Genomic DNA, 55,774 nt, shown 5'->3' on the forward strand with positions numbered 1-55,774 from the left:
CATTCCTGATCCCATTTCTGATCCCAATCCCATTCCCAGCCGGTGACGCAGGTGACGTGGCACGGCACGGGTGACTACTGGGCCCTGATGTTGATCCAGAGGGTCGGGATTTCAGGATCTGACCCAATTCCCGTTCCCATTCCATTCCCAGCTGGTGATGCAGGTGACATGGCACAGCCAGGGTCTCCATGGTGATCCAGAGGGTTGGGATTTTGGGATCTCACCCAGATCCCGTTCCTGATCCCGATCCCAATCCCATTCCATTCCCAGCCGGTGACACAGGTGACGTGGCACGGCAAGGGCGATTCCTGGGCCTCAGTGGTGATCCAGAGGGTCGGGATTTCAGGATCTCACCCAGGTCCCAATCCCAGTCCCATTCCCACCTTGAGGAGCCCTGGGATGATCCAGAGGGTCGGGATTTTGGGATCTTACTCAGATTGCCATCTCAATCCCACCTTGAGGAGCCCTGGGATGATCCAGAGGGTCGGGATTTTGGGATCTTACTCAGATTGCCATCTCAATCCCACCTTGAGGAGCTCTGGGATGATCCAGAGGCTCAAGTTCTTGAGATCTCACCTGATCCTAATTCCCAATCCCATTCCATTCCATTCCCCGCAGGTGACGGGGGCACAGCCAGGGCGATTCCTGTGCCTCAGTGGTGATCCAGAGGGTCGGGATCTTGGGATCTGACCCGGATCCCATTCCCAATCCCACCCCAAGGAGCCCTGGGATGATCCAGAGGGTCAGAATCTCAGGATCTCACCCATATCCCAGTCCCATTCCGTTCCCAGTCAGTGATGCAGGTGATGTGGCACAGCCAGGGCGGTTCCCGGGCCTCCATGGTGATCCAGAGGGTCGGGATTTTGGGATCTCACTTGGATCCCATTCCTATTCCCAATCCCATTCCCACCCCAAGGAGCTCTGGGGTGATCCAGAGGGTCGGGATTTTGGGATCTCACCTGGATCCCAATGGCAATGCCATTCCCATTCCCATCCTGAGGAGCTCCAGGATGATTCAGAGGGTTGGGATCTCACCTGCATCCCATTCCTGATCCCATTTCTGATCCCAATCCCATTCCCAGCCGGTGACGCAGGTGACGTGGCACGGCAAGGGCAATTCCTGGGCCTCAGTGGTGATCCAGAGGGTCGGGATTTTGGGATCTCACCCGGATCCCAATCCCATTCCCATTGCATTCCCAGCCTGTGACACAGGTGACGTGGCACAGCCAGGGTCTCCATGGTGATCCAGACGGTCGGGATTTCGGGATCTCACCCAGATCCCAATCCCAATCCCATTTCCATTCCCAGCCGGTGACGCAGGTGACGTGGCACGGCCAGGGCGACTGCTGGGCGTCGGTGTTGATCCAGAGGGTCGGGATTTTGGGATCTCACCTGGATCCCAATCGCAATCCCATTCGCATTCCCATCCTGAGGAGCTCCAGGATGATTCGGAAGATCGGGATCTCACCTGGATCCCATTCCTTTCTCTTTCCCATTCCCAGCCGGTGACGCAGGTGACGTGGCACGGCAAGGGCGACTACTGGGCCTCAGTGGTGATCCAGAGAGTCGGGATTTTGGGATCTCACCTGTATCCCGTTCCTTTCTCTTTCCCATTCCCAGCCGGTGACGCAGATGACGTGGCACGGCAAGGGCGACTACTGGGCGTCGGCGGTGATCCAAAGGGTCGGGATTTTGGGATCTCACTCGGATTTCCATCTCAATCCCACCTTAAGGAGCTCAGGGATGATCCAGAGGGTCGGGATTTCGGGATCTCACCCGGATCCCATTCCTGATCCCGTTCCAGCCGGTGACGCAGGTGACGTGGCACGGCAAGGGCGACTACTGGGCGTCGGTGGTGCGGAACCCGGGCGGCCGGCAGGTGCTGATCCACCAGAGCAGCCGGCGCTGGAGCCAGGACCCCGTTCCGGAGGAGCCCGGGGATGATCCAGTGCGTGCGGTTCCACCCGGTGCGGCCCTACTTCCTGGTGGCCTCGCAGCGCTCCGTGCGCGTCTACAACCTGCTGCGCCAGGAGCTCACCAAGAAGCTGCAGAGCAACTGCCAGTGGATCTCCAGCATGGCCGTGCACCCCGGAGGTGCGCGATCCCCCCGGGAATGAGGGGATTCCCGGTGGGAATGAGGGGATTCCCGGTGGGAATGAGGGGATCCCGCTGATCCCGGCGCTGTTCCCTAGGGGACAACGTGATCTGCGGCAGCTACGACAGCAAGCTGGCCTGGTTTGACCTGGACCTGTCCACGCGGCCCTACCGGCTGCTGAGGTGAGTCCTGGGGTTCCTGTGTCTGTCCCGTTTTCCCAGTGCCGATTCCCATTCTCCCGGGCTCTAAATCCCGGTTTTCCCCGTGTCTGTCCCATTTCCTGGGCTCTGATTCCCGTTTTTCCCTGATTCCCGGTGTTTTTTCCCAGTGCTGATTCCCGTTTCTCCTGGTGCTGATTCCCGTTTTTCCCCGTGTCTTTCTCGTTTTCCCGGACTCTAATTCCCGTTTTTCCCAGTGTCTATCCCGGTGTTTTTCCCAGACTCCCAAGTCCCGTTTTTTCCAGTGTTTTTCCTGGTGCTAATTCCCATTTTTCCTGGTGTTTTTCCCATTTCCCCTGCTCTGATTCCTGTTCTTCCAGGCTCTAATTCCTTTTTTTCCCATTTATCCCGTTTTCCCAGTGCTGATTCCCGGTGTTTTTCCTGGGTTCTAATTGCCATTATTCCCAGTGGTTTTCCCTGTGTTTTTCCTGTTGGTAATTCCCATTTTTCCAGACTCTAATTCCATTTTTTTCCCTGTGTCTATCCCGGTGTTTTTCCCAGCGCTGATTTCCATTTTTCCTGTTGTTTTCCCATTGTTGACTCCCGTTTTTCCCAATGTTTTTCCTAGGCTCTAATTCCAGTTTTCCCTGTGCTGATTCCTGTTTTCCCGGTGTTTTTCCTGATGCTAATTCCCGTTTTTCCCGGTGTTTTTCCAGGCTCTAATTCCTGTTTATCCTGGTGTTTTTCCCGATGTTTTTCCCGGTGTTTTTCCCAGTGCTGATTCCTGTTTTTCCTGGGCGCTAATTCCCAGTTTTTCCTGGTGTCTATCCTGTTTTTCCAGTGCTTCCTGGTTTTCCCAGTGTTTTTCCTGATGTTTTTCCTGGTGTTTTTCCCACTGCTGATTCCCATTTTTCCCGGTGTTTTTCCCTGTTCTTTTTCCCTGTTCTGATTCCCATTTTCCCCATTGTTTTCCTGGCTCTGATTCCCATTCTCCCCGTTGTTTATCCCAGCTCTCATTCCCGTTTTTCCTAGAGCCAATTCCCATTTTTCCCAGTGTTTTTCCCAGCTGTAATTCCCGTTTTTCCCAGTGTTTTCCCTATTCTAATTCCCATTTTTCCTGGTATTTTTCCCGGTATTTTTCCTGGTGCTAATTCCCATTTTTCCCGTTGTTTTCCCTGCTCTAATTCCCATTTTTCCCAGTGTTTTTCCCACTGCTAATTCCCATTTTCCCCGTTGTTTTTCCTGCTCTAGTTCTCATTTTCCCGCTGTTTTCCCAGTGCTAATTCCCATTTTCCCGGTGATTTCCCTGTCCTGATTCCTGGTTTCCCCTGTTCTGATTTTTTCCCATTGCTGATTCCCAGTATTTTTCCCATTCTGATTTTCCCAGTGCTAATTCCCATTTTTCCTGGTGTTTTTCTTGGTGTTTTTCCTAGTGCTAATTCCCATTTTTCCCAGTGTTTTTCCCAGCGCTAATTCCCGTTTTTCCCAGTGTTTTCCCTGTTCTAATTCCCATTTTTCCCAGTATTTTTCCCGGTGCTAATTCCCATTTTTCCCGGTGTTTATGCCATTGCCAATTCCCATTTTTCCCAGTATTTTTCCCATTCTGATTCCCATTTTTCCTGGTGCTAATTCCCATTTTTCCCGGTGTTTTCCCGGTTGTTTTTCCCGTTCTGATTCCCACTTTTCCCTCCCCGCGTCAGGCACCACGGCCGCGCCGTGCGCTCGGTGGCGTTCCACCGCCGCTACCCCCTGTTCGCCTCCGGCTCCGACGACGGCTCCGTCATCGTCTGCCACGGCATGGTCTACAAGTGCGGAACTGTCACGGGATTTACGGGACTGGTCTGGGGGATTTGTGGGAATTGTTTGTGGGATTCACCGGGAATTGTCACGGAATTTGTGGGATTTGTTTGGGGGATTTATGGGAATTGTTTGTGGGATTCACCGGGAATTGTCACAGGATTTACGGGAATTGTTTGGGGGATTTATGGGATTTATTTAGGGGATTTGTGGGATTTGTTTGTGGGATTCACCGGGAATTGTCACGGGATTTATGGGATTTGTTTGTGGGATTTATGGGATTTGTTTGTGGGATTCACTGGGAATTGTCATGGGATTTGTGGGATTTATTTAGGAGATTTGTGGGATTTGTTTGTGGGATTCACCGGGAATTGTCATGGGATTTGCGGGATTTGTTTGTGGGATTTGTGGGGTTTGTTTGTGGGATTCACCGGGAATTGTCACGGGATTTATGGGATTTGTTTGTGGGATTTATGGGATTTGTCTGTGGGATTCACCGGGAATTGTCACGGGATTTATTTAGGGGATTTGTGGGAATTGTTTGTGGGATTCACCGGGAATTGTCACTGAATTTGTGGGATTTGTTTGTGGGATTTATGGGAATTGTTTGTGGGATTCACGAGGAATTGTCACAGGATTTACGGGAATTGTTTGGGGGATTTATGGGATTTATTTTGGGGATTGATGGGAATTGTCTGTGGGATTTACGGGATTCACTTGTGGGATTCACCGGGAATTGTCATGGGATTTACGGGATTTATTTAGGGGATTTGTGGGATTTGTTTGTGGGATTCACCGGGAATTGTCACAGGATTTATGGGATTTCTTTGTGGGATTTATGGGATTTGTCTGTGGGATTCACCGGGAATTGTCACGGGATTTATTTAGGGGATTTGTGGGAATTGTTTGTGGGGTTCACCGGGAATTGTCACTGAATTTGTGGGATTTGTTTGGGGGATTTATGGGAATTGTTTGTGGGATTCACCGGGAATTGTCACAGGATTTACGGGAATTGTTTGGGGGATTTATGGGATTTATTTTGGGGATTGATGGGAATTGTCTGTGGGATTCACCGGGAATTGTCACGGGATTTATGGGATTTGTTTGTGGGATTTATGGGATTTGTTTGTGGGATTCACCGGGAATTGTCATGGGATTTGTGGGATTTATTTAGGAGATTTGTGGGATTTGTTTGTGGGATTCACCGGGAATTGTCATGGGATTTGCGGGATTTGTTTGTGGGATTTGTGGGGTTTGTTTGTGGGATTCACCGGGAATTGTCACGGGATTTATGGGATTTGTTTGTGGGATTTATGGGATTTGTTTGTGGGATTCAATGGGATTTATTTTGGGGATTGATGGGAATTGTCTGTGGGATTTATGGGATTTGTTTGTGGGATTCACTGGGAATTGTCACGGGATTTACAGGATTTATTTGGGGGATTTGTGGGATTTGTTTGTGGGATTCACCGGAATTGTCATGGGATTTACGGGATTTAATTAGGGGATTTGTGGGATACACCGGGAATTGTCACGGGATTTGCGGGATTTGTTTGTGGGATTTATGGGATTTGTTTGTGGGATTCACCAGGAATTGTCATGGGATTTGTGGGATTTATTTAGGGGATTTATGGGATTTGTCTGTGGGATTCACCGGGAATTGTCACGGGATTTACGGGATTTGTTTGTGGGATTTGTGGGATTTGTTTGTGGGATTCACCGGGAATTGTCATGGGATTTGTGGGATTTATTTAGGAGATTTGTGGAATTTGTTTGTGGGATTCATCGGGAATTGTCATGGGATTTGTGGGGTTTGTTTGTGGGATTCACCGGGAATTGTCATAGGATTTATGGGATTTATTTAGGGGAAATATGGGATTTATTTAGGGAATTTATGGGATTTATTTGTGGGATTTATGGATTGATTTAAGGGATTAATTTGCGGGATTTTATTTATCGGATTTATGGATTTATTTATGGGATTTATTTATGGGATTTATGGATTTATTTGTGGGATTTATTTGTGGGATTTATGAATTTATTTATGGGATTCACAGGATTTATTTAAGGAATTTATGGATTTATTTGTGGGAATCATAGTATTTATCTTTGAGATTTATGGATTTATTTGTGGGATTTGTTTATGGGATTTATGGATTTATGTATGGGATTTATTTGTGGGATTTTATGAGATGAATTTGTGAGATTTATGGATTTATTTACGGGATTTGTTTATGGGATTTATTTAGGGGATGTATGGATTTATTATGGGATTTGTTTATAGGATTTATTGATTTATTTGTGGGATTTATTTATGGGATTTATGGATTTATTAGTGGGGTTTTTTTGAGAATGATTTATGGGATTTATGGGTTTATGGGATTTGTTTATGGGATTTAAGAATTAATTTATGGGATTTTTAAATAGGATTTAGGGATTTATTTAGGGGATTTATTTATGGGAATTTATGGGATTTATGGATTATTTACGGGATTTATTTACACAGTTTATGCGATTTATCTGTGGGATTTGTGGGATTTATGTGTTGGATTCACGGGAATTGTCTGGGAGATTTATGGGATTTCCTTGTGGGATTCATGGGATTCGTTTGTGGGATTTATGGGATTTGTTTAGGGGATTTATGGATTTATTTATGGGATTTAATTATGGGATTTATGGATTTATTTATGGGATTTATTTATGGGATTTATTTATGGGATTTGTTTGTGGGATTTTATGGAATTGATTTATGGGATTTATGGATTTATTTATGGGATTTATGGGATTTATTTGTAGGATTCACAGGAATTGTTTGTGGGATTTATGGGATTTGTTTGTGGGATTTATGGGATTTATTTAGGGGATTTATTTATGGGATTTATGTATTTAGTTATGGGATTTCTTTAGGGGATTTATCTGTGGAATTTATGGATTTATTTATGGGATTTATTTCTGGGATTTGTTTATAGGATTTATTTATGGGATTTATTTACTGGATTTATTTAGGAGATTTATGGAATTGATTTATGGGATTTATGGATTTATTTGTGGGATTAATGGAATTTATTTATGGCAATTTATAGGATTTATTAATGGGATTGATGGGATTTATGGATTGGATTTATGGATTTATTTATGGGGTTTATGGATTTATTTACAGGATTTATTTACGGGATTTGTGGGATTTATTTACGGGATTGATTTATGGGATTTATTTATGAGATTTGTAGGATTTATTTATGGGAATTGATGGGATTTATTTATGGGATTTATGGGATTGATATATGGGATTTATGAATTTATTTATGGGATTTATGAATTTATTTATGGGATTTACGGGATTGACGGGATTTATGGAATTTGTGGGATTTCCAGGATCAGATCCCTCTTTCTGGGCTTCTTGGGGTCCAGAGGTGTTTTTGGGGAGCTTTTGGGGAATCCCAGAATTACCTGGGATTGGCTCCTTCCCACTGGGATCCGGGGGTGGGAGCAGCAGTTCTGGGGGTCCCATGGTGGGCAAACCTCTGGGAATTCCCATCCTCAATGTGAGAATTCCCATCCCCACTGCCATCGTTCCTGTTCCCAGTGTCAGAATTCCCATTCTCACTCCCGGCATTCCCATCCCCACTCCCAGAATTCCCATCCCCACTGCCATCATTCCCATTCCCAGTGTCAGAATTCCCATTCTCACTCCCGGCATTCCCATTCCCGGTGTCAGAATTCCCATCCCCACTGCCATCATTCCTGTTCCCAGTGTCAGAATTCCCATTCTCACTCCCGGCATTCCCATCCCCACTCCCAGAATTCCCATCCCCACTGCCATCATTCCTGTTCCCAGTGTCAGAATTCCCATTCTCACTCCCGGCATTCCCATCCCCACTCCCAGAATTCCCATCCCCACTGCCATCATTCCCATTCCCAGTGTCAGAATTCCCATTCTCACTCCCGGCATTCCCATTCCCGGTGTCAGAATTCCCATCCCCACTCCCAGAATTCCCATCCCCACTGCCAGAATTCCCATTCCCGGTGTCAGCATTCCCATTCCCAGTGTGAGAATTCCCATTCCTGCTCCCAGAATTCCCACCCCCAGTTTCAGAATTCCCATCCCCAGTGTCAGAATTCCAATTCCTACTCCCAGAACTCCCATTCCTGGTGTCAGAATTCCCATGCCCACTGTCAGAATTCCCATTCCCTCTGTCAGAGTTCCTATTCCCCCTCCCAGAATTCCCATTCCCAGAGTGAGAATTCCCATCCCTACTGTCAGAATTCCCATCCCCACTGTGAGAATTCCCGTTCCCCCTCCCATCATTCCCATTCCCACTGCCATCATTCCCATCCCCATTCCCATCATTCCCATTGCGGTGTCAGAATTCCCGTTTCCATTGAGACAATTCCCATTCCCACTGTCAGAATTCCCATTCCCACTGTCAGAATGCCCATTCCTGGTGTCAGAATTCCCATCCCCACTCCTGTCATTCCCATCCCCAGTGCCAGCATTCCCATCCCCTCTGTCAGAATTCCCATCCCTGCTGTGAGAATTCCCATCCCCAGTGTCAGAATTCCCATTCCCAATGTAAGAATTCCCATTCCCAATGTAAGAATTCCCATCTGCACTGTGAGAATTCCTGTTCCCCCTCCCATCATTCCCATTCCCACTGCCATCATTCCCATCCCCATTCCCATCATTCCCATTCCGGTGCCAGAATTCCCGTTTCCATTGAGACAATTCCCATTCCCACTGTCAGAATTCCCATTCCCACTGTCAGAATTCCCGTTTCCATTGAGACAATTCCCATTCCCACTGTCAGAATTCCCGTTTCCATTGAGACAATTCCCATTCCCGGTGTCAGAATTCCCATTCCCACTGCCAGAATCCCCATTCCCATTGAGAGCGTTCCCATTCCGGTGCCATCATTCCCCCTCTCCCCCTCTCCCCGTGGCAGTGACCTGCTGCAGAACGCGCTGCTGGTGCCGCTCAAGGTGCTCAAGGGCCACGCGCCCACCCTGGACCTCGGCGTGCTCGACGTCGCCTTCCACCCCCAGCAGCCCTGGATCTTCTCCTCCGGGGCCGACGGCACCGTCAGACTCTACACCTGATCCAACAGGATCCGCCTGGGACCCACTGGGACCCACTGGGATCCACGGGGTTCCAGTGGGGTCCACTGCGGTTCCACCTGGATCCACCCCCAGCAGCCCTGGATCTTTTCCTCCGGGGCCGACGGAACCGTCAGACTCTGCACCTGATCCAACAGGAATCCTCAGGGATCCACCAAGATCCACCAGGGTTCCAGTGGGTTCCACCTGGATCCACCCCCAGTAGCCCTGGCTCTTCTCCTCCAGTGCCGTCTACACATGATCCAACGGGATCCACCTGGGATCCACCTGGATCTACCCAGATCCATGGGGTTCCAGTGGGATCCACCCCCAGCAGCTCTGGCTCTTCTCCTCGGGCGCCGACGGCACCGTGCGCCTCTGCACCCGATCCAGTGGGATCCACCGGGATCCATTGGGGTCCTCTGGGATCCACCGGGGTTCCAGTGAGATCCACCGGGATCCTGCAGGATCCACCCCCAGCAGCCCTGGCTCTTCTCCTTGGGCGCCGACGGCACCCTGCGCCTCTGCACCCGATCCACAGGGACCCAGTGGATCCAGCTGGATCCAGAGGGATCCCCGGCTCTTCTCCAATGGCACCGTGTGCCTCTCCAGCTGACCTTCCCACCGGGATCCACAGGGATCCACCCGGACCCAGCGGGATCTGCTGCTTTCAGAATTCACTGTTCTCAATAAAGGCTTTTTTTGGATATGATCCCGAACATCTTTGTGTGCTGAATTCCTGATATTCCCATCCCCACATCTTTATCCCCACATTCTCCACACCTGACCTTCCCACAAGGATCCAGCGGGCTCCGCCTGGATCCAATGGGATCCATCGGGATCTGCTGCCTTTGGAATTCCCAGCACTCAATAAAGGCTTTTTTTGGATACATTTCCAGACTCTCTGTGTCCTGAATCCCGCAGTGTTCCCATTCCCACATTCCCAAATATCCCCATTCCCAATCCCATCCCCACATTCCCTACCTGTGGCACTCCTAGGATCCGCCAGTATCAGAATTCCCATTCCCAGCGCTCAGTAAAGGCTTTTTTGGGATACGATCCCAGCTCTTTGTGCCCTGAATTCCCCAATATTCCCATTCCCACATCCCTCAGTGTCCCCAGTCCCATCCCCACATTCCCCACACCACGGAATTCCAATGGGATCCACCTGGATCTACCAGGATCAGAATTCCCACTGCTCTGTAAAGGATTTTTTGGGATACAGTTCCAGGATCTTCATGCCCTGAATTCCCCAATATTCCCATTCCCACATTCCCTACACCTGGCATTCCTGACCTGATCCACTGGGATCTGCCACCATCAGAATTCCTGTTCCCAGTACTGAATAAAGGTTTTTTTGGGATACAATTCCAGGATCTTCATGCCCTGAATTCCCAATATTCCCATTCCCACATCCCTCATTGTCCCTATTCCCATCCCAATTCCCACATTCCTGAGGATCCCAATCCCATCCCCACATTCCCTACACGTAGGGATCCACCAGGATCAGAATTCCCAGGGCTCATGGGAGGATTTTTTGGGTACAATTCCAGGATCTTCGTGTCCTGAATTCCCCAATATTCCCATTCCCACATCCCCTGGGTGTCCCCAGGCCCATCCCCACATTCCCAAATATCCCCATCCCAATCCCACCCCCACATTCCTACACCTGACATTCCCAGTGGGAATCTGCCAGGGATCCATCTGTATCTGCCACAATCAAAATTCCCAGTGCTCATGAAAGGATTTTTTTGGATATGATCCTGGGTTCTTTGTGTCCTGAATTCCCCAATGTTCCCATCCCCACATTCCCTACACCTGACATTCCCAACAGGATCCACTGGGATCCGCCACCATTGGAATTCCCATTCCCAAGGCTCAATGAAGGCTTTTTTGGATACAATTCCAGGCTCTTTGTGTCCTGAATTCCCCAATGTTCCCATTCCCTCATCCCCTGGGTGTCCCCAGTCCCATCCCCACATTCCCCACACCACAGAATTCCAATGGGATCCACTGGGATCCACCTGGATCTACCAGGATCAGAATTCCCACTGCTCTGTAAAGGATTTTTTGGGATACAGTTCCAGGATCTTCATGTCCTGAATTCCCCCAATGTTCCCATTCCCACATCCCTCAGTGTCCCCAGTCCCATCCCCACATTCCCCACACCTGACATTCCCAGTGGGAATCTGCCAGGGATCAATATCTGCCCCAATCAAAATTCCCAGTACTCAATAAAGGATTTGTTGGGATACAATTCCAGGATCTTCATGCCCTGAATTCCCCAATATTCCCATTCCCACATCCCCTGGGTGTTCCCAGTCCCATCCCCACATTCCCAAATATCCCCATCCCAATCCCACCCCCACATTCCCAACACGCAGAATTCCCAGGATCCCCTGGAATCATGAAAGGCTTTTTTTGCATGGAATGGGATCTGGGATAGGATTTGGAATAGGACCTGGGATGGGATTTTGGATAGGATCTGGGACAGGATCCCAATGGAAAAGCTGGAAGTGACCAGAACAGAGGATCAGATTCCCTGGATCTGATTTATCCCAAGAAAAGAAGCCAGGGAATGGAGCAGGACCTGGAACGGGACCTGGAATGAGATCTGCAACAGGACTTGGAACAGGATCTGGAATGGGACCTGGAAAAGGGTTTGGAATAGGAACTGGAATAGGATCTGGAAACGGATCTAGAATTGACGTGGAATTGGGTCTGGAATGGGATCTGGAATAGAATTTTGAATGGGACTTGGAAAAGGATCTGGAATGGGATTTGGAATTGGATCTGGGGTAGGATCTGGAATTGGATGTGGAATTTGGTCTGGGAAAGGATCTGGAATAAGAAATAGAATGAGATCTGGAATGGGATCTGGAATAGCATCTGGAAAAGGATCTGGAATGGGATCAGGAATGGGATCTGGGATAGGATCTGAAATGGGACCTGGAATGGGAGCTGGAATAGCATCTGGGACAGGACCTGGAATAGGAACTGGAACAGGATGTGGAATTGGGTCTGGGATGGGATGTGGGATAGGATCTGGAATGGGACCAGGAATTGGGTCTGGAAAACCATCTGGAATGGGATCTGGGAAAGGATCTGGAATGGGATTTGGAATAGGAACTGGAATGGGACCTGAAATAGGATCTGGGACAGGACCTGGAATAGGATCTGGAATGGGATCTGGGATGGGATCTGGGAAAGGATCTGGAATGGGATTTGGAATGTGATATGGAATAGGAACTGGGATGGGATCTGGAATGAGACCTGGAAAAGGATCTCTGATAGGACCTGGAACGGGATCTTGAAAAGGACCTGGAATAGGAACTGGATTGGGATGTGGAATAGGACTTGGAAGGAGACCTGGAATGGGATCTGGAATGGGACCTGGGATGGGATCAGAAATGGGATCTGGAATAACAACTGGGATGGGATCTGGAATTGGGTCCGGAAAAAGATCTGGAATTGGGTCTGGGATAGGAACTGGAATGGGACCTGGAATTGGATCTGGAATGGGATCTGGGATAGGATCTGGACTGGGGTCTGGAAAAGGACTTGGAATAGGAACTGGAATGGGATCTGAAATAGGAGCTGGAACAGGATCTGGAAAAGGATTTGGAATAGATCTGAAATAGCATTTGAAATAGGATCTGGAATGGGATCTGGAATAGGAATGGGATGTGGAATAGGACTTGTGAGAAGACCTGGAATGGGATCTGGAATGGGAACTGAGATGGGAATCTGGAATGGGATCTGGGTTAGGATCTGGAATAGGACTTGGAAAAGGATTTGGAAAAGAATTTGGAATAGGATCTGGAATGGGACCTGGAATGGGAATCTGGGATGGGATCTGGGCCAGGATCCCAAAGGCAAAGCCGGAGGTGGGACAGAATCGGGGCAGGACCAGCCGGGGAATTCCAAGGTTTTCGCTGTGGATGAGAGGCCGGAGGAACCCCTGGATCGTCCCCATGGAGACACCGGTGGGGGGATCCCCCCTCCCCACCCCCCAAATCCTGCGGAATCCCAAAATTCCAGAGAGCCAAAATTCGGGAGCCAAAAGCTTTACTTAAAAACAGGTCTCTGTACAGGGGGAAATTCCAGGTGGGAATTTTGGAAACAGATCCCGTTATCCACTGGGAAGCAGCAGAGAGGGACGGGGGTGGAGGGCTGGGAATGGACCCCATCCCGAATTCCGGTCGTTTTCCCACTTTTTTTGTCCCCGAGGGTGGAGGTGATGGAAGACTTTTCCCATGGATTGGGATCCCCCGGGGTATTGCTGAGCGGAGCTGGGAATTCCCAGGAATTTTGGGAATTTTGGGAATTCCGGGATTCAGAGGAGGCAGATGAGGAGTCCCAGGGTCTCAGAGCTGAGAATTCCCAGGAATTCTGGAATTCAGAGGAGGCAGATGAGGCATCCCAGGGTCTCGGAGCTGGGAATTCCCGGGAATTTTTGGAATTTTTGGGAATTTCGGGATTCAGAGGAGGCAGACGAGGCGTCCCAGGGTTTCGGCCACCTTGACCCTCACGGCTGGAACCGGATCCTTGAGCAGCAGCTGCAGGGCTGGAACGGCAGAGACGGGATTGGGATTGGGATTGGGATTGGGATCGGGATCGGGATTGGGATTGGATCAAGATGGGGATCGGGATGGGGATCGGGATCGGGATTGGGATCGGGATTGGGATCGGGATCGGGATCAGGAGGATTGAGATTGGGATCAGGATTGGAGTCAGGATTGGGATCAGGACTGGGATTGGGATTGGGATTGGGATTGGAGAAAGCACCAGAATCAGGATTGGGATGAGGATCAGAATTGGGGTCAGGATTTGGATTGGGATCGGGATCAGGATCAGGATCAGGACTGAGGAGTCAGGGATCAGAATTGGAGTCAGGATTGGGATCAGGATCTCTGGATTAGGATTGGGATTGGGATTGGGATCAGGATCAGAATTGGGATTGGGATTGGGATTGGGGGCAGCATTGGAGTCAGGATGGGGATCAGAACTGGAGTCAGGATCAGGATGGGGATCGGGATCAGGGTTGGGACCAGGATCGGGATCAGGACTGGGATTGGGTTCAGGATTGGGATTGGGATCAGAATCAGGATCAGGATCAGAATTGGAGTCAGGATCGGTATCAGGGTCAGAATCAGGATTGGGATTAGGATGGGGATCAGGATCGAGATCAGGATCAGGAATGGGATAAGGATTGGGATTGAGATCGGATCAGGATTGGGATTGAGATCAGGATTGGGTTTGGAAGCAGGATCAGGATCAAGATTGGGGTCAGTATCAAAATCAGGGTTGGGGTCAGGGTCAGGAATGGGATCAGGATTAGGATTGGGATTGGGACCAGGGTCAGGAGGACTGAGATTGGGATCAGGACTGGGGTCAGGATTGGGATCAGGACCAGGATTGGGACTGGGATTGGAGTCAGGATCAGAATCAGGATTGGGATTAGGATCAGAATTGGGGTCAGGATTGGGATCAGGATCGGGATTGGGATCGGGATCAGGATCAGGATTGAGATTGGGATTGGGATCAGAATTGGAGTCAGGATTGGGATCAGGATCTCTGGGTTAGGATGGGGATTGGGTTTGGGATTGGGATCAGGATTAGAATTGGGGTCAGGATCAGGATTGGGATCAGGATTAGAATCGGGATTGGGATTGGGATGGGGACTGGGATCAGGATCAAGATTGGGATTGGGATCGAGATCAGGATCAGGGCTGGGACTGGGACCAGAATTGGGATCGGGATCAGGATTGGGATCAGGATCGGGATTGGGATCAGGATCGGGATTGGGATTGGGATCAGAATTAGAATTTGGGTTAGGATTGGGATCAGGACCAGCACTGGGATTGGGATTGGAGTCAGGATCAGAATTGGGGTCAGGATCAGAATTTGGATTGAGACTGGGATCGGGATCGGGATCAGAATTGGGGTCAGGATTGGAGTCAGAATCAGGATCGGGATCGGGATCAGGATCAAGATCAGGATTGGGATCGAGATCAGGATCAGGGCTGGGATTGGGACCAGAATTGGGATCGGGATTGGGATCAGGATCTCTGGGTTGGGATTGGGATTGGGATCAGGATTGGGATTGGGATCAGGATCTCAGGATTGGGATCAGGATCTCAGGATTGGTATCGGGATTGGGATCAGGTTTGGGGTCAGGATCGGATCAGGATCAAGACCAGGATCAGGGTCAGGACCAAGGTCCAGACTGGAGTCGGGACTGGAGTCAGGATCAGGATCAGGATCAGGATTGGATTCATTGGATTGTGATGGTCCCAAAAATTAATTGGATTGTGATGATCCCAAAAGGTTAAAATTGAATGTTTGGGATGATGCCAAAACCCCTAAAATTAAAAGGAAAGGCTCCGGATGATCCCAAAAAATGAAAAGCAAAAGCCTGGGATGATAAAAAAAAATTTAAATGTTTGGGATGATCCCAAAACCCCCTAAAATTAAAAGGAAAGGCTCTGGATGATCCCTAAAAAATTAGAAGTGAAAGTTTGGGATGATCTCAAAAAACCCTAAAATTAAAAGGAAAGGCTGTAGATGATTCCAAAAAATTAAAGTTAAAAGTTTGGGATGATCCTGAAAACTTAAAATTAAATGTTTGGGATGATCCCAAAACCCCCTAAAATTAAAAGGAAAGGCTCTGGATGAAATCCCCCCAAAAAATTCAAAATTAAAAGCTTGAGATTATCCCAAAAAATTAAAAATAAAAGTTTGGGATGATCCTAAAAAATTAAAATCCCAAAAAGCCTAAAAAGAAAATGGAAAGGTTCAACATGAACCCAAAAAATTAAAATTAAAAGTTTGGGATGATCCTAAAAAACTAAAATTAAATGTTTGGGATGATCCCAAAACCCCCTAAAATTTAAAGGAAAGGCTTTGGATGATCCCCAAAAAAAATTAAAGGAGAGGTTTGGGATGATCCCAAAAACCCTAGAATGAAAATGAAAGCTTCAGGATGATCCCAAAATATTAAAATTAAAACTAAATGTTTGTGATGATCCCAAAAAAACTCTAAAAGGAAAGGCCCTGGATGATCCAAAAAAAAACTAAATTAAAAATAAAAGCTTGGGATGATCCCAAAAATAATTTAAAGGAAATGTTTGAAATGATCCCAAAAAATTAAAATTAAATGTTTGAGATGATCCCAAAAAGCCTAAAATTAAATTGAGAGGCTCTGGATGATCCCAAAAAAAAAAAAAAAAAAAAAAAAGAGAAGTTTGGGATGATCCCAAAAGAATTAAAATTAAATGTTTGGGATGATCCCAAAAAAACCCTAAAATTGAAATGAAAGGTTCTGGGTGATCCCCCAAAAAAATAATTAAAAATAAAAGCTTGGAATGATCCCAAAAACCCAAAAATTAAATGTTTGGGATGATCCCAAAAAACCCCTAAAATTTAAATGAGAGGCTTGGGATGGCCCCTAAAAAAATTAAATCTAAAAGCTTGGGATGATCCCAAAAAATTAAAATTAAATGGTTTTTTTCCGAGTTTTTTTCCTTGTTTATCCCCCATTTTTTGGGATCGGAGAACCCCCCCCAGGATCCCCAAAATTCCCGGAATTCCGGGCGAATTCCTCCTCCCCCCTTTTCTCCCGGAAGGGCCCTCGGAGCCGCTGGAAAATGGAATTTTTCCCTTTTTTAGAGTTTTTTGCGGCTGCCTTGGAAAGGTCGGGAATTTTCCGGGCTCGGCTCCACGGGATGAGGTCAGAGCTGAGAGGGGAAAAAATCCCGAAAATCCAGAAAAGTGAGATCACCCCAATGCCACGGAGCCAAAAAAGGCCGGAAAATGGGATTTTCTGTCCCTAAAAATGGGATTTTATTTCCCCTTAAAAATAGGTTTTGGTTCCCCTAAAAATGGGAATTTTTTCCCCTATTAATGGGAATTTTTTCCATAAAAATGAAGAATTTTAGCCTTAAAAATGTGATTTTTTTTCCCCTAAAAATGGGATGTTTTTTCCCCTAAAAATGAGATTTTTTTCCCTAATAATTGGATTTTTTCCCCTAAAAATGAGGAATTTTGACCTGAAAACGTGATTTTTTTTCTCTAAAAAAGTGAGAAAAAAAAAAGTCCCCGTAAAAAGGGGAGTTTTTTTCCCCCTAAAAAAGGGATTTTTTTTTCCCCTAAATTTTAGTAATTCAGCCCTAAAAACACAGACCTTTCCCCAAATATGAAGTACAGATCCTACAAAATGTAGTTGCTTTTTTTCCCTAGAAGGTGGAAATCTGGGAATTTGGAAATTCAGGAATTTGGGAGTTTGGGGATTTGAAAATTCAGGAATTTGGCAACGTGGAAATTCAGGAATTCAGGGATTTGGGACTTCGGGAATTTGGGAATTTGAGAATTTAGGATATTGGGAATTTAGAAATTCAGGAGTTTGGGGATTCAGGGATTCGGGAATTCAGGAATTCAGGGATTTGGGAATTCGGGAATTTGAGATTTTGGGAATTTAGGATATTGGGAATTTAGAAATTCAGGATTCGGGGATTTGGGGATTCGGAAATTCAGGAATTCAGGGATTCGGGAATTCAGGAATTCAGGGATTTGGGACTTTGGGAATTTGAGATTTTGGGAATTTAGGATATTGGGAATTCAGAAATTCAGGATTCGGGGATTTGGGGATTCGGAAATTCAGGAATTCAGGGATTTGGGACTTTGGGAATTTGAGATTTTGGGAATTTAGGATATTGGGAATTCAGAAATTCAGGATTCGGGGATTTGGGGATTCGGGAATTCAGGAATTTGGGGATTTGGGACTTTGGGAATTTGAGATTTTGGGAATTTAGGATATTGGGAATTCAGAAATTCAGGATTCGGGGATTTGGGGATTCGGGAATTCAGGAATTCAGGGATTTGGGAATTCAAGAATTCGGGAATTTGGGGATTTAGGACATTGGGAATTTAGAAATTCAGGAGTTTGGGGATTTGGGGATTCGGAAATTCAGGGATTCAGGAATTTGGGAATTCAGGAATCTGGGAATTCCCACTCACCGGAGATGAGCTGGTCCAGGTCCACCTGCTGGCCCTGCTCCTCGTCCATGTGGAGCACCAGGAACCCTGGAGGGAATTTTGGGATCAGGGGTTGGAATATTCCTTAAAAAACCCCAAAATTATCCCAAAAAAGCCCCATAAAAATATCCCAAAACTGAACAAAACCAGCACGAAACCCCCCAGGAGCGATGTCACCGCCTGGTGACAAAAGCCACCCCTGTGGTGACCCCCAAGAGGTGACAGGACCTGAGTCCACCATGGGACAACACTGGGGTCACCAGAGACCCCAAAAACTTCAAAATCACCCCAAAAATCACCCCAAACCAGCCCAAACCCCCTCAGGGGACCTCCAGGGCCGATGTCACCTCCTGGTGACAAAAGCCACCACTGAGACCACAACAGGTGACAGGGCCAGGGACAAGTTTGGGGTCACCAGGGACCCTAAAATCTCCAAAATTCCCTCAAAAACCATCCAGGATCACCCAAAACAGCCCAAACCGGCCCAAACACCCCTCGGGGACCTCCAGGGACAATGTCACCTCCAGGTGACAAAAACCACCACTGTGACACCAAGAGGTGACAGGACCAGGGTCTGCTTGGAGACAAGGTCAGGGTCACCAGGGACCCCAAAACCTTCGAAATTCCCTCAAAAACCATCCAGGATCACCCCAGAACAACCAAACCCGGCCCAAAAACCCCTCGGGAACCTCCAGGGACAATGCCACCCCTGGTGACAAAAGCCACCACGGTGGTGACACCAAGGGGGGACAGAAATCTGAGTCTACCAAGGGACAAGACTGGGGTCACCAGAGACCCCAAAATCCCCCCAGAATGTCCCAAAACCACCCAGAACCAGCCCAAACCCCCTTGATGGACCTGCAGGAGCGATGCCACCCCCGGTGACAAAGGCCACCACGGTGGGGACACCAAGAGGTGGCAGAACCAGGGGACAAGATCAGGGTCACCAGGGACTCCAAAACCTCCAAAATTACCTCAAAAACCATCCAAGATCATCCAAAACAACCGAAACCGGACCAAAAACCCCTTGGGGATCTCCAGGAGCGATGCCACTCCCTGGTGACAAAAGCCACCACTGTGGCGACACCAAGAGATGACAGGACCTAAGTCCACCCAGGGACAAGACTGGGGTCATGATGGACCCCAAAACCTTCTGAATTACCCCAGAAATGACCCAGAACCACCCAGAACCAGCCCAAACCCCCTTGGGAACCTCCAGGGACAATGTCACTCCCTGGTGACAAAAGCCACCACGGTGGTGACACCAAGGGGGGACAGAAATCTGAGTCTACCAGGGGACAAGACTGGGGTCACCAGAGACCCCAAAATCCCCCCAGAATGTCCTAAACCCACCCAGAACCAGCCCAAACGCCCTCGGGGACGCCCGGGACCGATGCCACCCCCGGTGACAAAGGCCACCGCGGTGTCCCCGTCCCTCACCGACGAACATGGCCGCCGCCGCCCGCAGCTCCCGCCAGGGGCTCTTGAAGTAGAAGAGGTTGGTGGAGATGAGGCGGCCCAGCAGCGCGGGGTGGCTGCGCATCTGCGGGGACACCGGGGACGTTGGGGACACTGGGGACAGCGGGGACACTGGGGACGTTGGGGACACTGGGGACAGCGGGGGGACACTGGGGACAGTGGGGGCAATGGGGGCATTGGGAGCAATGGGGACAGAGGGGACGTTGGGGACACTGGGGACAGCGGGGGGACATTGGGGGCGTTGGGGGCAATGGGGACATTGGGGACACTGGGGACAGTGGGGGACATTGGGGGCATTGGGGGCATTGGGAGCAATGGGGACAGGGGACGTTGGGGACACTGGGGACACTGGGGACATTGGGGACAGTGGGGACACTGAGGGGACAGTGGGGACATTGGGGACACTGAGGGGACAGTGGGGACATTGGGGACATTGGGGACAGCAGGGTACACTGGGGACAGTGGGGACACTCGGGGGACATTGGGGGCATTGGGAGCAATGGGGACAGAGGGGGCATTGGGGACATTGAAGGCATTGGGGACATTGGGGGCATTGGGGACACTGGGGACATTGGGGACACTGGGGACAGCAGGGACAGTGGGGGCACTGCGCACATTGGGGACAGTGGGGACACTGAGGGGACAGTGGGGACATTGGGGACATTTGGGAAACTGGGGACACTGGGGACAGCGGGGACACTGGGGACAGTGGGGACAGGGGGGATGTCAGTGAGATCAGGGGGATTGGGGACATCAGGGACACTGGGGACATTGGGGACGGGGGGATGTCAGGGACATCAGGGACACTGGGGACACTGGAGGCAATGGGGACAGTGGGGCAGTGGGGATATTGGGGACATTGGGGACACTGGGGGGACACTGGGGACGTTGGGGGCACTGGGAACAGAGGGGACAGTGGGGACAGTGGGGACAGTGGGGACAGCAGGGACAGTGGGGGCAATGGGGACTTTGGGGGCAATGGGGACGTTGGGGGCACTGGGAACAGAGGGGACATTGGGGACATTGGGGGCAATGGGGACTCTGGGGACACTGGGGACATTAGGGACATCGGGAATGCTAGGGACATTGGGGACAGTGGGGACAGTGAGGATGTTGGGGACATTGGGGACACTGGGGACAGAGGGGACAGAGGGGATGTCGGGGATGTTGGGGACATGGGGAACTGGGGACATTGGGACATTGGGGACACTGGGGACGTTGGGGGTGTTTGGGGCAATGGGGACACTGAGGACATTGGGGACAGCAGGGTTGCTGAGGACATTGGGGACAGCAGGGGGATACTGACATCACCGGGGACACTGAGGCCACTGGGAACGAAGGGGACATCGGGGACACTGGGGGATTTGGGACAGGGGGGATGTTGGGGACACAGAGGACATTGGGGACAGTGGGGACAGTGGGGACAGCAGGGATGTTGGGGACAGTGAGAACACTGAGGACATTGGGAGCATTGTGGACAGTGGGGGCAATGGGGACCTTGGGGGCACTGGGGACATCGGGGACAGTGGGGGCAATGGGGACACTGGGAACCTTGGGGACATTGGGGACATCGGGGGCAGAGGGTACGTCAGTGAGATCAGGGGGACATTGTGCACACTGAGGACATTGGGGGCAATGGGGATAGAGGGGATGCTGGGGACAGTGGGGACAATGGGGACACTGGGGACATCAGGGGCACCGGGGACGGAGGGGACATTGGGAGACTGGGGACATTGGGGACAGTATAGACAGTGGGGACACTGGGGACATCAGGGGGAATGGGGACATTGGGGACATTGGGGACATCAGGGGGAATGGGGACAGCAGGGACAGCAGGGACTGCAGGGACGTTGGGGACATGGGGGACATCGGGGGCAATGAGGACAACAGGGACATCGGGGACATTGGAGACACTGGGGACATTGGGGACATCAGGGATGTTGGGGACAGTGGGGGACTTGGGGACATTGGGGGGATTGGGGACTTTAGGGACAGAGGGGACACTGAGGGGGATTGGGGGTATTGGGGACATTGGGGGCAATGGGGGATTTTCTGGAATATTGGGAATGTTTGGGATATTGATGATATTGGGGACATTGGGATCTTGGGGGACTGGGGACATTGGAGACACTTGGGACATTGGGGGCATTCCCACATCGCCTCAATGTCCCCACATCCCCATGGTCCAATTCCAGTGCCCCAATATCCCAATATCCCAATGTCCCAATATCCCAATATCCCAGTATTCCAATATCCCAATATCCCAATGTCCCAATGTCCCAGCATCCCAATGTCCCAATATCCCAATGCCCCAATATCCCAATATCCCAATATCCCAATATCCCAATGTCCCAATGTCCCAATGTCCCAGCATCCCAATGTCCCAATATCCCAATGTCCCAATGTCCCAATATCCCAATATCCCAATGTCCCAATGTCCCAATATCCCAGCATCCCAATATCCCAATGTCCCCATATCCCAATATCCCAATATCCCAGTATTCCAATATCCCAACATCCCAATGTCCCAATATTCCAATATCCCAATGTCCCCATATCCCAATATCCCAATATCCCAATGTCCCAATGTCCCAACATCCCAATGTCCCAATATTCCAATATCCCAATGTCCCAATATCCCAATGTCCCCATATCCCAATATTCCAATATCCCAATATCCCAATGTCCCAATATCCCAATATCCCAATATCCCAATATCTCAATGTCCCAATGTCCCAACATCCCAATGTCCCAATATTCCAATATCCCAGCATCCCAATATCCCAATATCCCAATATCCGAACATCCCAATATCCCAATGTCCCAATGTCCCAATATCCCAATGTCCCAGCATCCCAATATTCCAATATTCCAATATCCCAATATCCCAATATCCCAATGTCCCAATATCCCAATGTCCCAGCATCCCAATATTCCAATATCCCAATATCCCAATATCCCAATATCCGAACATCCCAATGTCCCAATGTCCCAATATTCCAATATCCCAATATCCCAATATCCCAATATCCCAATATCCCAATATCCGAACATCCCAATATCCCAATGTCCCAATGTCCCAATATCCCCCATATCCCCCATATCCCAATGTCCCCATATCCCAAATTCCCAACATCCCAACACCCCAATGTCCCAAAATCCCCGCGATGTCCCACCAGGAAGTTGGCGGCGGCGTTGATGAACTCCCCGTAGTGCAGCCCCCGCACATCCCAACATCCCAAATTCCCAATGTCCCAATATCTCAATATCCCAATGTCCCAATGTCCCAATGTCCCAATATCCAAATATCCCAATGTTTCAATATCCCAACATCCCAATATCCCCATATCCCAACGTCCCAATGTCCCAATATCCCAATATCCTGATATCCCAAAATCCCAATATCCCAACATCCCAACGTCCCAATGTCCCAATGTCCCAATGTCCCAATGTCCCAGTATCCAAATATCCCGATGTCCCAACATCCCAAATTCCCATGATGTCGCACCAGGAACTTGGCGGCGTCGTTGATGAACTCCCTGCAGTGCAACCCCCGCACATCCCAATATCCCAAATTCCCAATATCCCAATATTCCAATGCCCCAATATCCCAATATTCCAATGCCCCAATGTCCCAACATCCCAATATCCCAAAATCCCGATGTCCCAATATCCCAAAATCCCAAAATTCCCGCAATGTCCCACCAGGAACTTGGCGGTGTTGTTGATGAACTCCCGGTAGTGCAGCCCCCGCTCTTCCCAATATCCCAATGTCCCAATATCTCAATATCCCCATGTCCCAATGTCCCAATACCCCAATTCCCAATATCCCAACATCCCAAAATCCCAAATTCCCAAATTCCCAGTGATGTCCCGAGGATGTCGCACCAGGAACTTGGCGGCGTCGTTGATGAACTCTCCGTAGTGCAGCCCCCGCTCTTCTCAATATCCCAGTATCCCCCATATCCCAAATTCCCAACATCCCAACGTCCCAAAATCCCCGCGATGTCCCACCAGGAACCTGGCGGCATCGTTGATGAACTCCCCGTAGTGCAGCCCCCACACATCCCAGTATCCCAATGCCCCAATATCCCAACATCCCAACATCCCAACATCCCAAAATCCCAAAATCCCCGTGATTCGATGTCGCACCAGGAACTTGGCGGCGTCGTTGATGAACTCGCCGTAGTGCAGCCCCCGCTCTTCCCGCAGGTGATTCCCGAACATTTCCCGGAGCCCCTCGCAGCCCAGGCCGGGCCCGCACATCCTCAGCGCGAACTTGCACGCCTGGAAAAACCGGGAACGCCGGGAATCGGGCGCGGGGGATCCCCGGATCTCCCGTCCCGAACCCCCGGGAATTCCCGGGGAGCCCCACCTTGACCACGTCGGGCTGGGGGTCCTGCAGGTGCAGCAGGAGCGTCACGAGCCCGTTGAGGATCTGCTCCGAGAAAACCTCGGCGTCGGCGCGGCCGAAGCGGGACAGGTTCCCGAAGAGGAGGATGGAGGAGTGCCGCAGCTCCGCGTGCTCCTGGGAAAACGGGGGAAAACGGGAATCGCGGGGGGAGAATCCCAGAGATCCCGTCCTGGGATCCCCAAATCCCCATCCTCTGATCCCAAAATCCCACCCTGGGATCCCAAAATCCCATCCTGCTGTTCCCATCATTCCCAAACTGGGATTCCCAAATCCCACCCTCTGATTTCAAAATCCCATCCTGAGATCCCCAAATCCACATCCTGTGATCCCACCATTCCCAATCCTGGTAATCCTACCATTTCCATCTTGAAATCCCAAAATCCCTACGCTGTGATCCCACCACTCCCATCCTGAGATCCCTAAATCCACATCCTGTGATCACAAATTCCCTGTCCCGTGATTCCAAAATCCCCATCCTGCAATCCCAAAATCCCCATTCTGGGATCCCAAAATCACCATGTTGTGATCCCCAAATCCCAAACCCAGGATCCCATCATTCCCATCCTGGGATCCCACTAATCCCATCTTGCTTTTCCCAAAATCTCCATCCTGTGCTCCCACCATTCCCAATCCCACTTTCCCCACCGTTCCCATCCTGGTTTTCCCAAGCCTGGGGCACAATCCCTGTGGGACAATTCCAACGGAACAATCCAATGGGCTGATCCCAGTGGAACAACTGCAATGGGAAAATCCCAAAGGGGAAAATCCCAATGGGAAAATCCCAATGGGAAAATCCAAATGGGACGATCCCAGTGAGACAATTCCAATGGGCCAATCCCAATGGGACATTCCCAACTGGACAATTCCAATGGGACAATTCCAATGGGACAACTGCAATGGGAAAATCCTGATGGTAAAATCCCAATAGGGACAATTCCAATGGGTCAATCCCAATAAGCCAATCCCAATGGGAAAATCCCAATGGGACAATTCCAGTGGGAAAATCCCAGTGGGGCAACTCCAGTGGCACGACTCCAATGGGCCAATTCCAGTGGGAAAATCCCAATGAGACAATTCCAGTGGGTCAATACCAATAGGATGATCCTTATGGCATGATCCCAGTGGGACAGTTCCAGTGGGACAATCCTGGTGGGACAATTCCAATGGGAAAATCCCAATGGGCCAGTCCAAATGGGACAATTCCAATGGGAAAATCCCAATGGGATAATTCCAATGGGAAAATCCCAATGGACCAATCCCAGTGGGATAATTCCAATGGGATGATCCCAGTGGGACGATCCCAGTGGGACAATTCGAATGGGAAAATTCCAGTGGGAAAATCCCAATGGGGCAATTCCAACAGGACAATGCCTGTGGGACAATCCCAACGGGGCAATCCCAATGGGACAATCCTGGTGGGACAATTCCAATGGGAAAATCCCAATGGAACAATCCCAATGGATGATCCTTATGGCATGATCCCAGTGGGACAATTCCGGTGGGACAATCCCAGTGAGACAACGCCAGTGGGAAAATCCCAATGGACCAATCCCAGTGGGATAATCCTGGTGGGAAAGTTCCAATGGCACAATTCCAATGGGACAATTCCAGTGGGACAACTGCAATGGGTCAATCCCAATGGGACAATTCCAATGGTCCAATCCTGATGGAAAAATCCCAATGGGACTATACCAGTGGGACAATTCCAGTGGGACAATTCCAATGGGAAAATTCTGACAGAAAAATCCCAGCGGGACAATCCCAGTGGGATAATCCAATGGGAAAATCCCAATGGGCCACTCCCAATGAGACAATCCAATGGGCTGATCCCAATGGGACAATTCCAATAGGCCAATCCCAATGGGAAAATCCCAGTGGGACGATTCCAATGGGACGATCCCAATGGAACAATTACCAGTGGGACGATCCCAATGGGATGATCCCAGTGGGACAATTCCAGTGGGAAATTCCCAATTGGACAATCCCAGTGGGAAAATCCCAATGGGACAATCCCAATGGGATGATTCCAATAGGCCAATTCCTATGGGACGATTCCAATGGGACAATTCCAATGGGAAAATCCCAACGGGACAATTACCAATGGGACGATCCCAATGGGATGGTCCCAGTGGGACAATTCCAGTGGTAAATTCCAATGGGAAAATCCCAATGGGCCAATCCCAGTGGGACAATTCCAATGGAATGATCCCAATGGGACAATTACCAATGGGACGATCCCAATGGGACGATCCCAGTGGGACAATTCCAGTGGGAAATTCCCAATGGGGCGATCCCAGCGGGACAGTTCCAATGGGAATATCCCAATGGACCAATCCCAAGCACAACACAGGAGCACGGATGAAGATCCAGGAGAAACCCCAGCCCGAGGGAGAAATCTGGGATGGGAGATCCCCACGGGATGGAGCCAAGGCCATTCCCGGCTCCTCACGCTGTCGAAGAAGGGCCGGATGCGGATGGCGACGCGCAGCACCAGGGACCGCACGTCCCGCTCCTCCAGGCGGTCCAGGATCCGGGAGAGGCTGGACATGGCCTCCAGCGCCAGCAGGTTGTTGGGATCGTCCTTGTCGTCCAGGCCGTTCACCATGGAGGCCAGCAGCTGCGAGCCGTGCCGCCGGATCTGCCGGGAAAAGCGGGATCGCAACCGGGAAAAGCGGGATCGCAACCGGGAAAAGCGGGATACGGAGCCCTGGGAGGGAGCTGGGGGGGATTGTCCCTGAGAAAAGTGGGATTGAGGGGATCCAGGGGGATCTAGGGCAGGATCTGCTCCCAGGGAAAAAGGGATGGGGAAGGAGGGAATGGGCTCAAGTTGGGATTTTTGGGAATATTCCCCTGGAGTTTTGGGCAAACAGGTGAAATGGGAATGGGGAATTCCTGGTGAGCAGCTGAGGGAGCTGGGGGAATTGTCCTGGAAAAAACTGGGATTGAAGGGATCCAGGGGGAGTTTGGGATCTGCTCTGAGGGAAAGAGGGATGGGGAAAGGGGGAATGGGCTCAAGTTGGGATTTTTGGGAATATTTTCCTGGAGTTTTGGGCAAACAGGGATTTGGTGGGTTCATGGTTGGGAATGGGAGAGTTCCCAGGAGTGGCTGAGGGATCTGGGGGGGCTGTTCCTGGAGAAAAGTGGGATTGAGGGGATCCAGGGGGAGTTTGGGATCTGCTCTGAGGGAAAAAGGGATGGGAAAAGAGGGAATGGGCTCAAGTTGGGATTTTTGGGAATATTATCCTGAAATTTTGGGCAAAGAGGCATTTGGTGGGAATGGGAATGGGGGAGTTCCCAGGAGTGGGGGGCTGTTCCTGGAGAAAAGCGGGATTGAGGGGATCCAGGGGGAGTTTGGGATCTGCTCTGAGGGAAAGAGGGACAGGGAAAGAGGGAATGGGCCCAAGTTGGGATTTTTGGGAATATTATCCTGAAATTTTGGGCAAAGAGGGATTTGGTGGGAATGGGAATGGGAGAGTTCCCAGGAGAGTCTGAGGGATCTGGGGGGGCTGATCCTGGAGAAGAGTGGGATTGAGGGGATCCAGGGGGATCCAGGGCGGGATCTGCTCCCAGGGAATGGGACAGAACCCAGGGAACGGCCTCAGGGTGGGATTTTCAGGAATATTCCCCATGAATTTGGTGGAATTCTGGAATTTGTGGCCGAGGATTCCCGTGAAAAACTGGAAAAAGAGGCCAATCCCAACTGGAATTCCTGCAGGTCCTCGAAATATTCCTGGGTATCCCTGGAAAATGGGGCTGGGGAAAGGCTCTGGCACGTCCCGGGACCTCCCGGGAATGGCTCCATAAAATCGGGATTTTCAGGATTCAGAGCCTCCCGGTGCATCCCAATCCCTGGAGCTGCCACAAAACCTCACCCCGATGTTTTGTAGGGAATTCCTTCCCCTGTGGAAGCGGGAATCCATTCCCAATCCCCCTCCAAATCCCAAATCTCCGGAGCTGCTCCCATCCCACCTGTTCCGGGGAGCCCGAGGCGACGTTGCCGAGCCCGCGGAGCGCCAGGACGCGCACCAGGAGGCAGGGATCCTTCTCCAGCGCCGTCAGCGCGTCCAGGATGGGCTCCAGCAGCACCAGGTCGTTCACCACGTTGTGGCTGAGCAGCTGGAGAAGGGAAAAAACCTCGGGATACGGCGGGAAAATCCCCCCGGACCCATGAGGGGGGAGATGGAATTCCCGGGAGGAGCCGCTCTGGGATAATCCAGGGAAAACTCAGCTGGGGTGGGATTTGGGGGGTCTGGAATGGTTTTGGTGCAGGATTGGGGAAATTTGGGAAGTTTTGGCTCCAAAGAGCCACTCTGGGTCTGGAGTTCCTCTCATCCTGAGGATCTGCTGGAATTTTCTTCTCCTTCCCAGCAGCGCCGGCTGGAATTTGAAACCCTCAGAGATCTGAGCAGGGTCTGGATTCCCGGATGGGATCCAGGAGGAGCTGGGAATTTGGGATGGGGGATGGATGGATGATGGATGGACAGATGGATCCATGGGATGGATGATAGATCCATGGATGCATCCATGGATGGATGGATGAATCCACGGAACCATGAATGGATGGATGGATCCATGGATGGATTCATGGATGATGGATGGATGGATGGATGGATGGATGGATGGATGGATGGATCCCTGAATAGATCTATGGATAGATCCATGGATGGATAGATGGATACATCCATGGATGGATAAATACACGGATGAATCCATGGATGGGTCCATGAACAGATCCATGGATGGATGGATGGATGGATGGATGGATGGATGGATGGATGATGGATCCATGGATAAATCCATAGATGATGGATGGATCCATGGATGGATCCATGGATGGATATATGGATGGATGACGGATGGATGGATGGATGGATCCATGAATAGATCCATGGATAGATCCATGGATGGATGGATGGATACATCCATGGATGGATAAATACACGGATGAATCCATGGATGGATCCATGAACAGATCCATGGACGAATCCATAGGTGGATGGATGGATGGATAGATCCATGGATGGATGGATGGATGGATGATGGATCCATGGATAGATCCATGGATGGATGGATGAATCCATGGAACCATGAATGGATGGATGGATCCATGGATAAATCCATGGATGATGGATGGATGGAGGGATCCATGGATAAATCCATAGATGATGGATGGATCCATGGATGGATCCATGGATGGATTCATGGATGATGGATGGATGATGGATGGATCCATGAATAGATCCATGGATAGATTCATGGATGGATAGATGGATACATCCATGGATGGATAAATACACGGATGAATCCATGGATGGATCCATTAACAGATCCATGGATGAATCCATAGGTGGATGGATGAATGGATGGATGGGTGGATGGATGGATGGACGGGTGGATAGATGGATCCATGAACAGATCCATGGATGGATGGATGAATCCATGGAATCATGGATGGATGGATGAATCCATGGAACCATGAATGGATGGATGAATCCATGGAACCATGGATGGGATGGATGGATGGATGGATGGATGGATGGATGGATGGATGGATGGATGATCTATGGATGGATGGACGGACGGATCCATGGGATGCATGGAGTGCAGCCCATCCGGACATTCCCGCGTTTCCCACTCACCTCGGCCAGGAAGGCGCTGCTGGTCACTCTCTGGCATTCCAAGGCGCTTCCCAGCACCGGGATGAGGCTCCGGACGATGGGCGGCAGCCGGGGCCCGCAGAGCCGAGCCATCGCCCTGGGGGTACACCAATCCCAGCAATCCTCGGAATTCCGGGAATCCTGGGAATCCTGGGAATCCCTGGAATCCCTGTCCCCAGGCAGGACCACACCCAGCACTGAAAACCGGGATTGACCCACAGGGAACGATCTGGAACATCCCGGACACCCCATCCGGGTTTTCTTTGGGATGGGTTCCCCAAAAGTTGGATATTCCCAGTCCCAGTTATTCCCAAATATTTGGGGATTTTTTTCCCATAATTCTCAAATGATGGGATGGGATGCACCAGGATAATCCAGGAATTCCAGGGATGCAGCAGGAAAAGGGAGGAGTTTTCCATGGGGACCTTTGGGAAATGCAGGATGGGTGGGAAATTGTGGGATCGGAGACACCGGGAATTCTGCAGACGGATTGGGGACATCGGGAATTCTGCACTGGGATCAGAGACACTGGGAATTCCATTTTGGGACTGGAGACACTGGGAATTCCATACTTGGATTGGAGACACCAGGAATCCCATTTTGGGATCAGACACACTGGGAATTCCATACTGGGACTGGAGACACCAGGAATCCCATTTTGGGATAAGTGACACTGGGAATTCCATACTGGGATTGGAGACACTGGGAATCCTGTTTTGGCATCAGACACACTGGGAATTCCATGCTGGGATTGGAAACACCAGGAATCCCATTTTGGGATTGGAGACACTGGGAATTCCATACTAGGATTTGAGACACTGGGAATCCCGTTTTGGAATGGGTGACACTGACACTGGGAATTCCATCCTGGGATTGGAGACACTGGGAATTCCATTTTGGGATTGGAGACACCAGGAATCCCATTTTGGGACTGGAGACACTGGGAATTCCATACTGGCATTGGAGACTCTGGGAATCCCATTTTGGGGTAAGTGACACTGGGAATTCCATACTGGGATTGGAGACACCGGGAATCCCATTTTGGGATCAGACACACTGGGAATTCCATACTGGGATTGGAGACACCGGGAATTCCATACTGGGATTAGAGACACCAGCAATCCCATTTTGGGGTGGCTGACACCGGGAATTCCATACTGGGATCGGAGACATCAGGAATTCCACAGCAGGACCAACTTCCATCTCCAGCTGCCTCCACCCGTCCACATTCCCGGGTGCAAAGTGATCCCACCCCACCCCAAACCCGCGGAATTCCCTGGGAATCTCCCCCAGGATTCCCCACCTGGCCAGGAGGGCGATTCCGTCATGGTGCCGCTCGGGAATCTCCATCAGTTCCCAGCCCCCGGCGCTCCCCACGTCCCGCACGACGTCGTCGTTCCCGGCGCGCGCCAGCATCGCCCTCAGCGTCTGCACCGCACAGCTGGAAAATCGGGATTGGGAGCGGGATCGGGATTGAGTTTGGGAGTTTGGGATTGGGTGGGATCTGGGGCTGGATTTGGGACTGGGTTCAAGATTGGGTCTGGAATTGGATCAGGGCTTGGATTCAGATTCAGTTTGGGATTGGGTTTGGGACTGGATTTGGGATTCGACCTGGGGTTGGATTTGGGATTGGATTCGGGATTGGATCTGGGGCTGGATTTGGGATTGGTATCGGATTCAGGATTGGATTTGGAATTGGATTTAGGATTGGATCTGGGATTGGCTTTGTAATTGGATTTAGGATTGGATCTGGGACTGGATTTGGGATTGGATTGAGGATTGGATTTGGACTGGATTCAGGATAGGATTCGGGACTGGATTCAGGATTGGGTTTGGGATTGGATTTGGGATTGGGTTTGGATTCACAGAATTGGAATTGGATTTGGAATTGGATTTGGGATTGCGTTTGGGACTGGATGTGGGATTGGATTTGGGACTGGATCTGGGATTGGGATTGGATTTTGATAGGGATTTGGGACTGGGATTGAGTTTGGGAGTTTGGGATTGGGTGGGATCTGGGGCTGGATTTGGGACTGGGTTCAAGATTGGGTCTGGAATTGGATCAGGGCTTGGATTCAGATTCAGTTTGGGATTGGGTTTGGGACTGGATTTGGGATTCGACCTGGGGTTGGATTTGGGATTGGATTCGGGATTGGATCTGGGGCTGGATTTGGGATTGAGTTTGGGATTGGATTTGGGACTGGATTTGGGATTGGGTTCAAGATTGGGTCTGGAATTGGATCTAGGGTTGGATCCAGATTCTGTTTGAGATCGGATTTGGGACTGGATTTGAGATTCGACCTGGAGTTGGATTTGGGATTGGATTTGGAATGCATTTGGGATTGGGATTGGATTCAGGATTGGATTTGGGATTGTGATTAGATTTGGGATTGGATCTGGAATTGGATTTGGAATTGGATTTGGGATTGGCTTCAAGATTGGGTCTGGAATTGGATCTAGGATTGGATTCAGTTTGGGATTGGGTTTGGGATGGGGTTTGGGGTTGGAGTCTGGAATTGGAGCTAGGATTGGATTCAGTTTGGGATTGGGTTTGGGATGGGGTTTGGGGTTGGATTTGGGATTGGACTTTGGGTTGGATTTGGGATTGGATTTGGGAATGGATCTGGGGTTGGATCTGGGATTGGGTCTGGAATTGGATTCAGATTCATTTTGGGATTGGGTTTGGGATTGGGATCAGGATTGGGATGGGATCTGGGGCAGCATTTGAGATTGGGTTTGGGATTGGATTTGAGACTGGACCTGGGATTGGATTCAGATTCAGTTTGGGATTGGGTTTGGGGTTGATTCAGGATTGGATTTGGGTTTGGGATTGGATTTGGGATTGGATTCAGGATTGGATTTGGGATTGGGTTCAAGATTGGATTCAGGATTGGATTTGGATTGGATTCAGATTCAGTTTGGGATTGATTTGGGATTGGATTTGAGATTGGGTTTGGGAATGGATCTAGGACTGATTTGGAGTGTATTCGGGATTGGATTTGGGTTTGCGATTGGATCTAGGATTGGATTCAGACTGGATTTGGGATTGGATTTGGGATTGGATTTCGGGTTGGTTTTGGATTTGGGATTGGGTTTGGGATTGGATTTGGATTGGACCTGGATTGGATTCAGACTCGGTTTGGGATTGGGTTTGGGGTTGGATTTGGGATCGGATTTGATCCGGGGTTGGATCTGGGATTGGGTTCAGGATTGAATTAGGGTTTGCGATTGGATTTGATTTGGAATTGGGATCTGGATGGGATCTGGGGCTGCATTTGAGATTGGGTTCGGGATTGGATCTGAAAGTGGATCTGGCTTGGATTCAGATTCAGTTTGGATTGGGGTTGGGATTGCATGTGGATTTGGGATTCCACCTGGGGTTGGATTTGGAATTGGGTTTGGGATTGGATTTGGGATTGGATCTGGTATTGGATTTGGAATTGGATTTAGGATTGGATCTGGGATTGGCTTTGGAATTGGATTTAGGATTGAATCTGGGACTGGATTTGGGATTGATTTGGACTGGATTCAGGATTAGGTTTGGGATTGGATTCAAATTGGGTTTAGGATTGGATCTGGGATTGGGTTGGGATTGGATTTAGGATTGGATTCAGGATTGGGTTTGGGATTGGATTCAGGGTTGGGTTTGGGATTGAACCTGGGATTGGGTTTGGGGGATTGGATTTGGGATTGGGTTTGGATTCACAGGATTGGATTTGGGTTTGGAATTGGATCTGGAGTTGGATTTGGGACTGGATCTAGGAGTGGATCTGGGATTGGGTGTGGGACTGGATTTGGGATTGGATTTGGGACTGGATTTGGGATTGGGATTGGGATTGGATTTTGATAGGGTTTTGGACTGGATTCAGGATTGGGTTTGGGATTGGATCTGGAGTGGATTTGGGATTGGATCTGGGATTGGATTCTGACTGAGTTTAGGAATGGATCTGGGATTTGGTTTAGGATTGGATTCAGGACTGGATCTGGAGTTGGATTTTGGATCAGATTTGCAATTAGATTTAGGATTGGGTTTGGGATTGGATCTGGGATGGGATTTGGGATTGGATTCAGACTGGATCTGGGGCTGGATTTGGGATTGAGTTTGGATTCAGGATTGGATTTAGGTTTGGGATTAGATCTGGGGCTGGATTTGGGATTGGATTCAGGAATGGATTTGGGATTGCGTTTGGGACTGGATCTGGTATTGGATTTGGGACTGGATATGGGACTGGATTTCGGATTGGGATTGGGTTTGGGATTGGATTTTGATTGGGTTTGTGATTGGATTTGGGATTGAGTTTGAGATTGGATTTAGGACTGGATTCAGGATTGGATCTGGGGTGGATGTGGGACTGGATCTGGAATTGGATCTGGAATTGGATTCTGACTGAGTTTAGGACTGGATCTGGGATTGGGTTTGGGATTGGATTTGGTATTGGATTTGGACTTGGATTTAGGATTAGATTTGGAATTGGATCTAGGATTGGATTCAGACTGGATTTGGGATTGGATCTGGAATTGGATTTGGAATTGGATTAGGGTTTGGAATTGGATTTAGGATTGGATTCAGGAGTGGATTTGGGATTGGGTTTGCGACTGGGTTTGGGATTGGATCTGGAATTGGATTCTGACTGAGTTTAGGACTGGATTCAGGTTTGGGTTTGGGATTGGATTCAGAACTGCATTTGTGATTGGATTTGGGACTGGATTTGGGATTGGATTCGGGATTGGCTCTGGCTCCATCCAGGACATCCCAAGGGAATCCCGTGCCTGGGGAATGCTGGAGCTGGAGCCCTCCCAGCGCACCGGGAACCGGATCCAAGACAAAAAAACCGGGAAGGGAAAAACTCCGGAGCTACTTGAGGGAAATATTTTTTCACGGAACGAAGGATTTATAGGGCTGGGACTGCTCTGCCGCGGAGCAACATCTGGAACAGATCCGTTATCCCGTCAAAACACCGGCAAGGGGAGCCAGGGATAAATCCCGGCTGTCGGAATGGGGATCCCACACACGAAGGGAATCCGGGATTCGGGATTGCCCCTCGGAGCTGCCGTCCCGGATTTCCCCATCGGGATTTGTCCCGTTCCCCAGGGAATTGTGGGGGGTGGGAGAACCCCGAGGATTCCAGGGCAGCCCCTGGAATGCTGGAAATTTGGGAATAATGATGGAAAACAGATCCCAAATATGGGGATCACCCTGGAAAACATTCCCTGGGATCTGGAGCATCCTTGGATTCATGGTTGGATGGGATGGGATCATCCCAGAGGTTTTCCAGTCTCGGCCATTCCATAATTCCAAAAGATCCAGGATCCCACTGAATCATCCCAGAGGTTTTCCAACCCCGGCCATTCTGTGATTCCAAAGGATCCAGGAAAACCCAAGGATGAGGCCCAAGGATGGATTCCCGATGGAAAATCCGGGAGTTTTCCCAAAAATCTCCCAGAGGAGGTGGAAAGATGCCAGTGGAGATTTCCCTGTTTTGGATGGCCCAGGGAAAAGCGGGACAAGGAATGGGAATGGGAAAATTCCAGGGAAAAAAAAAATCCTGGAGTGCTGGAGAGGCCTCGGAGCCTCTGGGATTAATTAAAGACTAATTAATTAAGGAAAGCTTGGGTTCTGTCGGGTTTGGGGAAATCCTGGAATGTGGGAATGGGGTGGGAAGGGAGGGGATTTAAGGATGATCCCATTCCCATGGGGCAGTTCCAGGGGTGCCCATGGAATTCTGGGCTGGTTTGGGATGGAGGGAATTTTGGGATCAGCCCATTCCCCAGTTTTTCCATGGGACAATTCCAGGGATGGGGTAGCCCCAATTTCCCTGGAATTCACTCCCCCATTCCTCCTTTTTTTGGGAAATCTGCTCCAACATCCCATCCCATCCAATCCCATCTCATCCCATCCATCCCATCCCATCCCATCCCATCCCATCCCATTATTCCATTATCCCATCCCATAAATCCATAAATCCAACAAATCCCATCCCATGGATCCCATCCCACCCCATCCCATTATCCCATAAATCCTATAAATCCCAGCCCATTATCCCATTATCTCATCCCATAAATCCTATAATTCCCAGCCCATTATCCCATTATCCCATCCCATAAATCCTATAAATTCCATTATCCCATCCCTCCCATAGATCCCATCCCATTATCCCATATCTTATCCCATAAACCCCATAAATCCCATCCCATAAATCCCATCAATCCCATCCATTCCCTCCCAAAAATCCCATAAATCCCATAAATCCCATAAATCTCATCCCATAATTCCCATCAATCCCACAAACCCCATCATCCCACCCCCGTTTCCCCCCCAAACTTCCTTTTCCCATGGAATTTCCCATAGAATTCCCACCTTCTCCCACAGAATTCCCACGTTTCCCCAAGGAATTCTCACAGAATTCTCACCTTTTCCCACAGAATTCACATGGAATCCTCACTGTTTCCCCAAGGAATTCCCACAGAATTCCTGCTCTTTCCCCCATTGAATTCCCACCCTTTCCCCCCATGGAATTCCAGTTTTCCCCAGTTTTCCCTATGGAATCCCCACTTTTCCACACTTCCCCCGCCTTTTCCCCATAGAATCCCCACTTTTCCCCATGGAATCCCCACAAAAATTCCCACCCTTTCCCCAGGGAATTCCCACTTTTCCCCCACAGAATTCCCACTTTTCCCCACAGAATACCTGCCTTTCCCCACAGAATCCCTGCAGAATTCCCACTTTTTCCCACAAAAATCACACCTTTTCCCCAGGGAATTCCCACTTTCCCCCACAGAATTTCCACTGTTCCCCACGCTTTCCCCAGGGAATTCCCAACCTTTTCCCATGAAATTCCCATCAGAATTCACACTTTTCCCCTCTTTACTCTACGGAAATTCCCCCATTTCCCCATCTGCAGGGCTGCAGGCGGCCCTGTCCCGGCCCTGCAGGGCCCGCGGCAGCCGCACCCTCAGGGAATCCCCACTTTTCCCCACAGAATTCCCATTTTCCCCCACTTTTCCCCACAGAATTCCCATTTTTTCCCCACTTTTCCCCACAGATTTCCCATTTTTTCGCACCTGCAGGGCTGCAGGCCGGCCCTGTCCCGGCCCTGCAGGGGCCCGCGGCAGCCACACCCTCAGGGAATCCCACTTTTCCCCACAGATGCACCACTTTTCTCCACAGAATTCTCATTTTTCCCCATTTTTTCCCCACTTTTTCCCCTTTTTTTCCCCATTTTTTTCCCCATTTTCCCCCCATTAATTCCCATTTTCTCGCACCTGCAGGGCTGCAGGCCGGCCCTGTCCCGGCCCCTGCAGGGCCCGCGGCAGCCACACCCCCAGGGAATCCCCACTTTTCTCCCACAGAATCACCACTTTTCCCCACAGAATTCCCATTTTTTTCCCCACTTTTCCCTCAATATTCCCATTTTTCCCCCCCATTCCGCACCTGCAGGGCTGCAGGCCGGCCCTGTCCCGGCCCTGCAGGGCCCGCGGCAGCCGCACCTTCAGGGAATCCCCACTTTTCCCCTCATTAATTCCCACTTTTCCCCACAGAATTCCCATTTTTTCCCCACTTTTCCCCACAGATTTCCCATTTTTTCGCACCTGCAGGGCTGCAGGCCGGCCCTGTCCCGGCCCTGCAGGGCCGCGGCAGCCGCACCCTCAGGGAATCCCCACTTTTCCCACAGAATCACCACTTTTCCCCACAGAATTCTCATTTTTTCCCATTTTTACCCCACTTTTTCCCCTTTTTTTCCCCATTTTTTCCCCATTTTTTCCCCATTTTCCCCCCATTCCGCACCTGCAGGGCTGCAGGCCGGCCCTGTCCCGGCCCTGCAGGGCCCGCGGCAGCCACACCCCCAGGGAATCCCCACTTTTCCCCACAGAATCACCACTTTTCCCCACAGAATTCCCATTTTTCCCCCACTTTTCCCCACAGAATTCCTATTTTTCCCCACTTTTCCCCCAGATTTCCCATTTTTTCGCACCTGCAGGGCTGCCGCCGGCCCTGTCCCGGCCTGCAGGGCCCGCGGCAGCTGCACCCTCAGGGAATCCCCACTTTTCCCCACCGAATCCCCACTTTTCCCCACAGAATTCCATTTTTTTCCCCACTTTTCCCTCATAATTCCCATTTTTTCCCCCCATTCCGCACCTGCAGGGCTGCAGGCCGGCCCTGTCCAGCCCTGCAAGGCCCACGGCAGCCGCACCTTCGGGAATCCCCACTTTTCCCCTCATTAATTCCCACTTTTCCTCACAGAATTCTCATTTTTTCCCCATTTTTCCCTCACTTTTTCCCCTTTTTTTCCCCATTTTTTCCCCATTTTCCCCCATTCCGCACCTGCAGGGCTTCAGGCCGGCCCTGTCCCGGCCCTGCAGGGCCCGCGGCAGCCGCACTCTCAGGGAATCCCCACTTTTTCCCACAGAATCACCACTTTTCCCCCACAGAATTCCCATTTCTTCCCCACTTTTCCCCACAGATTTCCCATTTTTTCGCACCTGCAGGGCTGCAGGCCGCCCTGTCCCGGCCCTGCAGAGCCCGCGGCAGCCGCACCCTCAGGGAATCCCCACTTTTCCCCACAGATGCACCACTTTTCCCCACAGAATTCTCATTTTTTCCCCATTTTTTCCCCACTTTTTCCCCTTTTTTTCTCCATTTTTCCCCCATTTTTTCCCCATTTTCCCCTCATTAATTCCCATTTTCTCGCACCTGCAGAGCTGCAGGCCGGCCCTGTCCGGCCCTGCAGGGCCCGCGGCAGCCGCACCCTCAGGGAATCCCCACTTTTCTCCACAGAATCACCACTTTTCCCCACAGAATTCTCATTTTTTCCCCACTTTTCCCTCATTAATTCCCATTTTTCCCCCATTCCGCACCTGCAGGGCTGCAGGCCGGCCCTGTCCCGGCCCTGCAGGGCCCGCGGCAGCCGCACGCCCAGGGCGCAGCCGAGGCGCAGCAGCAGCGCCGGGAAGAGCGCCGGGAATCGCTCCAGCACCGCGGCCGCCGCCTCCGGCACAGACATGAGCTCATCCAGGGCCAGCGTGGCCTGCCAGGGAAAGCGGGAACCCCCGGGACGTGAGCTGCGGAAAAACTCCGGGAAAATCGGGAGCGGTGTCCCGTTCCCCTCCCCGGGTTAACCCCTCATAGAGAGACCGAGGAGTGGGGGTTTTCCCCCATGGATTTGGGGCTTTCCCCCCATGGATTTGGGTTTTTCAGAGCAGATCCAAAGGGTTCACTCAGGATCGCTCCCTGAAATAAAACCGGGAACCCCCGGTACGTGAGCGGCGGAAAAACGCCGGGAAAATCGGGGAGCGGTGTCCCGTTCCCCTCCCCGTGTTAACCCCTCATAGAGAGACCGAGGAGTGGGGGTTTTCCCCATGGATTTGGGGCTTTCCCCCCATGGATTTGAGTTTTTTTCCCCCATGGATTTGGGGCTTTCCCCCATGGATTTGGGTTTTTCAGAGCACATCCAAAGGGTTCACTCAGGATCACTCCCTGAAATAAAACCGGGAACCCCCGGGACATGAGCGGCGGAAAAATTCCGGGAGAATCGGGAGCGGTGTCCCGTTCCCCCGCCGAGTTAACCCCTCATAGAGAGACCGAGGAGTGGGGGTTTTCCCCATGGATTTGGGGCTTTCCCCCCATGGATTTGGGTTTTTTCAGAGCAGATCCAAAGGGTTCACTCAGGATCGCTCCCTGAAATAAAACCGGGAACCCCCGGGACGTGAGCGGCGGAAAAAACTCCGGGAAAATCGGGATCGGTGTCCCTTGGTTAACCCCTCATGGAGAGACTGGGGATTTGGGGTTTTTTGATGGAATTCCCATGGATATGGGGTTTTCTCCCATGGATTTGGGGCTTTTCCTGTTAGAATTTCCATGGATTTGGGGCTTTTTGTGACAGAATTCCCATGGATTTGTGGTTCTTCCTAACGTAATTCCCACAGATTTGGGGTTTTCTCCCATGGATTTGGGGTTTTTCCCCATGAGTTTTGGATTTTTATGGGATGGAATTCGCATGGATTTGGAGATTTTCCTGTTGGAATTCCCATGGATTTTGGGGTTTTCTCCCATGGATTTGGGGTTTTTTCTCCCACGGATTTGGGGATTTTCCTGATGGAATTCCCAAGGATTTGGGGTTTTCACTGACGGAATTCTCACGGATTTTGGGGCTTTTCCTGCTAGAAATTCCCGTGGATTTGGGGTTTTTTTTCCCCATGGGTTTGGGCTTTCCTGCTGGAATTCCCACGGATTTGGGATTTTTCCTGCTGGAATTCCCACAGATTTGGGGTTTTCCCCCATGGATTTGGGTTTTTTTCTGGATGGAATTCCCACGGAGTTGGGGTTTTATTCTGATGGAATTCTCGCTGATTCGGGGGTTTTCTCCCATGGATTTGGGCTTTTCCTGCTGAAATTCCCATGGATTTGGGTTTTTCCCCACGGATTTGGGGTTTTCTTGCAGGAATTCCCATAGATTTGGGGTTTTTCCCCATGGATTTGGGGTTTTTCCCCACGGATTGGGGTTTTCTTGCAGGAATTCCCATGGATTTGGGGTTTTTCCCCAGGGATTTGGGGTTTTCTCCCATGGATTTGGGGCTTTTCCTGCTGAAATTCCCACAGATTCGGGGTTTTTCCCCGTGGATTTGGGGTTTTTCCCCACAGATTTGGGGTTTTCTTGCAGGAATTCCCATGGGTTTTGGGTTTTTCCCCAGTGATTTGGAGCTTACCCTGCAGGAATTTCCACAGATTTGGGATTTTTCCTGTTAGAATTTCTGTGGATTTGGGTTTTCCCCCATGGATTTGGGGTTTTTCATGCAGGAATTCCCACGGATTTGGGATTTTCTGCCACAGATCTGGGTTTCCCTACTGGGAGTTTCCATGGATTTGGGGATTTTCCTAGTGGAATTCCCACGGATTTGGGTTTTTCTCCCATGGATTTGGGGCTTTTCCTGTAGGAATTCCCACAGATTTGGGGTTTTTCCTAATGGAATTTCCCATGGATTTGGGATTTTCCTGTTGGAATTCCCATGGATTTTGGGTTTTCTCCCATGGATTTGGGGTTTTCTTGCAGGAATTCCAAACAGTTTTTGGGTTATTCCCCATGGATTTGAGGCTTTTCCTGTAGGAATTCCCACAGATTTGGGGTTTTTCCTAATGGAATTCCCATGGGTTTGGGATTTTCCTGTTGGAATTCCCATGGATTTTGGGGTTTTCTCCCATGGATTTGGGTTTTTTCTCCCACGGATTGGGGATTTTCCTGATGGAATTCCCAAGGATTTGGGGTTTTCACTGACGGAATTCTCACGGATTTTGGGGCTTTTCCTGCTAGAAATTCCGTGGATTTGGGGTTTTTTTTCCCCATGGGTTTGGGCTTTCCCTGCTGGAATTCCCACGGATTTGGGATTTTTCCTGCTGGAATTCCCACAGATTTGGGGTTTTCCCCCATGGATTTGGGTTTTTTTCTGGATGGAATTCCCACGGAGTTGGGGTTTTATTCTGATGGAATTCTCGCTGATTCGGGGTTTTCTCCCATGGATTTGGGCTTTTCCTGCTGAAATTCCCATGGATTTGGGGTTTTTCCCCACGGATTTGGGGTTTTCTTGCAGGAATTCCCATAGATTTGGGGTTTTTCCCCATGGATTTGGGGTTTTTTCCCCACGGATTTGGGGTTTTCTTGCAGGAATTCCCATGGATTTGGGGTTTTTCCCCAGGGATTTGGGGTTTTCTCCCATGGATTTGGGGCTTTTCCTGCTGAAATTCCCACAGATTCGGGGTTTTTCCCCGTGGATTTGGGGTTTTTCCCCACAGATTTGGGGTTTTCTTGCAGGAATTCCCATGGGGTTTGGGTTTTTCCCCAGTGATTTGGAGCTTACCCTGCTGGAATTTCCACAGATTTGGGATTTTTCCTGTTAGAATTTCTGTGGATTTGGGGTTTTCCCCATGGATTTGGGTTTTTTTCTGCTGGAATTCCCACGGATTTGGGATTTTCTGCCACAGATCTCTGGGTTTCCCTCCTGGAGTTTCCGTGGATTTGGGGTTTTTCCTAATGGAATTCCCATGGAGTTGGGGTTTTTTCTAATGGAATTCCCGTGGATTTGGGGTTTTTTCCCACGGATTTGGGGATTTTCCTATTGGAATTCCCAAGGATTTGGGGTTTTCTCCCACGGATTTGGGGTTTTCACTGGCAGAATTCTCACGGATTTTGGGGTTTTTCCTGCTAGAAATTCCCGTGGATTTGGGGTTTTTTCCCCATGGGTTTGGGGTTTTCCCTGCTGGAATTCCCACAGGTTTGGGATTTTTGTGATGGATTTCCAACGGTTTTGGGGTTTTTCCTGTTGGAATTCCCATGGGTTTGGGGTTTTTCCTGCTGGAATTCCCATGGATTTGGGGTTTTCTCCCATGGATTTGGGGTTTTGTCCCATGGATTTGGATTTTTATGGGATGGAATTCCAATGGATTTGGGGTTTTTTCCCCAGGGATCTGGGGCTTTTCCTGCTGGAATTTCCACAGATTTGGGATTTTTCCTGTTAGAATTTCTGTGGATTTGGGGTTATTTCCCATGGATTTGGGGTTTTTCATGCAGGAATTCCCACGGATTTGGGATTTTCTGCCACAGATCTGGGTTTCCCTCCTGGAGTTTCCGTGGATTTGGGGATTTTCCTAGTGGAATTCCCACGGAGTTGGGTTTTTCTCCCATGGATTTGGGGCTTTTCCTGTAGGAATTCCCACAGATTTGGGGTTTTTCCTAATGGAATTCCCATGGATTTGGGGATTTTCCTGTTGGAATTCCCATGGATTTTGGGGTTTTCTCCCATGGATTTGGGTTTTTTCTCCCACGGATTTGGGGATTTTTGTGATGGACTTCCCAAGGATTTGGGGTTTTCACTGACGGAATTCTCACGGATTTTGGGGGCTTTTCCTGCTAGAAATTCCCGTGGATTTGGGGTTTTTTTCCCCATGGGTTTGGGGCTTTCCCTGCTGGAATTCCCACGGATTTGGGGTTTTCCCTGCTGGAATTCCCACAGATTTGGGGTTTTCCCCCATGGATTTGGGTTTTTTTCTGGATGGAATTGCCACGGAGTTGGGGTTTTATTCTGATGGAATTCTCCTGCTGATTTGGGGTTTCTCCCATGGATTTGGGGCTATCCTGCTGAAATTCCCATGGATTTGGGTTTTTCCCATGGATTTGGGGTTTTCTTGCAGGAATTCCCATGGATTTGGGGTTTTCTCCCATGGATTTGGGGCTTTTCCTGCTGAAATTCCCACAGATTCGGGGTTTTTCCCCAGGGATTTGGGTTTTTCCCACAGATTTGGGGTTTTCTTGCAGGAATTCCCATGGGTTTTGGGTTTTTCCCCAGTGATTTGGAGCTTACCCTGCTGGAATTCCCACAGATTGGATTTTTCCTGTTAGAATTTCTGTGGATTTGGGGTTTTCCCCCATGGATTTGGGTTTTTTTCTGCTGGAATTCCCACGGATTTGGGATTTTCTCCCACAGATCTGGGGTTTCCCTCCTGGAGTTTCCGTGATTTGGGGTTTTTCCTAATGGAATTCCCATGGATTTTAGGTTTTCTCCCATGGATTTGGGGTTTTTCTCCCATGGAATTGGGGATTTTCCTGATGGAATTCCCAAGGATTTGGGGTTTTCACTGACGGAATTCTCACGGATTTTGGGGCTTTTCCTGCTAGAAATTCCCGTGGATTTGGGGTTTTTTTCCCCATGGGTTTGGCTTTCCCTGCTGGAATTCCCACGGATTTGGGATTTTTCCTGCTGGAATTCCCACAGATTTAGGGTTTTCCCCATGGATTTGGGTTTTTTCTGGATGGAATTCCCACGGAGTTGGGGTTTTATTCTGATGGAATTCTCGCTGATTCGGGGTTTTCTCCCATGGATTTGGGGCTTTTCCTGCTGAAATTCCCATGGATTTGGGGTTTTTCCCCACGGATTTGGGTTTTCTTGCAGGAATTCCCATAGATTTGGGGTTTTTCCCCATGGATTTGGGTTTTTCCCCATGGATTTGGGTTTTTCCCCATGGATTTGGGGTTTTTCCCCACGGATTTGGGGGTTTTCTTGCAGGAATTCCCATGGGTTTTGGGTTTTTCCCCAGTGATTTGGAGCTTACCCTGCAGGAATTTCCACAGATTTGGGATTTTTCCTGTTAGAATTTCTGTGGATTTGGGGTTTTCCCCCATGGATTTGGGGTTTTTCCCCACAGATTTGGGGTTTTTCATGCAGGAATTCTCACGGATTTGGGATTTTCTGCCACAGATCTGGGTTTCCCTCCTGGAGTTTCCGTGGATTTGGGGTTTTTCCTAGTGGAATTCCCATGGAGTTGGGGTTTTTTCCTAATGGAATTCCCGTGGATTTGGGGTTTTTTCCCACGGATTTGGGGATTTTCCTATTGGAATTCCCAAGGATTTGGGGTTTTCTCCCAAGGATTTGGGGTTTTCACTGGCAGAATTCTCACGGATTTTGGGGTTTTTCCTGCTAGAAATTCCCGTGGATTTGGGGTTTTTTCCCCATGGGTTTGGGATTTTCCCTGCTGGAATTCCCACAGGTTTGGGATTTTTGTGATGGATTTCCAACGGTTTTGGGGTTTTTCCTGTTGGAATTCCCATGGGGTTTGGGGTTTTTCCTGCTGGAATTCCCATGGATTTGGGTTTTTCTCCCATGGATTTGGGGTTTTGTCCCATGGATTTGGATTTTTATGGGATGGAATTCCAATGGATTTGGGTTTTTCCCCAGGGATCTGGGGCTTTTCCTGCTGGAATTTCCACAGATTTGGGATTTTTCCGGTGTTAGAATTTCTGTGGATTTGGGGTTTTCCCCATGGATTTGGGGTTTTTCATGCAGGAATTCCCACGGATTTGGGATTTTCTGCCACAGATCTGGGGTTTCCCTCCTGGAGTTTCCATGGATTTGGGGATTTTCCTAGTGGAATTCCCACGGAGTTGGGTTTTTCTCCCATGGATTTGAGGCTTTTCCTGTAGGAATTCCCACAGATTTGGGGTTTTTCCTAATGGAATTCCCATGGATTTGGGGATTTTCCTGTTGGAATTCCCATGGATTTTGGGGTTTTTCTCCATGGATTTGGGTTTTTTCTCCACGGATTTGGGGATTTTTGTGATGGACTTCCCAAGGATTTGGGGTTTTCACTGACGGAATTCTCACGGATTTTGGGGCTTTTCCTGCTAGAAATTCCCGTGGATTTGGGGTTTTCTCCCATGGATTTGGGGCTTTTCCTGCTGAAATTCCCATGGATTTGGGGTTTTTCCCCACGGATTTGGGGTTTTCTTGCAGGAATTCCCATGGATTTGGGGTTTTTCCCCAGGGATTTGGGGTTTTTCTCCCATGGATTTGGGGCTTTTCCTGCTGAAATTCCCACAGATTTGGGGTTTTTCCCCATGGATTTGGGGTTTTTCCCCACAGATTTGGGGTTTTCTTGCAGGAATTCCCATGGATTTGGGTTTTTCCCCATGGATTTGGGTTTTCCCCATGGATTTGGGGTTTTTCCCCACAGATTTGGGGTTTTCTTGCAGGAATTCCCATGGGGTTTGGGTTTTTCCCCAGTGATTTGGAGCTTACCCTGCTGGAATTCCCACAGATTTGGGATTTTTCCTGTTAGAATTTCTGTGGATTTGGGGTTTTCCCCCATGGATTTGGGTTTTTTTCTGCTGGAATTCCCACGGATTTGGGATTTTCTCCCACAGATCTGGGGTTTCCCTCCTGGAGTTTCCGTGGATTTGGGGTTTTTCCTAATGGAATTCCCATGGATTTTAGGTTTTCTCCCATGGATTTGGGGTTTTTCTCCCATGGATTTGGGGATTTTCCTGATGGAATTCCCAAGGATTTGGGGTTTTCACTGACGGAATTCTCACGGATTTTGGGGTTTTTCCTGCTAGAAATTCCCGTGGATTTGGGGTTTTTTTTCCCCATGGGTTTGGGCTTTCCCTGCTGGAATTCCCACGGATTTGGGATTTTCCCTGCTGGAATTCCCACAGATTTGGGGTTTTCCCCCATGGATTTGGGTTTTTTCTGGATGGAATTCCCATGGAGTTGGGGTTTTATTCTGATGGAATTCTCGCTGATTCGGGGTTTTCTCCCATGGATTTGGGGCTTTTTCTGCTGAAATTCCCACAGATTCGGGGCTTTTCCCCATGGATTTGGGGTTTTCCCGTGGATTTGGGTTTTTCCCCACAGATTTGGGGTTTTCTTGCAGGAATTCCCATGGGTTTTGGGGTTTTTCCCCAGGGATTTGGGGCTTACCCTGCAGGAATTTCCACAGATTTGGGATTTTTCCTGTTAGAATTTCTGTGGATTTGGGGTTTTCCCCCATGGATTTGGGTTTTTTTTCTGCTGGAATTCCCACGGATTTGGGATTTTCTGCCACAGATCTGGGGTTTCCCTCCTGGAGTTTCCATGGATTTGGGGTTTTTCCTAATGGAATTCCCATGGAGTTGGGGTTTTTTCCTAATGGAATTCCCGTGGGTTTGGGGTTTTTCCCACGGATTTGGGGATTTTCCTATTGGAATTCCCAAGGATTTGGGGTTTTCTCCCACGGATTTGGGGTTTTCACTGGCAGAATTCTCACGGATTTTGGGGTTTTTCCTGCTAGAAATTCCCGTGGATTTGGGGTTTTTTCCCCATGGGTTTGGGATTTTCCCTGCTGGAATTCCCACGAGTTTGGGATTTTTGTGATGGATTTCCAACGGTTTTGGGGTTTTTCCTGTTGGAATTCCCATGGGTTTGGGGTTTTTTCCCACGGATTTGGGGTTTATCCTGTTGGAATTCCCATGGGTTTGGGGTTTTTCCTGCTGGAATTCCCATGGATTTGGGTTTTTCTCCCATGGATTTGGGGTTTTGTCCCACGGATTTGGATTTTTATGGGATGGAATTCCAATGGATTTGGGGTTTTTTCCCCAGGGATCTGGGGCTTTTCCTGCTGGAATTTCCACAGATTTGGGATTTTTCCTGTTAGAATTTCTGTGGATTTGGGGTTATTCCCCATGGATTTGGGGTTTTTCAGGCAGGAATTCCCACGGATTTGGGATTTTCTGCCACAGATCTGGGGTTTCCCTCCTGGAGTTTCCGTGGATTTGGGGATTTTCCTAATGGAATTCCCACGGATTTGGGTTTTTCTCCCATGGATTTGGGGCTTTTCCTGTAGGAATTCCCACAGATTTGGGGTTTTTCCTAATGGAATTCCCATGGATTTGGGGATTTTCCTGTTGGAATTCCATGGATTTGGTGTTTCTCCCATGGATTTGGGGCTTTTCCTGCTGAAATTCCCACGGGTTTTGGTTTTTTCCCCCCGGGATTTGGGGCTTTTCCTGCTGGAATTCCCACAGATTTGGGATTTTCCCTGTTAGAATTTCTGTGGATTTGGGGTTTTCCCCCATGGATTTGGGGTTTTTCATGCAGCAATTCCCATGGATTTGGGATTTTCTCCCATGAAGAAATTTTGTGGAATTTTTTGGGGGAATTCCTTGGGAATTTTGTGGGAGTTTTTGGGGACTTCCTTGGGATTTTTTGGGGTTTTTTTTTGGGGAATTCCTTGGAATATTTTGGGGGGAAATTTTTTGGGAATTCCTTGGGGATTCCTTATGAAATTTTTGGGGAATTCCTTGGGATTTTTAAATTTTTTTTTTAATTGTTGCTGGGAATTTTGGGGGAAATTTTGCGAGGATTCCTTGGCAATTTTGGGTAGAATTTTTGGCAATTTTTTGAGGATTCCTGGGGAATTTTGGAGGAATTCCTGGGGAAGTTTTTTGGGAATTACTGGGGAATTTTTGGGGGGAATTCCTAGGGAATTTTGGGGTAATTTTTTTTTGGAATTTTTTGGGAATTCCTTGGTTATTTTGGGGAGAATTCATTGCGAATTTTTGGGGAATTCCTTGGGAATCTTTGAGGAATTTTTGGGGATTTTCTTTGGGAATTCCTTGGGAATTTTGGGGTAATTTTTTTGGGAATTCTTTGGGAATTTTTTTGGAATTTCCTGAGAAGTTTTGGGGAATTCCTTGGGAATTATTTCAGAATTTTTTGGGGGGAATTCCTTGTGAATTTTTTACTAATTCCTTATGAATTTTTGGGAGAATTTCTTGGGAATTTTTTTTGTGAATTCCGTGGCAATTTTTGGGGAACTGCTCGAAAAGGAATTTTTGGGGGGAATTTTTTTGGATTTTTTTGGGGAATTCCTTGGGAATTTTTGGGGGGAATTTTTAAAAATTTTTTGGGGAATTCCTAGGGAAATTTTGGGGAGTTTTTTGGGGAATTCCTTAGGAATTTTTGGGGGGGAATTTTTTGGGAATTCCTTGGAATATTTCAGAGAATTCCTTGGGAATTTTGGGGGGAATTTTTTGGGAATTCCTTGGAATTTTTGGGGGGAATTTTTAAAAATTTTTTGGGAATTCCTAGGGAAATTTTGGGGAGTTTTTTGGGGAATTCCTTAGGAATTTTTGGGGGGGAATTTTTTGGGAATTCCTTGGAATATTTCAGAGAATTCTTTGGGAATTTTGGGGGGAATTTTTTGGAATTCCTTGGAATTTTGGGGGAATTTTTTGGGAATTCCTTGGGAATTCTGGGGGGAATTTTTGGGGAATTTTTTGGGAATTCCTTGGGAATTTTGGGGGGAATTTTTGGGAATTCCTTCGGAATTCTGGGGGGAATTTTGTGGGAATTCCTTGGGAATTTTGGGGGGAATTTTTTTGTAATTCCTTGGGATTTTTGGGGGAATTTATTGGGAATTCCTTGGGATTTTTTGGGGGGAATTTTTGGAGAATTTTTTTTTTAATTTTTTGGGAATTCCTTGGGAATTTTGGGGGAATTTTTTGGGAATTCCTTGTGAATTCTGGGGGGGAATTTTTGGGGAATTTGGGGGGAATTTTTTGAGAATTCCTTGGGATTTTTGGGGGATTTATTGGGAATTCCTTGGGAATTATGGGGGAATTTATTGGGAATTTTTGGGGAATTTTGTGGGAATTCTGTGGGAATTTTTGGGAACCCCTTGGGAATCCTGGGGGGAATTTTTGGGGAATTTTTTGGTAATTCCTTGGGATTCTTTGGGGGGAATTTTTTATTTAATTTTTTGGAAATTCCTTGGGAATTTTGGGGGGAATTTTTTGGGAATTCCTTGGGAATTTTGGGGAGATTTTTTGGTAATTCCTTGGGATTTTTGGAAGAATATGTTGGGAATTCCTTGGGATTTTTTGGGGGGGAATTTTTGGGGAATTTGGGGTAATTTTTTGGGAATTCCTTGGGAATTTTGGGGGGAATTTTTTGGAAATTCCTTGGGAATTTTGGGGGGAATTTTTGGGGAATTTTGGGGAGATTTTTTGGTAATTCCTTGGGATTTTTGGAAGAATATGTTGGGAATTCCTTGGGATTTTTTGGGGGGAATTTTTGGGGAATTTGGGGTAATTTTTTGGGAATTCCTTGGGAATTTTGGGGGGAATTTTTTGGAAATTCCTTGGGAATTTGGGGGGGAATTTTTGGGGAATTTTGGGGAGATTTTTTGGTAATTCCTTGGGATTTTTGGGGGAATTTATTGGGAATTCCTTGGGATTTTTGGGGGGGAATTTTTGGGAATTTTTTGGGAATTTTGGGGAATTTTGTGGGAATTCCTTGGGAATTTTATGGAATCCCTTGGGAATTCTGGGGGGAATTTTTGGGGAATTTCTTGGGAATTCCTTGGATTTTTTAGGGGAATCTATTGGGAATCCCTTGGGATTCTTTGGGGGGAATTTTTGGGGAATTTTTAATTTAATTTTTTGGAAATTCCTTGGGAATTTTGGGGAGATTTTTTGGTAATTCCTTGGGATTTTTGGGGGAATTTATTGGGAATTCCTTGGGATTTTTTGGGGGGAATTTTTGGAGAATTTTTTTTTTCATTTTTTGGGAATTCCTTGGGAATTTTGGGGGGAATTTTTTTGGGAATTCCTTGTGAATTCTGGGGGGAATTTTTGGGGAATTTGGGGGGAATTTTTTGAGAATTCCTTGGGATTTTTGGGGGGATTTATTGGGGAATTCCTTCAGATTTTTTGGGGGGGAATTTATTGGGAATTTTGGGGATTTTTTTGGGGGATTTTTTGGGGAATTTTTTTGGGGAATTTTGGGGGAATTTTTGGGGAGTTTTTTGGGAGTTTTTTGGGGATTTTTTTGGGAATTTTTTGGGGGATTTTTGGGAATTTTTTGTGGACACTCACGGCGAGGGGCAGGGCGGTGGCGACGCGCTCGCGGGCGCTGCCCGGCAGGAAGGGCCGGCTCTCCTGGAAGGGAATCTCCCGGCTCAGCCGCTCCAGCAGCAGCTCCAGGATCCGCGGCGTCAGCGACGCTCCGCGCCCAGCGCCCTCCACATGGAGCACGTGGGGCTGGGGGGGAAATGGGATAAAAATGGGAATTTTGGGGATAAAAATGGGAATTTTGAGGGTAAAAATGGGAATTTTTGGGGTAAAAATGGGTAAAAAATGGGAATTTTTGGGGGTAAAAAACGGGATAAAATATGGGCATTTTGGGGTAAAAATGAGAATCTTTGGGATAAAACAGGGAATTTCTGGGCTAAAATGGGAATTTCTGGAAGAGAAATAGAATTTGGGATTGGGGCTGGATTTGGATTGGGGTTGGAATGGTGGGTCTGGATTTGGGATTTAAGGCTGCATTTAGGGCCGTATCCGTGCCCAACTCCCCATTTGGGATCGGGTCTGGATTTGGGATTTGGGCTGAATTTGGGGCCGGATTCAGGATCGGGGCTGGATTTGGGATTTGGGACTGGATTTGGAGCTGCATTTGGATCAGGGCTGGGATTTGGTATTGGGGCACAATTCTGAGCTGGGGCTGGGTTTGGGATTGTGGCAAGATTCGGGATTGGATTTGGGATTTGGGTCTGTGATCGGGATCAGGACGGGATTTGGGGTTGTGTCTGTACTTAGGATTGGATATTTGATCTGGGATTTGGGGCTGGATTTGGGATTAGGGCAGGATTGGAGATTTGGGGTTGGATTTACGTCTATGTTTTGGATTTGGGGCTGGATTTGAGATCGGGGCTGGATTTGGGGGCTGGATTTGGGATTGGGGCTGGATGTGGGACTGGGGCTGGATTTGGGCCTGGATTTGGGATTGCGACAAGAATTTGGGGCTGAAATGTTGGGATTGGGGCTGGATTGGGGATTTGATCTGGATTTGGGATTAGGGTTGGGTTTGGGATTGGGGCTGGGTTTGGGATTGGGGCTGGGTTTGGGATTGAGGCTGGATTTGGATTTGATCTGGATTTGAGATTAGGGTTGGGTTTGGATTGGGGCTGGGTTTGGGATTGGGGCTGGATTTGGGATTGAGGCTGGATTTGGGATTAGGGTTGGGTTTGGGATTGGGGCTGGGTTTGGGATTGGGGCTGGGTTTGGGATTGGGGCTGGGTTTGGGATTAGGGTTGGGTTTGGGATTGGGGTTGGGTTTGGGATTGGGGCTGGATTTGGGATTAGGGTTGGGTTTGGGATTAGGGTTGGGTTTGGGATTTGATCTGGATTTGGGATTAGGGTTGGGTTTGGGATTGGGGCTGGGTTTGGGATTGGGGCTGGATTTGGGATTAGGGTTGGGTTTGGGATTAGGGTTGGGTTTGGGATTGGGGTTGGGTTTGGGATTGGGGTTGGGTTTGGGATTGGGGCTGGATTTGGGATTAGGGTTGGGTTTGGGATTGGGGTTGGGTTTGGGATTTGAGCTGGATTTGGGATTAGGGTTGGGTTTGGGATTGGGGTTGGGGCTGGAATTTGGATTGTGTCTGTATTTGAGGTTGTGGCTGAATTTGGGATTGGGGCAGGATTGGCATCAGGGCAGGATTTGGGGGTGGATTCAGATTGGGGCTGGATTTGGGTTTGGGGATTTGGGATTGGATTTGGGATTGGGGCTGGATTTGGGACTGGGATTTGGGATTGGGGATGGATTTGGGTTTGGGATTTGTGATTGGATTTGGGATTGGGGCTGGATTTGGGTCTGGATTGGATATCGGGGCTGGATTTTGGGATTGGATTTGGAATTGGGGCTGGATTTGGGACTGGGATTTGGGATTGGATTTGGGATTGGGGATGAATTTGGGACTGGGATTTGGGACCGGATTGGATATTGGGCTGGATTTGGATTTGAGCTGGATTTGGGATTGGGTCTGGATTTGGGATTGTGTCTGTATTTGAGATTGTGGCTGAATTTGGGATTGGGGCTGGATTTGGGATTGGGGCAGGATTTGGGGGTGGATTCAGATTGGGGGCAGGATTTGGGATCGGGGCTGGATTTGGGATTGGGGCAGGATTTGGGGGTGGATTCAGATTGGGGCAGGATTTGGGATCGGGGCTGGATTTGGGATTGGGGCAGGATTTGGGGGTGCATTCAGATTGGGGCAGGATTCGGGATCAGGCTGGATGCGGGATCGGTCTGGGTTTGGGATTGGATTTGGGATTGGATTGAGATTGCAGCTGGATTTGGGATCAGGGCAGGGATTTGGGGTTGGGTCTGTATTTGGGATTGGGTATTGGACGTGGGATTTGGGGCTGGATTTGGGATTACAGTGGGATTTGGGGCTGAAATGTTGGCATTTGGGCTGGATTTGGGGCTGGATTTGGAATTGGGGCTGGATTTGGGGCTGAAATGTTGGGATTGGGTCTGGATTTGGTATTTGAGCTGGATTTGGGATTGGGGTTGGGGTTGGGATTGGATTTGGGCCTGTATTTGGGATTTGGGATGGATTTGGGATTGGGGATGGATTTAGGATTGGATTGGGACTAGATTTGGGATTGGGGATGGATTTGGGACTGGGATTTGGGATTGGATTTGGGATTTGGGACTGGGATTTGGGATTGGATTTGGGATTGGATTTGGGATTGGATTTGGGGCTGAAATGTTGGCATTTGGGCTGGATTTGAGCCTGGATTTGGGATTGTGGCTGAATTTGGGGCTGAAATGTTGGGATTGGGTCTGGATTCGGTATTTGAGCTGGATTTGGGATTGGGGTTGGGGCTGGGTTTGGCGTTGGCATTTGGGCCTGGATTTGGGATTGGGGCTGGAATTGGGATTGGGTCTGTATTTGAGACTGGGGCTGAGTTTGGGATCAGGGCTGGGACTTGGGGAAGGATTTGGGATTTGGATCTGCATTTGGATTGGGTCTGGATTTGGGGCAGGATTTGGGATTTGGGGCAGGGATTTGGGGACTGGGGCGGGGATTTGGGGCAGGATTCAGGATTGGGGATGGATTTGGGGCTGGATTTGGGATCAGGGCTGGATTTGGGATTTGGGCTGCATTTGGGATGTGGGCCTGGACTTGGATCTGCGTTTGGGATTTAGGCTGGCTTTGAGATCCGATCTGGATTTGGGGACCGGGGATGGATTTGGGACCAGGTCTGGATTTGGGATCGGATATTGGATTTGGGATCGGGGATGGATTTGGGATCAGGTCTGGATTTGGGATTTGATATTGGATTTGGGATCGGATATCGGATTTGGGACCAGGTCTGGATTTGGGGTCGGATATCGGATTTGGGGATTTGGCATTTGGGGCTGAGGAACCCCCTGTGTGGCCCCGTCCCGTACCCGTCGAAGGGCAGGGGGCTCCCCAGCAGGCAGCCCACCACGCTCTGGGGGTGCTGCAGCGCCAGGAGCAGCACCGAGCTCTGCGCCGCCCGCTGCAGCTGCAGCTCCTCCTCATCCCCCTGCTGCTGCAGGAACTGCAGCCGCGCGTGCAGCGCCGCCAGCAGCTCCGGCACCTGCAGGGAAAATGGGAATGAAAGGTGGGAAATGGGAACACCGAGCTCTGCGCCGCAGCTGCAGCTGCAGCTCCTGGTCCTCCTGTTCCTGCAGGAATTGCAGCCACGCATGCAGCGCCGCCTGCAGCTCCGGCACCTGCGGGGAAATGGGAATGAAAAGTGGGGAAATGGGAACACCGAGCTCTGCGCCGCAGCTGCAGCTGCAGCTCCTCCTCATCACCCTGCTGCTGCAGGAATTGCAGCCGTGCATGCAGCACCGCCTGCAGCTCCGGCACCTGCGGGGAAATGGAATGAGGAGATGAGAAATGGGGAGCACCGAGCTCTGCGCCGCCCGCTGCAGCTGCAGCTCCTCCTGCTCATCCTGTTCCTGCTGCAGGAATTGCAACCGTGCATGCAGCACCGCCTGCAGCTCCGGCACCTGCGGGGAAATGGGAATGAGGAGATGAGAAATGGGGAACACCGAGCTCTGCGCCGCAGGTGCAGCTGCAGCTCCTGGTCCTCCTGTTCCTGCAGGGAATTGCAGCCACGCATGCAGCGCCGCCTGCAGCTCCGGCACCTGCAGGGAAATGGGAATGAGGAGATGAGAAATGGGGAGCACCGAGCTCTGCGCCGCAGCTGCAGCTGCAGCTCCTCCTGCTCATCCTGTTCCTGCTGCAGGAATTGCAGCCGTGCATGCAGCGCCGCCAGCAGCTCCGGAACCTGCAGGGAAATGGGAATGAAAGGTGGGAAATGGGGAACACCGAGCTCTGCGCCGCAGCTGCAGCTGCAGCTCCTGATCCTCCCGTTCCTGCTGCAGGAACTGCAGCCGCGCATGCAGCGCCGCCAGCAGCTCCGGCACCTGCAGGGAAAACGGGAATGAAAAGTGGGAAATGGGAACACCGAGCTCTGCGCCGCCCGCCGCAGCTGCAGCTCCTGATCCTCCCGTTCCTGCAGGAATTGCAGCCGCACGTGCAGCGCCGCCTGCGGCTCCGGAACCTGCAGGAAATGAGAATGAAAGGTGGGAAATGGGAATGAGGAGCCGGGAAAGGTGGGAAACGGGAACACCGAGCTCTGCGCCGCCCGCCGCAGCTGCAGCTCCTCCTGCAGCTCCTGTTCCTGCATACGTGGGATTTCTTTTGGGAATTCTGGGACTGAATTTTTGGGAATTAAATTCGGGAATTCTGGCAATCAATTCTGAGGTTCACTTGGGGAATTTTGGGTGTGAATTTCAGGAATTCTGGGACTGAATTTTGGGAATGTTGAGGTTGAATTTCGTAAATTTGGGGAATTCTGGGAAGCAATTTTGGGGAAACTTTGAGATTGAATTTTGGGAATTTTTGGGATTGAATTGCGGGAATTTTAGGACAGAACTTTTGGGAATTGCGGGATGGAATTTTTTGGAACTTTGGGACTGAATTTTGGGAATTTTGGGGCATGAATTTTTGGGAATTGTCACCTTTTCCTCCAGACGCCTCCCTTCTCCTGGATGAGGAATTTTGGGAATTTTGGGACCGAATTTCAGGAATTTTGGGGAATTTTGGGATTTGTGACATTTTCCTGCAGGATCCCTCCCCCTTCCCAGAGCAGGAATTCTGTGAATTTTGGGAATTAATTTTGGGAATTAATTTTCGAACTTATTTGGTTAATTTTGGGACTGAATTTTGGGAATTTTTGAGAATTATTTTTTGGGACTGAATTTTGGGAATGAATTTCTGGAATTTTGGGAATGAATTCTGGAATTTTAGGAATTAATTTTGGGAATTTTGAGGTTGAATTTCATGAATTTGGGGAATTTTTGGGAATGAATTTTGTAAATTCTGGGAATCCACTTTGGGATTTATTTGGGGAATTTGGGGATTGAATTTCAGGAATTTTGGGATGGAATTTTTGGGAGTAAATTTTGGGAATTTCTGGGACTGAATTTTGGGAATTCTGAGAATTTTTTGGGACTGAATTTGGGAATTTTGGGGCATGAATTTTTGGGAATTGTGACCTTTTCCTGCAGGATGGCTCCCCTCTCCCAGATGAGGAATTTGGGGAATTTTGGGAATTAATTTCAGGAATTTTGGGAATTAGTTTTGGATGTATTTTGGGATTTCTTTTGGGAATTCTGGGATTGAATTTTGGGAATTTTTAGGAATTAAATTTGGGAATTTCGGGAATCAATTCTGAGATTTATTTGGGGAATTCTGGGTGTGAATTTCAGGAATTCTGGGACTGAATTTTGACACTGAATTTCATGAATTTGGGGAATTCTGGGAAGCAATTTTGGGGAAACTTTGAGATTGAATTTTGGGAATTTTTGGGATTGAATTTCAGGAATTTTAGGACTGAATTTTTGGGAATTGTAG

At 49.2% G+C, this 55,774-nt stretch overlaps 2 protein-coding genes across 2 annotated transcripts; one reads left to right on the top strand and one right to left on the bottom strand.

The window, feature by feature from the left end:
• The first annotated feature begins 1,924 nt into the window (after positions 1-1,924).
• LOC128950522 (ribosome biogenesis protein BOP1-like) lies at positions 1,925-9,278 on the top strand. The gene is made up of 4 exons (XM_054295390.1): positions 1,925-2,094; positions 2,193-2,277; positions 3,954-4,061; positions 8,994-9,278. Exons 1-4 carry the CDS (start codon positions 1,941-1,943, stop codon positions 9,145-9,147), a joined length of 501 nt encoding a protein of 166 aa, XP_054151365.1. The 5' UTR covers positions 1,925-1,940; the 3' UTR covers positions 9,148-9,278.
• Positions 9,279-13,281: 4,003 nt separating this feature from the next.
• Positions 13,282-37,220, bottom strand: LOC128950521 (maestro heat-like repeat-containing protein family member 1). The gene is made up of 10 exons (XM_054295389.1): positions 37,163-37,220; positions 31,034-31,171; positions 29,713-29,827; positions 28,043-28,189; positions 26,523-26,711; positions 24,035-24,187; positions 23,812-23,946; positions 19,621-19,723; positions 18,163-18,228; positions 13,282-13,711 (listed from the first exon to the last, which is right to left on the bottom strand). The coding sequence occupies exons 2-10, from the start codon at positions 31,144-31,146 to the stop codon at positions 13,626-13,628; spliced, it is 1,107 nt and encodes a 368-aa protein (XP_054151364.1). The 5' UTR covers positions 31,147-31,171; positions 37,163-37,220; the 3' UTR covers positions 13,282-13,625.
• Between the last annotated feature and the right edge of the window lie 18,554 nt (positions 37,221-55,774).

The sequence above is a fragment of the Melozone crissalis genome, unplaced genomic scaffold (genome assembly GCF_028551555.1).
Source record: "Melozone crissalis strain CALT ecotype California unplaced genomic scaffold, PUWL_Pcris_2 ptg000694l_1, whole genome shotgun sequence".
Lineage (NCBI taxonomy): Eukaryota > Metazoa > Chordata > Aves > Passeriformes > Passerellidae > Melozone > Melozone crissalis.

Bases quoted from the DNA above. Each gene is read 5' to 3' on its own strand.
- LOC128950522 (XM_054295390.1), top strand. From the start codon at position 1,941: ATGATCCAGTGCGTGCGGTTCCACCCGGTGCGGCCCTACTTCCTGGTG. The intron at 2,095-2,192 runs GTGCGCGATCCC...GCTGTTCCCTAG, and splicing joins CATGGCCGTGCACCCCGGAG to GGGACAACGTGATCTGCGGC. The intron at 2,278-3,953 runs GTGAGTCCTGGG...TCCCCGCGTCAG, and splicing joins CGGCCCTACCGGCTGCTGAG to GCACCACGGCCGCGCCGTGC.
- LOC128950521 (XM_054295389.1), bottom strand. From the start codon at position 31,146: ATGCTGGCGCGCGCCGGGAACGACGACGTCGTGCGGGACGTGGGGAGC. The intron at 28,190-29,712 runs GTGAGTGGGAAA...TCCCTTCTCCAG, and splicing joins GCAGCGCCTTCCTGGCCGAG to CTGCTCAGCCACAACGTGGT. The intron at 13,712-18,162 runs GTGAGTGGGAAT...CTGCCGTTCCAG, and splicing joins CCTGGACCAGCTCATCTCCG to CCCTGCAGCTGCTGCTCAAG.